The following is a 72,089-nucleotide window of genomic DNA, read 5'->3' as shown; positions in this document are numbered from 1 at the left end:
TTTTTTTAAATATGCCTACAAACGTCCTAAGTGTAGCTAGTTTCTTCTCAAGAGTTAGAAAAATCTGGAGCACACCAAAATTTCTAAACAGCAGTTGAGCTTTTCTGAAACCTCTCCCTAACTGTGGGTTACTCAATATCTGGTCCTTAGAAATAAGTCTTTCAGTTTCGATACAACAGTGAGGAAAAACTGTTTTCTGTTGTGGCAGTTGCACGATTATGGTCTAAATATTTGCATTTGTCTTGTAAAGATTGCCATGTAACATAAATAAATGAACACACTCCTGAAAATTAAATGTTATGTTGCAACTAATTCATTTGGAATCATTTAGCAGTCACTGGATTTTACACTAATTGCTTTATGAGATTAATGAATTTGCATAGCTATTTGAGTCTCACATTTCTTGGCAAAGCATATTGTAAGAAGCTAATAAAACTGTTGCACAAGCTTCATTTGATGTAAGACAACTTTAAAATGTCTGCCTAGAGACAGGGAATGCCATGCAGTGAAGTTTTTCATGAGTAGGCTGTCTCAAATGTAAAAAGTCAGTTCAGAATTGTTTACTTGGAGTTTTCTTTTTTTTCTTACTATTTTAGTGAGCATATAGATCTTTACAGTATGTGCAGTCTTTTTCACATTATCAGTGTAGAGTGCTGAGTCTTTCTGACTTTTTGGAGAATATATTTTAACAGATCTGTTCATGGACAGCAAACCTGAGCTTTAAAAGTTAGAGGTTAAAGCAGAGTTCATCTGGTAGAAAATGAAAATTATATATGCAAGAGGAAAGAATTTAGTCTAAGTTGTAGTTCTATGACTGTAATTTTTACAAAGAGATCATTCATATTTAGATAAGTAACATATACAACCATGCATATCCTTGAAATGTATGGTTAAATTGAGGTCACTGCTTTTATTTTCATTGGAGCTTTTCTTTTTAAGCTACCAAGAATTCATGCTAAGAAAAAGAGCTGTGGGTAGGTATATGTTGTATTTAATATGTGTGGGTGTATGTGCATGGTGTACCTGTCAGGAGTTTTGTAATCAGAACAGCAGTGTGTGTGCAAAATCTTTCTATGCTATGTACTCAGAATTTCCAAAAGGAAAAGGATATATGTTTAGGGAAACCCTGTAATAATGGGAAATTCTTGATTCCGTGGGGTTGTTTATTTCTTGCCTATTTAGATGTAAATCTTGCATGACAAGCTACCTTCCATTTCCAAAAATGACTGTGCAAGTTTGTTGCATAAATTTCACTGACTTCAATTTCCATACTTAGGCATGCTGGCTCCAAAGTCTTATAAGCACTTTTCTACAAGATTAAATGAAACATTTAGATTTCTTCCATGTAGTTTTGCAGTTTTAACACAGTTCATGTTTTTTTAAACAATTATAAAGAAACAGGCAAATGATGCCATCAAGCACAATATATTTTTTACGTAAATACTCCATTGTTTTCATTGTAATTGAGCTTTCTCTTTCTTCTATAGGTTGCTGGCTTTTTTCTGCACAGAAGCCTATAAGTATAGCTTTACCTACATGAGATGGTAGTGCGTGTGTAGGGGATTTATACCAATGTGTCACCTCTAGTCACCAGATCCTTTAAACAAAGGATGAGTTAAGCAATGTCTAATTAAAAGCTAGGAATGAAGGCCTTAAGATGCAGAAGAGAAGACTGTAGCTTATCATTTTGCATGCAGTTTAAATGACTGGTTCTGCATTGAAATGCTCCTGGAATCTATTTTTCACTGCGTTTTCATAAAAATCAGTAGCTTGCTTTCTGTATTATACTGTTTTCTAATGGAAGTGGCTGACTGCTAAATTGCTTAATACTTCCTGTTGTTCATCCTGTTAACATCCACAGTTGCTGCTTAGAAAGGTATTTGCATTTACTATTGACTTCCAATTTAATATTAATTTGTACCAGAAAGAGCTGATCAAAATCATATCAAGGGAAGACTACTCATATCTCAGCGCAGTGCCCTGTTGCTATGGTAACTGAGAAGAACTGAGGTTTACACAATTACCAAAGTCCAGAATAATGCTGGGTGTTATATAATGTTAGGTATGTATACACACGCAAACACACATTCATATATGCACACATACGCATAGACACAGAAGATGTCTATATGTAGGAGTTGTTGGCTATGATTTGAAACTAAGACACTCCTTGTCCTTGCGTCTTGCCTGGATCACTACCTGTTGCTGAACAAACAGGCAATTGGCGTTTCTCGTGTCTGATCAAGTAATTCTTATTGTAGAGCCCTAAAGTCTGTAGAAAGCCTGCAGTGCTGCCATTCACTTCAGGCAGGACCAGAATTTAATCTTGAGAGTCCTGGGGCGTATGCTTTATCCCACTTATAGCTGTTCTGTACTACACAGTTTTAAGGTATGTAGAAAGTAGCCTAAAATAGCAGAACCCCCCGGCATTCATGGGATCATCATATAAAGAACAATCTCTGTGCTCTGGAATGTGTCAGATGAGAGCAAGTTTTTTGAAATTTGTTCATTTCTCTGCTGCAATTTCACATTCTATGTTTCATCTGTTTTGTTTTGTCAGATCAAAAAGTCTTCAGATCATCCCATGCTGAAGCAATTAATGGAAAAGATCTTGGTGGTCGATGGGCCTTCAGTGTCACTGACCTCAGGATCAGGAAGGAAGATTTATCTATATGCATGCAACTATACGATCTATTGTACAATTTTTGCTAAATTCTTTCACCCCATTCCATCTTTCCATGCTTCATCTTCTTTGTATATTTTGTATGTATTTCACAGAATCACAGAATCACTAAGGTTGGAAAAAACCTGTAAGATCATCAAATCCAACCATCAACCCAACACCACCATGCCCACTAAACCATGTCCCGCAGTGCCACGTCTACACGTTTTTTGAAAGCCTCCAGTGATGGCAACTCCACCACCTCCCTGGGCAGCCTGTTCTAATGCTTCATAAGTTGGGAGTGGGGACAGTAACTGTGTCTTATTTTTTGAGCTCATAATGCATTAAGGTTTTGGTTAGAATAGCTTTTCTGTAGCAGTTCTGATAATCATAGTAGCTATGAAATTATGCTAGTACAATGTACACCAGTGACTAACTCATTCAGTTTGTGCCATATTTTGCTATTTTTTCCATTACCACTTTTCTGAGGGACCTCTGTGAATTCAAGGTTGTATACATCCATTATTTCCCAGGGATGTTGATATCATTTTGATTTCTTGATAGAGTTTCAACATTTTACTGATTATTATATCTCACTATTAATTATCAACGTTAGTTAATGTCACTGGTGTAGCATCATTTACAGTGATATGAATGAGGCCAAACTGCCCTATCTGTTTTTTCCTAAAAATAATAATAATCAGTTCACTGAAAATTCCACACAGAAATGCCAGTATTTTTATTGATTAGAGGAAAAAATCACATTTATTTGAAGTTTTAGCTGAATTTTTCCTTTTAGTTCTATCACTTTCAATGGTTGTGTTGGTATTTATTTATTGTTTCTTTAATTTTTTATTTTGCAGTAATATGTGAACGTATAAATGTGAATAAGAGGTAATATGTGAACATATAAGCAGTAATATGTGAACATATATATGTGAACAAGGATACCATATAATAATCTGTGAAGAATCTAGATAGGTCTGTGACTTGTAAGAGCAGTCAGGAAAAGCTGCTGAAACTTAAAATACCTTTTGAGTCTCTTCAGCTCTGAAGAAACTCAATAATAGATGAATTCAAAGCCACATTGGCCCCTACATCATTTGAATAATTATACGACACCACAGACAACTGCAAGAAATCTATCTGTATGCAGATAGCTTTATAAATAGATATGTCAGCTTGCATTTGAAGTTAGTTAACTTAAAATATAGAAGTTAGTATAAGCACACCTGAAATAACAACAAAGGTGTTTTAAACAAGAAGGAACTATAAAGCTTTAGAAACTTATATATAAAAAACAGAAAGTCTTAAATGGCACTGAGATAACCATATCTTATTAAATTTTGTAATTATCTTATTGCTAGACCTTTTGTAAAAAAACATATAGCTCATTAACTTTCTTAGGAATACATTCTAAACCATTCTAATACATTCTATAACTGAGAGATACACATTATAGGTGACTGTATTGTCAGACTTGGTTCATGACATGCCCAGTATTAAGCGTATATATATCCCGTCTGATTTATGCTTCAATTAAGTACATGTCTAATACAGGACTGAAAACTGAAGATGTTTGTAAACTTGCAGCAAATACGGATGTTAAGTGTGTTTTAAGAAAAGTTCTCTATATTTTTTAAGAATACTACTTAGAGCATTACTTGAATCTGAAGTGCATGAATAAAAGAAACCCTGAAAGGAGAAGTGGGACAGTCTGGAAATCTATGATACAAATTTGCTGTTTATCGATTACAGGACTGTGTTAATTGCTTTAATCCATTTTCACAACCATAAAAGAAACACATAAGATAAAGGAAAATTAAAAAATCCCAATTTTCTAGCCACAATTCTATATCCAATATCTAGTATTGATTTTATTTCATTACAGTTTTGTATGTTGCACCATTCATTTGACTTCAGTGGAGCTGCTTCTCAGTTAGTCTGGTGATGATAGCTATCAGACTGTATATTTATGTATATGTTACAAGTTATAAACTTTCCTGTTCTTGCACTTCAAATGCATTCTGTCTCATAAAACACTTTTTTCCCCCTAAAAAACCCTCAGGATATGGAATCAGGAATTTCAAAGTGACACTGCATGCAACGTGCTTTTTGAGCCTGTTGAGTTTAAGACAAATGGGTAAATGAGAGCTGTTAGTGCATCATTTTTCACTGACTGACATGTTAAATTCCTCAGACCATAAAAAGTTAAGGACAAAGTAAATAATTGATTAGCTGTAAGCCTTCTTGGTCATCCTCATGAAAAGGATTAGTGCTAGCCAAGGGCCAGAGAGAAGTAAGAAAGACACAGTTGTACAAGTGCTCCTTGAACTAGGACAAAAAAACCTGCTAGAGGGCACTCCTTTCATTTTAAAAGGAGAGTCTAAAGCAATGGTGATTCAGAAATGGCTGGCTCACTTCACTACTGTGCCTTTCACAGTTAGTCTTTAATCAAGAAAGCAAATAGATAGAAAAAAAATTAGAAAAAGTATTTCTACATTTCTGTTACATTGATTAAAAATAGGCAAGGGAATATGTGGGAAAATAAGTCCACAGATTTGAAGATCAAGTGACCAGGTTTCCACCTGGCTATGTGACCAATAATATTTGTATTTAAAAAAAATGTGACAGATAGAAGGAATGGAAATTCCCCACATCTTCCTGGCAGTAAGTAGAACTGGCTACCTGACCACTTATTGGTTGTTTTGTTTGATGACTTTTTTTATTAAACATTAGCTGTATCCCAAAAACAGAAATAAAAGTCCTTTGAACTTCAGGGTTACACACATTGATCCCTTAATCCAACTTCACTTTTACATGCTGTGTTTTATGGCACATCCAAAATCAGACAAAGCCTTTTATCTGGTATCAGTACGGTTACTGGAGAGGAAGAATATAGGCTTTTGTTCTAGACACAGCACCTGCTACTTTTCTTCAAAACACCTTGTCCGGTTATTGCAGCTGCACCTGTCGGCTATCCCACAGACCCCAGAATCACAGAATCATTAAGGTTGGAAAAGACCTGTAAGATCATCAAGTCCAACCACCAACCAAACCCCACCATGCCCACTAAACCATGTCCCGCAGTGCCACGTCCACACATTCCTTGAACACCTCCCGTGATGGTGACTCCACCACCTCCCTGGGCAGCCTGTTCCAGTGTTTCACCACTCTCTCAGTAAATAAATTTTTCCTAATATCCAATCTAAACCTCCCCTGGCGCAACTTGAGGCTATTTCCTCTTGTCCTGTCACTCGTCACTTGGGAGAAGAGACCAACACCCACCTCTCTACAACCTTCTTTCCAGGTAGTTGTAGAGAGCAATAAGGTCTCCCCTCAGCCTCCTCTTCTCCAGGCTAAACAACCCCAGTTCCCTCAGCCGCTCCTCACAAGACTTGTCCTCATAAGATGATGTGGAGACTGGTGGATTTTACTCCCAAAGACTCTTTAGAAGGAAATTAATTGGCTGCTCTCTAAGCAGTCCTTGTGCTGAGACACCAGTGATGAAAACACTAGAATGGCTTCTGACGACCCCTGTGTAAGTGTGCTGAAAATTTGGGTTCCCATATGGTGTAAAGTATCAGCACGACTTTCCCCTGGTGACGGTGGGGAACTAGACATGCAGTAAAGCACGCACAGTTTGCCTGGGAGAATATGAATTCTTTCATTCCAAACTGGGCTCTACCTAAAGTAAGAACAACTTCATGAATGAAGAAAAAAAAGAAAAGATTGTCGGTCTTATTTCGTTATCAAAATGAAAACCTATGAGTATTCAGAATATTTTGACCAGATTGACCACATAGCCTGTTAAAGAAATTCACCAATCCTTTCACCAAGATGTGGTGGGAAGTGTGCACACAACGTGAAAGAAAGCACAAGCAGGTCCACACATAATGTGTGCAATGCTACTATGATCTAGTGAGAAATGAACCTGCAAGATTATGGATCTGATTGCACTTTGCAGCATAACAAATCTGATCTAATTTTTGGTGTGCTGTGGGACTCTTGGGAAATAAGGTAACAGAGAGGCTCCTGTTAATTTGTCTGGTCCTAATGAATTGTTAAAATTATATTCAGATCAAATTATACACACAAACTTCCTAGTATCTACTACTTTCTCTCATTTTATGCTCACCTGTCCACTGCCTCACTGGGTCCCAGACTTGATGGCTTAGTCTGGTGAAGGGAAGGTGGGGTACTGACAAGTCACCAATATCTCAAATCCGTTGTGGAATAGGTAGGGTGTTGATATTGCATCTTCCTACTCACTCTTGGGTCTGTTTGGCATCACTTTCATATGTTTGCTGACACACTCTGCACCTTGTTCTTCTTTCATAACTAATACCAACTTCATAACTCTTCTAGGTCCCATTCTTCTCCGTGTTTCATAGGAAAAGACTTTTCTATGTGTCATTTCATAATGTTTCACTTTATCTGCGACAGCCACTGCTGAGTCTTCACAAAGAAACAGTTCTGGTTATTCATTTTGAGAAATATCTTATATCATAAGTAGTCTGTTATTTCAGTAATTGTGATTTAATTATAAACGTTGGTAGAGCTTTTTGGTAAGTATAAATTCAGGAGGTACTAGTACTGAAAAAGTGTTTCCTCCAGAAGCTTCAGGTATTGTTTATTTTCTAAAATAAATGTAAGTATAAAGTATTTTGTAAAATAACTGCATTTGTACATTTCTTAAATCATTATAATGTTAAAAGTTCATGCATCTGTTATGGAAAGGATTATTTTCTATGTCTCTCTACATAACATTGCAAAAATTACAATTTTGGCTGTCCATATGTTTTCTGGGAAGTATAATTAAAACATTTCTTAAACAAAATTAACAGGAATTACATTAAATGGATGGTGAGAAAAAGCACATAAATTCCTGGAATTTTTAAGGTTTCTTTCTTAAACTTATACTTCCTATCGCATTTTCTTTCTTGGAGTTCTACTTATCTTTTATCATTTCCTTTAACAGTCACGTAGGAATAATGTTTTGTAAAACCTCAAAGCAAGCAAGCTAGATCACAAAAGAAGATTTCTCTACAACATAAATTTTGATGTTCTTATTCTCTTACTTTTGTGAATTTGAATGGCAGAGTCCTACTGGTTACTGCTACAATATTAAGTGCCTTCCACAAGGGATTTAATATCATCTGAGGCTTCCAGCCTACAATTGACAATATATGTGATGAACTAACTAATAAAATCCAACAGGTAGAGATATAGGTAGTAAATATAGAAGATCTGAGAGGGCACAGTGCAAGTCTGAATGTAGAGATTAATATGCCTAAAAAATTGCTAATGAACACTATGAAAAATAAAGTTAGGATTGTCTCTGTATGGCTGAAACACCTAAGAAAGAAACAAATGCTCTGATTCTTTTTCTCTCCTTGTACTACTAATTAACATATATCTTTCTAAAGATCAGGCACAAACTTTCAAGACAAACATAAGAGAATTAAGGTAGACCTATTTGGGTGGCTACAGACAAACATGAGCTTTCTCCGGCTTTGCTTCATATTGGCTGATCAGGAAACCAGCTGCTGTGCCGTGTTTTGAATTACATATTCTTGGAGTTAGTTGCATAAATTCCACCTAAATTTGACCTTAGATTTCTCTATTGTCTTTTATGTATTTGGGTCTTAGATATCTTTAACACATTAAGCAATGTTCTTAGAAGGAAATTACAATTTGGACTATACCTCCAGTATATTGCTAAATTACATTTTGAAACATTACATTTTCATATAGAGCTTGACCTATTAATAGAATTTTAGGGATTCAAAGGGTGAATTGATCCTGGTTACATGTCTTCCTGTTATTGCATAAAAAATCAGAGGAGCAAAGAGAGATATTTTCAAACATTGACATACTTGACCTAACATTTAAAACAAACAGGATTTTGGACGATGTGGTTATGGTAATCTATGATTGGTCCCCACTTACTGCAAAAGGGAGTTGGGAACAACTCTCCCCTTGTCTCTTTCTGAATGTGCTGTATGGAAGCTTTGAAAACGAACCTCAACTGACTTGTGATGGATTCTCTCACTGCAGAAATAGAATAAACTACCTATGCACAGAAATGTGCCTCTATTCCATAATACACTGTATTAAAGAATGCAGGAGGATGTAGAAAGAGTTTCAGTAATACAAGGTGTCATAGATACTCCGATTTACAGAAAAGCTCATTGACAATCATGAGGAAACATTGGGCTTCCTCTGATATTTGTCCCATGTAGTACCAGTCTTCAAATGGACAAGTTTTACACACAGCTCATGCTTGATAAACAGATTTTTTTTTTTTCCATAGATGTGTCTTCAGTGTAGTCCTTTACAAATTGCACTGCTGTATGATATGTATCTTAGGCTTTCTTGGCAGAAGGACTACTCAGTAGAGGAGCTCTTACCCTTGCTGTCCCCACACCAAGAGATAAGGGAGAAGATGGAGGCATAATCTGTGTCCTGTTTCAGGTAGGCTGAGCCAGCAGAAGAAAAAATAAAGACAAGCATAGCAGTTTCCTTAAAAGACTTGATAATTCTATTCTTGCAGTACAGGTTAAGAAGCTATATGAGATACTGTACTTTCTGAGGAAACTTGGAAAAAGATTATTTAAAGCACAAAGGTCCTTATCTCTCCTGGATCAATCTTCTCCCTCCCTATGTGTAAAGTGAAAAAAAAAAATTATGCTAAAGGTAAAAGTCACCTTAACAGAACTCAGTTCAGATATGACTTCAAATAAATACAACAGCATCCAAAAGACCATTCCAAGTCAAGTTAGTGTTTTCATTGTTACAATTATTTTGAAGTCATCATATGCAGAAAAAGTAACCTGTGTTTTGTTCTTTTTGTATGGTTACAGAAATGATGTTTACTCATGTTATGAGCTACAAACAGGGAAGCCATAGGAAATTTTTACATTATTATAACCAAAGGCTTAACATGACCTGTAGAAATTCTGGAATATTTAATGGGTAATCTGGCTGATTCTTATTGTCGAAACTATTCCTTTCTTCTTGCTAATGTTCTTCAGGACTAACAGAGTGGAGGCTGGGATTTATTTTTAAATTCAGAATCACAAAATCAGAGAATTTTTTAGGTTGGAAAAGACCTTTAAGATCAAGCAGTCCAACCCTAAACCTAATCCTACTATTAAAGTCCACTACTAAACCATGTCCCTAAGCACCTCATCTTTAAAAACCTACAGGGATGGTGACTCAACCATCTCCCTGGGCAGCCTGTTCCAGTGTCTGACAACCCTTTTGGTGAAGAAATTTTTCCTAATATCCATCCTAAACCTCCCCTGGCGCAACTTGTGGCCATTTCCTCTTGTGCTATCACTTGTCACTTGGGAGTAGAGCCCAACACCCACCTCTCTACAACCTCCTTTCAGGTAGTTGTAGAGAGCGATAAGGTCTCCCCTCAGCCTCCTCTTCTCCAGACTGAACAACCCCAGTTCCCTCAGCCACTCCTCATCAGACTTGTGCTCCAGACCCCTCAGCAGCTTCGTCGCCCTTCTCTGGACACGCTCCAGCACCTCAATGTCCTTCTTGTAGTGAAGGGCCCAAAACTCAACACAGCATTCGAGGTGCAGCCTCACCAGCACCGAGTATAGGGGCATGATCACCTCCCTACTCCTGCTGGTCACACTGTTTCTGATACAGGCCAGGATGCCTTTGGCCTTCTTGGCCACCTGGGCACACTGCTGGCTCATATTCAGCCGGCTGTCGACCAGCACCCCCAGGTCCTTTTCTGCGGGGCAGCTTTCCAGCCACTCGTCCCCAAGCCTGTAGCGTTGCACAGGGTTGTTGTGACCCAAGTGCAGGACCCGGCACTTGGCCTTGTTGAACCTCATACAATTGGCCTCAGCCCATCGATCCAGCCTGTCCAGATCCCTCTGCAGAGCCTTCCGACCCTCAACCACATCAACACTCCCACCCAACTTGGTGTCGTCTACAAACTTACTGAGGGTGCACTCAATCCCCTCGTCCAGATCATTGATAAAGACATTAAACAGAACTGGCCCCAATACTGAGCCCTGGGGAGCACCACTTGTGACCGGCCACCAACTGGATTTCGTTCCATTCACCACAACCCTTTGGGCCCAGCCATTCAGCCAGTTTTTCATCCAGCAAAGAGTGCGCCCGTCCAAGCCATGAGCAGCCAGTTTCTCCAGGAGAATGCTGTGGGAAACAGTGTCTAAAACTTTACTAAAATCCAGGTAGACAACATCCACAGCCTTTCCCTCATCCACTAAGCGGGTCACTTCTTTGTCACAGAAGGAGATCAGGTTAGTCAAGCAGGACCTGCCTTTCATAAACCCATGCTGACTGGGCCTGATTGCCTGGTTGTCCCATACATGCCACTTGATGGCACTCAAGATGATCTGCTCCATAATCTTCCCTGGCACCAAGGTCAGGCTGACAGGCCTGTAGTTCCCCAGATCCTCCTTCCGGCCCTTCTTGAAGATGAGGGTCACATTTGCTAACCTCCAGTCTGCTGGAACCTCCCCAGTTAGCCAGGACTGCTCATAAATGATTGAAAGTGGCTTGGTGAGCACTTCTGCCAGCTCCCTCAGTACCCTTGCGGGGATCCTGTCTGGCCCCATAGACTTGTGTGTGTCTAAGTGGTGTAGCAGGTCGCTAACCATTTCCTTTTGGATTGTGGGGGCTTCATTCTGCAAATGAACATATATTATAGAAAACAGTGACATAAAAATTGAGGACTTGCTTAAAGCCACTTTTGTTCAGTACAGCTTGTTGCACAGTGCTATTCACATTTGCAGTCAGTGAGGTGCTGAGTCTTTCATAACGATTGCTCATCTAAGTTCCTGTGTAAAAGCACAAGAACATTATCCTCTGCATTTACATTAATTAGAAAAGACAGAATGCAGCAAGTTTTCTTCTCTTTTTTCTTTCTTTTTTTTTGGGTTAGGTCTATTCATTAAGATTTGTAGAAAACAGATGTAATTCTACTTTAATGCATTCAGACTTCATTGCTTATTGAACTATTTTCATTACTTTGAATTTAAAAAATAAGCTTAAGCTGTTAATGGACTTTGAATAGAAAGATACAAAGAATCTCAGTCTTCACTATTTCCTACTAATTACTAATTCTGTTTCCATAAGGAGGTTTAATGTTTCTGCCTAAAATTAACCGTGCATGCCTTTTAGAATGTGTATTTAAAAGAGCTCCTGCTGCTATGGTAGAATTTTATTTTGTAGAATTCTTGTAAACATGCAAAAATTAACTTGTACATCTGGTTTGCATAATAGAAAATTTCTGGTGTATACAAACACCAGTGGGTGTGCGCACAGAGACACACAGACGTACACATACACGTATAATATGTCGCCCAACAACAGAGCATGAGTTCAACCCATGCAAACTTAACATAATGTATTACACTAATTTCAAAGCATTTTGAATCAGTTTCTGTTTGATGAACAGCATTTTGCTTTTTCCTTTCTTAGCCTGTATATGAACAAGCTCTCTATATTATAGCAGAATGACCTGAATGTCATTTAGGAAATTTGCATGCTGACTTAATTTTCAAGAAATAACAGAAATCCCTGCTTCTGTCCATAATCCATTTCATTATGTACCAAACTGATTCATTTTAGCTATAAATCAATTTGATATAGATTATGTATCCTGTTTGCACAATGAAAGTACCTCAGATTATATAGTCTGTGTATGCAATATATATTTACTCATCCAGTGCAGGATTTGGATGTCTAGTAGCTTTCAATCCAAGTTAACATAATTGTGTGGAACTACTAAAGATAATGTTCCTAAATGTCTCAAATACTTAGGAATATGTTAGTAAAATCCCCCAAAAAACTAATGTTGGTTGCTCTTTCTATGGTTTGCCTTTGTCATTTGCCTTTGGACTTTGGATCTCACTAGTCAGCATTGGCATTCAAGAAATCCTGAAATGCTGTTTATCAGATAGAAAGTGATCCAAAATGCTTAGAACTTAATGTAGTAGCTCGTGCTCAGTTTGCTTGGGTTGAACTCATGCTATATACTCGTGAATGGCGTGTTACCCATGTATGTGTAAATGTGTTTGTGTGTGTGCATGGACTCATATGTGTACATTCTGGCACCTGAGAGTTTGACAACTCCACCAAAGGTCATGTTGGGTGTTTGAGAGCTGGTTTCTAGTTCCATCTCATCCAGGTACCCCATTTACTCAATCTTATTCTGCCTTCCAGCTTGATAGTAGATTTATTTCTCACATTTCTTCAGTGCACTATTACATGTAGCAACCCTTACACTTACACAACAAGTAGGAGAGGTTTGCCTCTCCTGCTTTACCTCAAGTTTATATCAGCCTGAATCCAAGCAATCTTGGACTCCTGTCTTTCTCCATGCATTTAATCAATTTCTAGACATGTTTATATCAACTTTCTTCTGTCATGTGTCTTTTCTATGCTTTTAATTGGTTAATAACTTTAGTAATAAATTAAGCACAATGGAAAGAGTCTTTAGCAGCACCATGTGTTCAGCCCATAGCATATGCCCGTAAATGCCATATTTAGAGTTTAGGTCTGCATGTCATCCTCCAAACTTGTCTTTAATTTGTGACTTACTGTATAAACAAACCTAGTTTCTCCCAGTCTAAAATCAAACTGGTTAACAGAAATTACTGTTAGCAATGGCTTAGCATACACTGTTTGGCTTTTCACTGAACTGAGCTGGGAGGGTTTATACCACTACTGCGCTGGAGAAACTAATAAGTAATAACTAAGAGTTAAAGCCTAGGCATAACACAGCCAATTCTTATTTAGCTACAACTGCTGAGTTACCTTTTGTAAGAGAAAACTAAAAAGGCACCGATGAGGTAAACTGAGGTTGGGAAGATTGTTATTCAGCTTTTGACCTCTTGGGTGCTGTAGCACCCACTCACCCTGCCAGGGCTGCCTGTGTTTGAGGACATCTCTAATAGACTGAAGCTTAGCTGTGGACCAGCCTTATCACTACAGATTGGGGCCAACTCCAACTACCCTCACAGAACCTGCTCTGCTCTTCATGTTTAGGTCCTCATGTGGAACTGACCCATTGTCAGTGAGGTCCCTGCTACTGCTGCCTTGCTGTCCAAGACCGAGACCCCTCCAACACACACCACCCAAAAAAACAACAAACCCATGAAGATTATAATCCTCCTAACGAAGATTTCAGGACAGCAAAGGCCTGTTGTCACCCTTCTCTGTTCTTCTTGAGGAGTGATGTGTCAGCCATAGGAACCACAGAGACAGTGAAGGGTGAACATAACACCAAAAAGGTATAACTTCCAGGAAGGCTTTCTGTATAATTGTTTTAACTGCATTGTAATGAGGTTTTTCTGTAGTCACAACAACTGCTTGTATACTCATTAAATTGCTAAGAACTTAATTAGGCCAGCAGCAAATTCTCAGCTTCATACACATGGTATGTTCCCTTTTGTTCATACCATGATTTGTGCATGTAACATACTCCTACAGCCTCACTTGTGCGAGCTCTAGTACTCATTTCAATTTTTAGTGAACTAATTTAAATTACTAACCTAAAAGACAGCTACCCCAGGAAAACAAAACAAGAAAGCTAAGCAGTGCATTTAATTGGCTCACTAAAGTGTCAGATGAGTACCAAACTTTGTGAGTGGCAACAGGACTTGTGTTGACATGAGCAGAAAAATGACAGCGAATAAAACTCATCTCTTCTGGTGGGACTAGTAAGAGTTAAATTATTTCAGCCATGTCATCTGAACGCAAACTCATTGATTAGAGATAGATCAAAATTGGCCAAAGTCATGTTATTTCTTGAACCGTGTGAATGACTGTTAATTTGGGCATCACAGAAGCACTAGAGAAATATCATTTTTTTAAAAAAATGAAAAATAAGACTTATTTATGGTCTTCTTTCATTGTTGTTTTCCTATGTTTTTCCTTTCCCACATTCACAATACAAAAGTCCTAACATTTAAATACAACCTTACTGATGAACAGTTTAGTTTGTGAATCTGTAGGAAAAAACACGAGCTACTTCATACTGTGATTATTCAATAGAGCTATGTTATTTTATTTTCTTTTACTCAAGATGACAGTTCGAATCAAATAAGGAAAGACAAAAATTCTTCCTCTAAAAGAAAGGTAGCTTTGCAAAGGCAAAATCCTACCAGGAAAAATCTCTCAGCAAAACACAGTTGTATAATGATCTAGATGTTAATTTCTCATTATTTATACAGACTTCTTGTTTTCCAAAAGCCACATATGGATAATTTTCTTCTTTTTTAATATTGTGTCTCTCTCCATTGTTCCTAGGAGGCATTTTAATGCAGATAATTGAACTTCAGTTAATTCTGCATATGTTGTTCCAGATTAGTTGCTTACTACTGCTGATGTGGGCCTGTTATTATTCACTCACTGACACATACTCAATTCTGTGTGACAATTTTTTAAGTCCTCTGTGAACACATTGTATTTATTACTCACTAGGAAGTTATAGAATAATGTGCCATATGAAATTCTTATAAACCCAATTCCCTTAATAAAACATTGTGCTCTTTTATTAGCTTGCACTGTTGTACGGCCAGTAATAAGACAATTTCAAAAAAAATTAGAATTTTATTTCTGAGAAGTAGAGCGGTGGTGGTGGGTTATTATATTGAATGTGTATTTTTTTGATATTTCTCAAATAATGAGGGATGGATGCCTAAATAAAACTGAGCATCTGAATCCAAGGATTTCTGCTGCCAGCTTTGCCTCAGTTAAATTACTGCAAAGGACTACCATGCGTAACACTAAGAAACGCTAAGCTGATATCTAAAACCAACATCTGTTCTGTGCTCAGAGGATAAAACAGATGTAAACTTTGTGAAATACCCACATATGTTGTAAAACATCCTGGTAGAGAAGCTGGGGAAAGAAGTTTGATATTAATGTTAGAATACATTTCATACTAAATTACATCTGGATCATTTTGCTCTGGTATTGAGAACTTGAGGTTTCAACTCCTTTTTTCCACCATCACGCAGGGGGAAAATTTTCTGTAGTTAAATGTTTTCCTCACATTATCATAGAGACTTTAAAGAATACTGAAGTGTCAGTGATGAAGGGCCCACTTTTTTTATTAGCTTAGACCTCGAATATACCTTCCTCTGAAAATGGGTTGAAAGTGAATTGTGCCTGTAAAAAGCAGCAGAGGGGGAATCTATTGAAATTCTTTACAGTCAGAATTAAAATTCCAAAACTAAGCTTGTAATAAAGGATAATTCTTGCAAGAGGATTAAAACCTGAAAAAGCGCATTGTATTTTCTTTCGCTATGACATTCCTGTTTAAAAATGCTGTAGGTATTATAATGAAGACAAAATACATTAAGTCATTATTAGGATTACAATGACAACCTCTAAAATATGTCATTCATTTACCTTACATAAAGATAGATGGGAATGGACTGGGTTTCTCAAATTTTCCTCTGGGATGCTATGACTCTGTTTTATAGTAGCTAATTGCCACAATCTATCTCGATTGGAGAAATTAAAGTTTTTGTTGAAATGCATTTATTTCATTCAGAACTGAAATTATACTACATCAGAAAAAGAAGTCTGCAATATTTAAGTTCCGTCATAATCAATCATAAAACAGTAGCAATTATTTAAAAAAAAAAAAATCTAGTTTGATTTCCTCTGAATCACAAGTTATTAAATTTCACTAAGTTTTTCCCAAGAATGCAGTAGTCCCTATACTAGCGGTAGAATATAATTTATTCTTCATTCTTTGATTCTAAAACCACTTTTTTCCTTTTCTTTTTTAAGAAGACAATCACTGTTTATATAAGGAAATTCTTGTGTAAGAATGAAGATATATTTTCTCAGTTTAAAACTGACTAAGCCTATGACTTTCTAGTCTGACTTCCTGCATAACAAACAGCCATTAGAGTTTTACCTAGTGATTTTTATAGTGAAGGGATTTGTATTTCCTAGCTATTTAAGGGACCATTACTAAGAATGATAAACTGCAGTGAAGCAGGACCAGATCATTTAGAAAAAAATCCAGTCTTAGTTTAAAAGCTCCAGCTACATCTAAATTCCATTAGGTGGGCTATTCCAGGGGTAAAAAACCCTTGCCAAAAAAGGAAAACAAAACAAACGCTCCTCCAATCAAAACACAGTTTATTCTCAATTTTAATTATTAAAATTCTTTTTTTGCCATTTTATATTATTACTATAATATTAGTCATGAATTAACATATAGCTATTCTAAGGATATTGAACAGAAAGGAGAGCAACCTGTGCAGCTCCCGCATCAGATGAAAAAGGAATCCAGTTTGATGAATGTTGTTTATGTCTCACTAACAGCCCTAAAGGCATCTCATAATTTTGTGATAAGAAAATATTTCCTTGTCAAGAGACATTAACATCTGCTTTGTTGAAAAGTTTAGTCATTACATGCTTTGTCTGACAACTCAATGTAGTATAGCTTGATGGATAGCTTGAGTGAAAGGCTTGAAAGGTCTCCAAATGAAGTCTATGTTCCAAATTTAACGAAAAATGCTGAAGTGCATTACAATTATAAATATGAGCCCTCTAACTAAAAATCAAAACAAGACACCTTGTTGTTTTGATTAATTTTAGTGATATTAAAGGAATAAGTAAGGATTGCCAGACTTCAACCTCTTCTCTGCCTCTCTCTGTTAAAGTTGTTATTTCCACCTCATAGATTGCTAATGTTTCTGCTGTTGACTAAAGTGACCTTTGGAAAGAACTATTGCAAAATTAATAGGATTCAAAAATATTCATTAGAATAGAAAGGTTCCACTGTGGTCTGTAATTCAGCTTGTGGGGTGTCAGTCTTTAATTGATTTTGAAAAGTAATTATTTTTACACAGCAAGAAAGAAGTTGAAGAATGTATTCCTCCACTGAAAAATATTTTGCAATTTTAGACATAGAAAATTGTTTACCAAATGTACTTAAAAAACTGTACATGCCTTTGTTTCCCTGCATCTTTGCTGTATCCCAGTATTCAGCCAATCAAGCAGATGTATCACAAGGTTGGCTTGGTTGACCAGGGAATTCAGACTGAGCACTAACGCAATAAGGAGGCAGATATACAAGAGATGGACATGAGGGCAGGTGACAGAGGAGGAATATAGAAATACATGGATATGAAGGGATAATGTTAGAAAAGCCAGTGCTCGACTAGAGCTGAAATTTGTAAGAGCTTCAAGGGTAAGAAGAAGAGCTAGTACCGCTCCATCTGCAGTAGAAGGACGAACAAGGAAAATACGGGCCTGCTGCTGAATGGGGAGGGTGATTTAGTGCCAGAAGACATAGAGAAGACAGAGGTAATAAACGCCTTCTTTGCTTTGGTACTCACTTACAAGGTCTCTCAGACTTTTGTGCCTAGAGACAGGGTTCAGGAGGAGACAAGCTACCAGCAAAGGAGGAGGATCTACTCAAGCAGGGATCTCTTCAGATGTCTGAAAAAGAAGCCAGATGGGTTGCATCCAAACACTGTGAGAAAGATGGCTGCTGTTATTGCAACTATCATCACTCTTTGTAATTTCTTACAGGGGGTATGGAGAAGGTCAAAGATGATGTGGAAAGGCAAATGGTGCACCCATCTTCAAAAAGGACAAAGGAATGATCTGGTGAAAAATGGACTAGGAAGACTTGCTTCAGTCTATTAGACAATCTTTGATCACATCCTACTTGAAGACACTTCTGGGGCTATGAAGAAGGTGATTAGGAATAACCAGCATGGATATACCAAGAGTAAATGTTGCATAGGCTAATTGGTCGTACTGCACTGGGGTTCAGTTACAAATTAGTTCTTCAGGCATCTGCTTCACACCATTATCAATAAGCTGGAGGAGGAGACAGAGGGTAACCTCATCAAGATTGCAGAAAACAAAAAACCTATAGGATGTAGTCAGCATGCTCCAGGATGGAGCCGTCATTCAGAAGGACCTGGACAGGATAGAGGAATGGGCCAACAGGAATCTCATAAAATTTGATGAGGATGAATACATTGGGACAGGCTGAGGACTGACTGGCTAGAGAGCAGCTCTGCTGGAAAGGGCCTGAGGGCTCCTGACAGACATTGGCTAAACATGAGGCAGCAGTGTGCCTTAGCAGCGGAGAACACCAACAGTCCTTGGGGCTGTATGAACACTGCCACTGCCAGAAGATCAAGGAAAGTGACTCTTCCTCTTCACTGAGCACCCATTAGACTACATCTGGAAGACTGTGTCCAGTTTTAGTCTCTCCAGTACAATAAAAATGTTGATAAGCAAGAAAGTCCAGGTAAGAGCCATCAAGATGGTCCTGGGCTGGGCTGTGTGCCCCATAAGAAGAGCCTGAGGGAGTGAGACTTGTTCCAACAGGGACAGGGAGGGCTTCGGAGGCAGGGGGAGAACGAAACTGTGCATGTGGGGATACTAATGAGAAAATAAAGGCAAGTTCTTTTCTGAGGTGCATAGCAGGAGAACAAGAGAAAACAGGCATAAACTGAAACAAGGGTTGTTCCAATTTGATATAACGGGGAAAAGAAGTCACTATCATGCTAATTAAGCATTAGAACAGGTTGTCAGAAATATTGTGGCATCTCTGTCCTTGGTTTCCAAGATGTGACTGGTATATTGGGTGTGGGTGGCAAGGTGTTGGCGGGGGAGGGCTGCAGAAGCCTCCGTGAGAGGAGACCAGAGGCTGCCCCATGCCAGGCACAGCCAGCACCAGTTGGTTTCAGCTGGCTCCACAATGGCCCCAACACAGCCACAGCTGGGCCCATCAGTGATGCTGGTGGCACTTCTGAGAAAACATATTTAAGAAAGGACAAAAACAAGGCATAGGCAGAGGATTGAGGGAAAAAAAGAAGTAAGAAACAGCACTAATAACACCAAAGTCAGTGAAGAAGAAAGAGAAGGGGGTGCTCCAGGCACCAGAGCAGAGATTCCCCTGCAGCCCATGGAGAAATCCATGGTGGAGCAGGTATTTCCGTGCAGCCCATGAAGAAGAACATGCCAGAGCAGATATCCACACTGCAGCCTGTGAAGGCCCCCATGCTGGAGCCTTTCTCTCTTCCTTTTTCCCTTGTATGTGTTTTTTTTCTTTACTTAAACCCTTCTTAGATCCATTGTCCCCTGTTCTACTCATTTATTGAGAAAAGTTATCTATGTGCACTCTTTCAGTGCTTCGCCAAAAGTCCTTTCAATTTAACAATAGTGTCTTCACAGATATCCAAGAGCAGAAAATCACTACTGAATAAGAGCTGTCTGTGCAACATCATCAGAAATACTCCTTCTATTATTTTATCTTTGGCAGAATTGAACCAAATTTTAGAATGATGTAATTGTTAATGAATAGAATTGTTAAGTCTTCTCAATTTGTATAACATAGGCAGACTTGCTGCTGTAGGTTTAGGTTACAAGAGATGTAAAAACCTGATGACAAGCCTCTTGTAGCATGGGATCATATGGTAGTGTTTTATAAAATCCTCCATGTGTATACATACCATCATGTGTCTTTTCTGCCCTTCCTTACACTTTAAGATGTTTTAGTGCAATGACCTTTATTTCATTTCTTGTTTGCACAGCACTTTCTGTTGAACACTACAACACAATAATGTTTTCCAGAATGAGGCTATGAAGCATGATTGTTTTTACTTTCAGTGATTTGTAAGCTAAAAGTGTCTATTTTATCAATGGCACAGGGTATTCATGGGATTTTAATGTGCACCTCCTTCATATATCAATGGGATAAGAGAGTCACAAGTAGACTTACATGACAAATTATTACAGCTTTAAAGAAAAAATTAATGCTTTTGTTCATATAAAAGGTGGTTATACTCTGTATATGTTATATTTGCCCTGTCCTTAGGAGCTTTTATGGTCTCTCTTGTGAAACCAGACTTTTCATTCTCTGTTCCTATACACACTTTTGTATTTCTATTAACAGAAAAGCAAATGCCCAAACAGCCCAAGGAAATTAAAATTAATTAAAATCTGTATGTGAAAATGATTTGAAAAACTTTAGGAGGAAATATTTTAAACTGCTTAAAATGCTAAATCATTAGCAGAGTACATGGGTAGGTTCTAGCTTTACAGATAAATATGTGTATAGGTAAAATCCTGTGACACTAGCTGGAACCACATACATTTGCTATAACTGGATTGAAAAAAATCCATGTGAATTCATTCATATTATAATTTCTGACAGAAATTCTAAAAGAGCTCTTCCAGTATGTCCTTTATATCATGTGTTTCATATGTAGAGCTACACTACTTGTAAGGAACTGCTTTTGGTTTGGTTTAGCTTATTAATACCAACCCTAAATTATAGGCATTGGTTAGCAATATATTCCTTTACTCCTCAATGTAAATCATTCCTTTCAAACAATGAGCATTCCTGTGGGACTGCATGCTGCGAAAATGGATGTATCCGTCTTACTACAGGAAAACAGCATTACTCCTGGAAGAAAATTGATACCACAACAGTGCAGGATTTTCCTTTGGAATGTACAGGGAACATAGGATAATGCTATGAAAGCCAGCACTGTCCCTTCTCAAACTGAAGAACTGAAAACCATATAGTTAGACCAGTGCAGTGGTGTGGATCAACTCATTGGCTCTACTGAAAATTGTGGCCTGTTAGGTCGGGCAAAACCTAAACTGCTGTCTTTGTACTGCACTATATGAACTTACCGAATCGATAAACTTTCATAAACAATCTGTGTGGAGGTTTTGAAAGGATATCTGTACCATGCTCCATTGCAGGGTGTTTGGCAATTAGAAAGAGTGCTCCCAAGATGATCAGGACAAAGAATAATGGAATGTGAGTATGTCATAGGAGATTTTCAATGAAATGAGAAGGAGAAATTATTTTTTAAAAGGCATTTTGATGTATAGCAGAGAGAGACAATGGTACTTCTCACAAGATCTCACAGAATACAAGAATTTAACAGAGTGATTTTATGTATATATGTAAAATGAAAATGTGTAACGGTGAATATATTGAAAAGACCATCTTACAAAGACGTTAGCTAAATTAGAAGTTGAGAAAGAGGAACATTTTTGCCACAGGGCAGGCTGAAGTCGTAATTACCTACTCCAATTTTTTTATATCTCTCTCTAAAGAGGAACGGTTGTGAATCAGGAAAAATAAATTGCCAAATCATCATCACCATCAAATAACTAACTAAATAAATAGGAAGCATATTTTAGGAGATTATTTTTATAGAAAAGGTTGCAGTAGTTTTTCTCAGCATCTGAGAAGAGCATTATGATGATATTAATATTGAAAGCTATAGCTGTGCAGATCAACAGGGCATTTTCCTTATGTATCAGAAGTACTGAAGTCTCAGTCCAAAATTTTTGCATCCCTTTTTTTTTCTATGAAAATTTTCAATGTAATACTGTCAATTCATCTTAGCCTAAGAAATCATATAGTAATTAAGGAACACGAAAGATCCACTGCAAAGGAATATAGGTTTTCTGAGTGTCAGATAGGGAAAGAAATCTTCAAAAGGAACAAATAGAAGTTAGGCACTTAATTTCAATCGGTACTGTGTATAGTTTGACTTCTGCTGACTTTTAGAATCTCCCCCCAAAATGTCTTGTTAATCTGTTTGAGCAAATTTATTATGAATTGTAAGAGTTGTAAAGAACGAATGCTCTATTTCATGCCACACATGCTATGTTGCTGAAGTTCAACATGGTCAGCTCCACAGGCTCAGTTTGGGGTTCTTGTAGTTTGGTGAGTTTAGTTATTTCTGCTTTAAAGTCATCAAAATGATGCATTTTTATTATGAGCTACACTGCAGGAAGTGCAGTTGAAAGAATCTGAAGCACTGAGAAGGGTTCTAATTTAACTCCTATTTATTTACTTCAGTTGGTTATCACCACAGAATAAATCAAGTTACATCTATTGTTTTTTTGTTTCTCATGTAGACTGAGGAATGTACCCACGCATTTTGTTGACTGCAGCAATCTGACAATGAAATGCAGTATTTACTGACTTAAATGAATATACAGGAATCAATAGGATATATTTTGAGTATCTTGTCAACAGTAAGAACCTATATGCTGACAACCAAAATACAGCTGAAAAATACATTTTTGAACAGGAGATCTTTTAGTTTGAAATTGGAATTTTATTAAAACCAAAGTTTTTTAGGAACTAGATGTGCTTTAACATATACAATAGGGGAAAATGCTAAAAATGTAGTTTTATTTGTTTCCTTTCAGTAATTTGATAATAAAAAAGGTCTGTTTGTCTCAGCTTTCTTTTCGATTTCACATCAATATAAAAATGTGAATTTTATCAGACTGTGTTGTAGATGCTATATGGCATTATTAGTATTTAGTCTAAAAAATTTTGACATTATATAGGTATATATGAAAAAGCTGAAATATTTAAAAAAGCTATGTCATTTTGTGTAATGAGGTTTTTGATGGTACTGAAGTTGGAAAAAATCAGATTTTAGTTCTCAGAAATCTGAAGTGGCAGTGTTTTGCATGGAATGGAATTTGTTTTCTAAATAGCTTTTTATTTGTAATTTTTCTAGCCCAAAATATGTCCTCAGTTTTCATCCTATTTGGTCTCAATACAAGTTTTGTTAGTTCAATTTTTCAGGTTTGATTCAATTTATAGTTTTTATTTTCTTTGTTTCAGTAATATAAGATGGATGTCATCCTCATAATTTTACTGCCATCTTTCCCTGAATGCATACCAATCAGCTATCATTTCCAAGATAAAGTACAACTATAAAAGAAAGTCCTATTCCACTTTTTTCTCTCTTGTATGCATACAATTACCTTGATCATCAAAGGACGTCAAAACTGAGTATTTTAAAAGCTATCTGACACATTCTCTTTTGTCTACAACTACATCTGGGATTGTTTTTTTTAATATACATTTGGCTAGATAGGTACTAAACCCCTTCATCAGAGCAGATTTCCAGCTCTTGGCATTGCTTTGATTTCTGGTTTCAGTCCAGGGTAGCTTCTGTTTTGTGTAAAAGGGAAATGAAATATCCTTTTCTTTCTGCATCGGTAATGTACAAAATCAAATTGCCATTACCCTTTCTCTAGGCCCTAATTTTAATTTCTGTGATGTAAGAAACTTCACGTTAATTCACTTTAAAGTAAGGACTGTCACATTAGCCAGAATCAGATGGTGTGAAGCTGTTTTATTTTCACTCAGGTGAAACTGTCACTTAGCATAACTGTAGAGTGAATTTCAAACGTTGCAGGAGCTCCATCTGCTTGGATATTAGATTTCTGACAATTACACTTAGAGAAAAGATGATAGGTCATGGGAAGAGGGTGAAGAGAAAAGAATGCCTTTATTATTTGCAAGGCTAGAAGCAGAGGGCAAAGAATTCACAAAATTACTTACTTTTTTAGAAAAAAAATTGTAATTTATTTTATTAATTAGCTGTAGTGGGAGGAATCAAGAAGTTGTAAGAATCCGGCTATCATGACAAACAAAGCATTGCTTCTTGCCACAATGATAAATGATTTAGATAGGGAGTAAGAGTCTGTGTAATTCCAGGTTTATGGGGAGAGGGGTGGAAGAAGTGTCGGCTGTATTTTAGACACACTGAGACTTCTGTAATTGTAATTATGTTGGAAATCAAATCAATTACACACACACACATATATATAAAAATTAATATATTTATATATTTTTTAAAAATGGCTTTATGTCCATTAACTTTGTGCAGAAATCAGTGCAGCAATGCAAAAAAAGATAATTAAAATTATTGTTTCATTAGACGTTTCAGTGTGAAGAACACAGAACATCCTGAACATACTGCAATCAACTATGACACCTAATTAATAAATTGAAACAGTTGAATAAAGTCATAATGTTCCTCATTATTTTTTTAACTATCCACACACGCACACTTGAAATATGGTTCCATGGAATGAGATTTAAGTCAAACTGTGTTTAATATTTTTTGAGAATAAAACCTCATCAGACATTTTTTATGAGAAGTTTGACTTGTTTTTCCAAACAGGTTTCTGATTCTGAGCCCAAAACAAATCCTTTCTGTTAAATTGTGTCCAGTGACAGGACCAGAGGCGATGGGCACAAGCTGAAATACAGGAGTTTCCATGTGAACATCAGGAAACACTATTTTACTCAGAGAGTGACCGAGCGTTAGCACAGGTTGCTCAGGGTGGTTGTGGAGTCTCCATCCTTGGAGAGATTCAAACGCTGTCTGGATATGGTCCTGGGCAACTTATTTCTAGGTGGCTCTGCTTGAGCAGGGGGGTTGGACATGATGACTTCCAACCTCAGCCGTTCTGTGATTCTGTGAACAATCTTACATGATCCTAGCCTCCTTCTAGTCCAGCCCCTAGGATAGTAATAGTTGCCCATTCTTTTAGGATTTTTTGGTTCAGATTTACTTTCAGGGTTCCTGTTTTTCTATAGTAATAGGGTTCTTTGACAAGAATCTCTCTCTTTGCATAATTGTCTCAAAAAATAATGGCTTTACTTTACATTGAAGTGGATTACTTGAATGCTGAAGTACCATACATTACTTGTATGCTGAAGTACCATACTGAGTCTTATTTTTTACCCTTAGAAATAAACAAATAGATTGTCCAATGTGAATGGAGGCCCATATATTCTTACACTTCCTAGATCATTATAAGTTGAATATGTCTAGACCAATTATTTTCTATTCTATTTTTATCTGTAGAAGCTCTTCAAATTCTAACTGCTATTCTTCAATTACATTACGGTAGATAAAGTTTAAATGCCATGATTTTGTTTCTCTTGGGACAACTGGCAACCTGCCATTGTCTTCAGTCTGCCAAATCAGAATTAAAACCAGATCATAGGCTTGAAGTTAAGCTTGAACTAAATCCATATGGGTCCTGGAAGGTTAAAGCAGAAGTTGTGCTGTATTATTGTGAATATGAAGGAAAGCAAATAAATAAATGCTGCTATCTAATTTGGATGAAGTTTAATGTTATTTACAGGTTCTTAAAGTATTCTCTTCCATTGGGGCTGTAAGACTGTTATTTAGGAAGCTGAAGCTTTTTCTAACATGGAACGCTCTTTGTCTTAATCAAGGACTCCATCAATCACAGTCCATTTTTTGACTTCTTAATATTGTAAGTCATAATGTTTTCATTTGTAAACTCAGTTTTCCAACCAGCTCAGAGTATGACTGCTATTTTATGCTCTACGTCTTTCTTTTCCATTTTTACATGGTAGTGAGCCTTATTTTAATTTATTTGAATAAGTGTTTGATAAGATTGTCAAACTCATCTTCCTTCTTTTATAATAAAATACAAAGATTTTCATATATATGCATTTTAAGTTATTTCCTCTATCTGAAGAAAAATCTCTTGAAAATACCCTAGCATTAATTTCTTGTTTTGTATTTATATTTCCCTGGTTTTTTTTCTCCTTTCAATGATTCACCACACCTTGAGGCAAGTCTCTGGAAAATTTCACTATTTTCACATGACTATTTTCAGATAAATTTGTCTTTAGAAATGATTACCTGAAGGCTTCAATTTTGCATTTTAACTACCCACTTTCTTTTTCTCTCCTATATTAGAGCAGCATGTTTTGGAAATTTAAATAACCCTTTATTCTGAGAGATTTATCTATCACTAATTGTCCTATTTGTGTAATAGAGAAAGAGTCAGATTTTGCAAAAGGCTACTACTACAGCAAAACCATTTTGCTTGGTTTACAGCAATTTGAATTTTAAAATACGTATTTAATTCCTTCTTTCTAATAAAAAAGTAAAGACAGGAGAGAGATTTAATCTCAAGAATTTGTAGAAGCAGAGTTTCAATGCTCATAGCAAAAGGCTCTAAATTCATGCAAAACATCTCACTGTGTACCATTTTCATTGAGTGAATGGTCAGATCCAAAGGTCATTAAAATGATTCAGTCATTAAATCCTGGTGTTTTCATTGATGTAAATTCAGATTAGGTATTTCAACCCTTTCCTTTCTACAAATATAAACCTTTTGAATTGGAAGGAGAGGCAGGAATGGCCTGCATACTTGATATAGGCTAAAATGGTAACAGAGAATTTTTATTTAATACAGAAAATAAAAAAACATACTTGTAACTACTCCTTGTGGCTGAGGTAGGAAAAATTGTTTGGATCTTGTGGCAAGCACAGCAAAGAGAGGCACCTGTCAGCAACATAGCAGTTATTGCAGCAGCTTTCAGACTTTTTCTTCAGGAAATAATTTCTAAGGAATCATCTTATGGTGACTTGCTGTTGTTGAGGGTAGCTTCTGGAGAATTTTGCTTTTGTCAGCCCTAACAGGAAGCATTTTCTAGATTAGAGAAGAATAAGGGCTTGCATTGTCTTCAACTGACACCTCTTCAACTGACAGCTGATCAGCGTGTCAAGCACTTATTCAGCTGTAGCCTGGGGATCTGCTATCTAAGCGGTAGCAGAAGCTCCCACAGTGCAAAAAACAGTTGTTGAGAAAGGCCCAGAAACTCTGCTCGAGATTGTGTGAGACTGCTAGAGGCTGCACAGCAATGACTCTCTACAATTACCTGAAAGGGTGTTGTGGGGAGGTGGGTGTTGGCCTCTTCTCCCAAGTGATGAGTGACAGGACAAGAGGAAATGGCCTCAATTTGCACCAGGGGAGGTTCAGATTGGATATTAGGAAAAATTTCTTTACTGAGAGAGTGGTGAGACACTGGAATAGGCTACCCAGGGAAGTGGTGAAGTCACCATCCCTGGAGGTGTTCAAGGAGCGTGTGGACGTGGCATTGTGGGACATGGTTTAGTGGGCATGGTGGGGTTTTTTGGTTGATGGTTGGACTTGATGATCTTACAGGCCTTTTCCAACCTTAGTGATTCTGTGATTCTGTGACATCCATGCACATAGTTTTGCAGCTGGCTGGAACAAATATTCCTTGCATATGTGAGGTCTCAGTGCAGACAGAGCTCCAGAGAGACTCCAGCTCTTGGACTGCAAGGAGTCCTTGGCATCTTTCCCTTGTGCTGGGGACAAAAATGATCTCACCTGTGGGAGGTGTGCTGTTACTGAGGTGCTCAGTCATCAGGTAGGGAGCATGAGAGGAGGTGAGAAGACTGCATAACATCAGGGAGGTTAAACAGCAGATCTACATGGTCTTCACAGCCTCCAGAGCCAAGACTTTGAGTCTTGTGATGTGAGGAAGGATGGATAGCTAAAGGTTATCCTCAAAGGAGTAGGGGGATGAAAACTGGAAAATCATTACTTCAGGCAACAGAACAAAGTTTCCTTCTCCAATTTCACTTCTGCAATTAAAGTATAGATATAGTGGTGTGGGAACAGTTAAAGAGGAACAAAGCCCATCAGAGAAGATATCAGAGCCAGCTGGCCCTGTGTTTTTTCACTGAGGGCTGCTGCCATTCTTGATGGCTTTAGCTGCTGAGGTTAAAGTGGTCAAGGCTCAAGGGCACATTGATGAAGGAAGCCAAAACTGAAGTGAACATCTTCTTTCCTCTCCCTCCCTTTCCAAACTGTGATTGTCTCCTTTACAAGACGATTCAGTCTTTAGATGGTTCTTAACCCTTGGCTTCTGCTCTGTATTGCCCAGTGCTGGTGTGTGAGTTTTCCAGGTCAGGGCAGCTGCCTTACCATGTTGCTTAGCTGTTTGTTTGTGTTTTCTCTTAGCTGCTTCTATTTTTTTTTTTTTTTTTGGCATGCTTAAAAAGCAATCTTTTTCCAGTTCTCAAGATTGCATTTCTTCAATGCAACGCAGTAACGGACCTCATTCTAGTTCTGGGCTTCTGTTTTGACTCTGTGCCCATATTTTAAAAGGCGTTTGCTCCTGTCCCACAGTTAAGCTGCACATTGTAACAAGAGATGTGATAACAAGCTCTATTCCACACTGCAAGTTGATAACAAGCCTAACAGGCCATGCAGTTAGCATTAGGCATAGTTAGTATAAGATCCGAGGCTGTTTCCTAGCAATGGCAATAATATATTTACTGGACCATTAGGTAAAAAAAATGCCTAGATATTATTCACCAGTTATGCTGTATTTGTCCGCTCAAGTTCAAAACAAGCTGATATTACTCTAGTAATTATTATTACAAGCTAATATTTTTAATTCTGCTCAATATGCTTCTATGTTTACGAGTGAAAAAGTCCTGTGCTTTGGTATATCCTGTATACAGTTCCAGGCATCTGCTATTGTGTCTTTTAGCTCTGAGGGGTGCCCTTATCTGTCCAACCACTGTGGATTTCACCTGCTGTGATTCTCAATTATTTTCTTTAAAGTTGCTATGGAAAAGGGCAACATCTAGCAATTCACCTAAGGCTGGCTCCTTAGTCTTATGTCTTACGAACTATCTATGTCCTGGATTTAGCCAGAAGCAGCAGCCTTGTATTCAAAAAAATAATTTATTCCTCCTGTTATTCATGCTTTTTTACCACCTAGAGATGTATAAAACTCAGAATAAAATGCACAATGATTATGTAAAGCATGGATATTTCCAATAGCAATAATTTTCAGTTTGTTGTTTTTTTTTTTTTTTCCTTTTCTAGTGAATTCCAGCACTAGTGATTATGACAAAAGAATCCATATGGAATAAAAAACTGAACCAACAAACAAACAAAAAAACCCAACTACATATTTAACCATCTGAAGTGGAGCTGAACAAAAATATGTGTGAAATACACTGATTAAAGAACTTCACACATGCTCATCATGAGTAAGAAATATGCTGCTGAGCTCAGATGATGTGTTATTCCCCAAACAGATAATTTCAAATTTGTGGATATCTCGTGATATGTTTTGCTTTTTCCTCAAGAAACAAATTGCCACTTATGTTGAAACACAGGAACAGTTTTTTGACAGAAATAATCAGACCAGATTTATGATTCATTTATTCCTACAAAATCTGCGCTGAAGTTCTTCATGAAATAAAAGGTCAAAGATTATGCTATTGAACTGCTGAAACCCTGAGAGGGATGCCTTCTTTCAATTTGCTCGAAGAAAATCTTTCAACATAGTTCCTTATTGAATTTAAGGAAAAAAATAACAGAGTTGCTGACTCTTAAGGAACTTCTACCTTTACTTTACTGCAAGCTCTCCTTTAGGAAGTTTGAGTAACTATCTACTATGGGTCTGAGGAGAGACTTGGGATTGACAGTTTCTAGATAATTTCTGAATCGCTGTCATCCGCACAGACAATAGCCAGCCCTGGGCTTGGAAAAAATTTACGTGGTTGTATCTGAAACTATGATTCTTTGTGCCATAAGAAATTTTTGTGCTAGGAAGAGAGGATTTAGTTCTCAAATCCCCTTAGGAAGGTTGGTCTAGGAATTTAGCAAATGTTTATTTCGACTTTCTTAAATGAGTTAGAGTCTACCCCCCCCACACATCTCTCCAGGGTGGTATTTCTCCTCGCAGTATGCAGTGTGTGGGATATTCTACTTGACCCTGAAAAACATGGTACTGCTGGGTTTCAGCCCTACAGCACAGAAACAGGAATCGCCCAGAGTCCATTTCAGTCCTGAGCCTTCAGGGGTTTTAACTTTCTAAAGTTAGCGCTCACACTACAACAGAACTTTACAGGGTTTTTGCTCTTTATTGGAGATTCTGGGAGCATTGAACTTCCTGAGGCAATGAATGTCTTTGGACTACTTTGTAAAAAAGGCAATGGGGATTTTAACAGATGCAATGGCAAGGAACTATGTGGTTAACCCTGCCTATTTTGGCACCAGAAAGTGTAAAACAAAACATTTTCTGGAAACGCTTTAGGATTTCAGGAAAAAATTCCTTTTCACAAGGAATTTTTATCAAAAAATTACTTCCTGATTCTAGTAGTACAACAGCCTAATTACTTTAATTTGCTCTAACGGTAAGGCAAATATTCTAGCTTTCAGAGTTTTATATTCAGCACTGACTTACAGCATTGTTTTGGGGGGAAAAAAGTGTTATGGTGATGTAGAAGCCACACCAATAGGAATGAGATTGTCACGGGAAAATAATGTAAGACACAATAAAGTGTTCTATTTTTCCCCTATCTATACACAACAGATGCTTGGTTTGGAATAAAAACATAAGAAATATTTACATGTATCTTTATATTGAACTGACATGCTGATCAGCTATAGAGTGTAATTTTTGTTTTCTTTATTCCATACTGCATACAGATTTTGAAAACTACAGTCATAAGTGTTCAAAATCTTATGATGCTAAAGCAGAATTTTTATAAATACTTATTTTATGGAAAAAAAATGCCATGATGCAACAGATTTTTCCTGTGTTTTAGTGGCCTCACTGAAACATGTATGTGTGTTTAACATAATGAAATGAAAACAAACTTTCCTAGACATGCCTTTATTGTCTCTCTTGTTCTATAGCCAACAATTTATACAGTGTAGTTTCATAATTTCTGATGCTTGCTGGATTCTTAAAAAGAGAATTATAGTTCTCAGGAAAAATGTTGTCTCAACAACATTGAAATCTTCTGCTTAGCCAAAGAATTATCCAAAAGACAGTGAATTTTACTGTTGTCTTTCATTATGATGACTAATTCTTTTATGATTGATCTCCGTCTGCTTTCTGTTTGTCCTCACATATTCTGTCCTTGAGTATGTATTAAACTTTTTGCATGATTTTCAGTTTTCTGTGCCCATATTTTTTCTCCTCTTGTTGTCTGATTCAACTCCATGCTCTCAAGATGAAGGAAAAAATGATGGCCAATAATGCTGATGTTTTGCATAAGCTGTGCTAATTTTACAAAATTCCCATCCCACTTCCTTGAGAGAAGTGTGATGAGAGGACATTGTTGCACAGCAAAACCAGCTGATAACAGAAGACAAATGACACATCTAGATTTGTCAGTCCTTTGATATGTTATTATTTGAAAGCCCCATAGCAGAGGATTGGTGAAAGTCACACAGCTGATTGACTTCCATCTGCATTTCTCACAAACTTTGACCCAGGAATACAGAGCAATGAATTGCATATGCTGCAAAGTCTCCCAAAAATCTAAACCGGTGTAATGCATCTTCTATCATCTCTCGAATGCTATCCTTTTGCTTTTGTTGCATGTATATACAATACATCCCACCTGCCTCTGTGCCTATTAAGGATTTCTCTCTACAATATTGTCATGATTCATAATGCGTTCATATCAGGACAGAGTGTCTTCATAGGTGCTGACTATTTTAAGGGAGCTTGCCCATTACTGAGTGGGATTCTTGAATTTTTTTTCACTGTATAGCAAGTATATTAGCTTTTGTTACTTCAAAGGTAAGCTTGAGCAACATACAAGTCAGTAATCTCTGGAGCCTACTATTTTGACACCAATGTAGTTATAAATGGTCAGTTAAAGCAATAAAAGACAGGGATATTGGGCAGAGATTTTGGGTTAGAAAAATCTCTTCTGGATGATTTTTAAGTTCATTTTCGTTTGAATGCTGAAATAAAACCCGGCACTGCCATGCTTCATAGAAGATGGGTTGGTAGGACATGGCTATTGGAGGAGGATTAGGAGGATTACCAGTTCTTCGGCAAGGGGTTAGAGAGCAAATAAAAAACTAATTAATGAGCTTTAATTAGAATGCTATATTCTGATCAGTAGCTGCATTTGCTGAATATAATTTGTGCAGGTTTTTCAGGCACTTTGTACCAAATACACAGGAAAAAGTGAAAACTGGAAGATGCCAAGTGCATAAAAAATATGTTATCATTAATGCAGTCGACTTACATGAGAGGTTCTAGAGGTAATTAATTGTGCTATATCTTCAGGTGATATGAAGCAAAGACATTGCTGTTTTACATCCACATTATCTATCTCAATTTCTAGACATACGCAAAACACAGTTTTAAACTTTTTTTAGGAGTTCACAAAACTCATCTGTCCTTTCAACTAAGTCCATTCTAAACCCATACTTATAAAAAAAATCAATTCCTTTTAAAATAAAATTTGTATATGGGTAATTTTCAAAAAGGCAATACCCTATAATAAAAGTACAAAAAGAATTGGAATTGGAATTCCTGCCCTCATAGGCCTGTACTATACTGTGATCAATGGATGGGGTTTTTTATATCACATTGACTGAGTTATGTGTTGCTTTTGTTTTTATTGTCACACTTGCCTTTTTCCTGTTTTGAGACCTGCTTTGTAGTCCATTCTTTATTTCCGAAAATGTCTGCTTAATCAATTTCTGTTTAAATACAAATGCATGGATTAATTTTCACTGTCAGTTTGCTAGTAATTCACCTTCCTCAGGGTAAGCCTATATTCATTTCATAGGTTTTGACATCAAGATATTTAAAGAAGCTATTCTTTCCCCTATAGTTAAAAAAATTATGTCTTTGGAAAATATCTAGACTTTACTTCCTACTTGTTTTGCAAACAAGAATGCAAAGAACATATGCACAAGGCAGACGTAATTCCTTAGCTTGTGGAAATAGAAGAAGTAATCTCATTATATGCCTAATGAGGTTATAGAAATGAGTGCTAATCTCATTTCCTCTGAAGGACATTTAAAACTAAATTTCATACCATAAGCTGAAGATAAATATTACCTAACAGGTGATATGACTAAGATTATGCCTAGTTTCTCTTTTCTCTTCATCCCTGTTTCTTTTTCCTTAAAAGAAAAACACTTTTGATTTAATCCTGCTAAAATAAAAATGTTTTCATTGAGATAAAAATCCAATCAAACTTTTTCATTATTTGCTTTCAGAAATAATTTTTGGTTTCTCGTTAACTAATTTGGGTCGCTGCAGTTTCTGAATTCTAGAGCACGAGTTGTAGGTCTGTAATCATTCAGGAGTGAAAGAAAACACGAAGGGTATTGTGGCCAAATGGTTTGCAGTAGCACTTACGCCCATTTTCACAGGCCAGGTGAACCTCTTGTGACAGCAGACACCATGGTCCTACTTGTCATGCAAGTATAACACATTCAGCCATCATTTCAATGGGTGTGGAAACAAAACTGAATCAACACTAGGTGAGTTTGGAGAACATAACATCTTTACTATCCTTCAGCAGTGAAGCAACAAAAGAAGATTCTGATGGTTAACGCATTGGTCTTGAATGCCAGGTAAGTGGTTAAACTCTATTTTAACACCTACAAAATAGCCGTCTTGCTCATATATTAACAAAAAAAAAATTAATTCTAAAAGAATTTATGGTGCTATGTTACAAGCTAATAAACATCAAGAAAAGATGTTCAGATGATTCATTAGGTTAATTTTTTTATTTTAACCTTGGAAGATCAGAAAAAAGCAGTTAGTACTCCAGCTGAAAGAGTCAGCACTTCCAATGAGTAAAACATTGACATAAATTTCATGTAAGATGAGAGTACATCATAAAAAATTAAGTGCTGAAATAGCTACATTTTTTATATAAAAAGAAATCTTATATGAAAAGCCGTCATTGGATTTTACACTTCAAAACTTCTCTTGCAGTGTTTTGGTTGTCTTTCTTTGTTTCTTTTAAGCTGAAGAAAACGGCTCCTGAATAGGAAGTGTTTCAATTACTACTCCTCACCTATAACCATGCCAGGCCATTTTATTTTGCCAGGTTCGGATATCGCTGGATGAACTTGAACTTCCCCATTCTTTCGCATGCATCTGGTAAAAATACAAAGACATTGTCGTTACTTAGAATTGAAAATGGTCCTCCGCAATAATGAAAAAGGATGTTGCAGCAGTTAGAGCATTTATTTGGGGGGGGGGGGGAGGGGGGGGGGGGGAAGAGATAAAAAGGAGAGTGCTGCTTGCTTCAACAGATTATTTGTGCAGTGCTGCACTAGCAAATCCTCTAGCCTTGTAAACAACGATTCATTTCCCTCTTCTATGTCCTTTTTTCTGAGCATCCTCAAGATTAGGAAGAATCCTGAAGCTTTTGAAGCCACCAGAACAACACAGCCATCTAAATCCTATTGTCACGTATGACTACAGAATTTAAAAATCCTTAGAGCTTAGATTGTTCAAGTCCCAGCATCACCTTTGAAAATGAGTCATAACATTTTATCTTTATAAAATTTCTCTCTAGGCTTGTCTTTCTTTTATTATTCTTACTATTCTTTACTTTCAAACAGGGAGCAATATTGATTCTGAGGTAAAGAAATATAGCAATAATTCTGAAATGCTCAGATGCTGTGGTAATAGTATTTTTAGATACACTGAAAAGGCTTATCCTTCCCTGCTACTTCAGTGGTTGGCAGAGAGGATGCACAGCCAAGGTGCAGTTCTGGGCAGCTGGGCTAGCTGTCACATAGCTTAATAAACTGCATTCAGAAAAGTAGCAGAAATTCTGTGAAATACTTGCTCCGATGTAATGTGACCGTTCACTTGTATTTTGTTTCCAACACAGTCAATTTAATTTGCATTCTAATCCATTGTTGCTCTGAAAATTATTTAAGTACATTGATTGATGCTCTAAAGGAGCAAGTGCTCAAGCATCCTGTAGATTTGCTAAGTTCCCACTGTGAAAATTGTTCTGGGTGTCTACTGACAAAGGTAAAAGTTGCAGAACAATGGTGATATATTTCCTTTTCCATAAATTCATAATATTTTTTACCATTGTTTTGTCATACATTGTCGATATGTATCTCTGCTCCTGCAGAACATGACAGATCAAATTATATATGTACAATACTAAGACCATATTTATAGGGGAAAAAAGCTTTATTCAAATAATTGAAAATGAAATACGTTTTAGCCTAGCATATAATTTACGTAAGGATCTTTGTTGTTCCTGTTAAAAAGTTGAAATAAATCAGGCTTGCTTATCATCAAACCTTTGCATAGATGTTTTTCCTTCGGTGGCAGAAGTATAGCATTTCAGTATTTATTGTACTTCTGCTTTGCTTTATGTTTTTTTTCACAAAAGCAGTCCTCTTCTCACACATTTACTCTTTTTAAGGAGTTCTCCTAGGCCTGAATTAGGAAAAAAGGTCTTGAAAAGGAAGTCTTTAAGGAGATTTAGATGTTACAAGTTAAAAGTGAGCATCAACAAGCTTTTAGGTTACTTGACAAATCATTAGGAAGTACAGTGCATTAAAAATATAGAATCAAACTCTATGACCCATACGTACTCTTCCCTGTTTTGAATTTAGCTTTTGCTAATGCTGATTTCTTTGATTTGGGGTTTGGTGGTTTTTTTTTTTTGAATGAGTGGGAGCCATTATTGTCCATTTGTGTAGCAATATTAACTAATGTCGTATCATGATCTACGCTATTTTTCCAACAGTATTCAACAGGTATGTATGAATTTTACTTAAACTTTCTACTGACTCTCCTTGTTGGGAAACTTTCTTATGGTCATCTTAATATAAAAAATCTTTGCATACTTTCCCCATATAAATTATTCTGCTAATCATCATGCTTTTCTCACTGGGACATAATTACAGAGGAACTGGAAAGTGATGGTGATTTGTTCAGACTGTAGATTATTTTAATTTTACCTCATAAAGTTATCTTTATTTTTACTTAAAAAGAGATACTAAAAACAAAGTAGCAATAACATAAAAAATCCTTATACAAATGAGCTTTTTCCTCTGCGTGGAGCAGACTTTTTTTTAATGCGGCAACCTCACTTCTCATAGTGTCTAGCAACAGATTATATTAATGATATTTTCAGCTGAGACTGAGATGGCTTGGTCTGCTACTGTTCATTGTCAGTATCTTATCCAGAAGCAGTAGCATGAACTCTGCCTGCTCCTAATGCTCAATTTATGTCTCTTTGTGTCTTTATTTCAGCAGGAGAATGTGCTAGATGAGATACTGAAAACAGATGTACAACACCAGATGAAAAAATGCTGCATCGTGTTGAATTTCTGTGGGCAGCTGGTATTATACCTTTTAAATGTCTCTTTATGTTTGCCAGAACGGCATAATAGTCAATTCACTCCTCAATAACAAGCTGCCTGTTCTTGATAAATAGAAAGGTGTTACATCTATTTCTCTTTCCATAACAGAGGCTTTCTAGTTCATCCATTAGTTTTACACTTGAATTAAAATCTAAACAAGTGAAGGAAAAAAACATCCAAACTAAGTTGTGCACAAGTACTGACAACAGGAAAGGTTGAAGGGACAATTCCTGCTTCGAGTACGTTAAACAGATTGCAGTTGTTTTTTTGTTTGGGGTTTTTTTCCTATATTGTTGTAGTTTTTTCCTTGAACTACTTTGTATACTTATACTAGAGCATTCTTTCAGGGGTCTTAATATTATGCACATAGATAAAATGACTAGTACCTTTTGTTATAAACACATTGTAATTCCTCACACATTCTCTATGACACAGTATAAAAAGTCCAACACAAAAAAAAGCGGTAGAGTTTATAGTAACATCCCCTTAATCATACGTCATAATTTTCCACATTTTTTCTATTTTTTTTTTCCTGAGCATTTCTGTACCTTATTTCTTCAGGAAAATGTTAAGAATGAATCACTGTAATCAGAAGTTGATTCCTGAAGCTTCACTCATATCAAGTAGCATTTCATTCCTTATGTTGCTCCATCCACTACGAGATCACAGTGAGAGACATAATTTAACATGGCTAGGGAAATTAGAATTGGACCCTGAATAAAGTACTAGTCACCGTGACTGAATGGAGCAAAGCTTGAACCGTCGAACAATCCCAAGCACAGAGAAATTAATGTTTTACCCTTGACCTGAAATTGGTACGGTGAAAACATTGTTTAGCTTGCATTGCTGTGTGTTCATTGCTGTAATCAGGGGCTTAACACCTTGCACAGAAATATGTTCTAGAACACACAATATATCCATGTCCCTTTCTTATTATTTTTATTGATTCCTACTAGTAGTAGCACATACAAGGAGAAAAAGTATGGAGAGGCACTTTTTATACTTAAACTAAGCACTTTTTATACTTAAATTCTTACTTCTGGTTCAACTCGTAGGCTGAACAGGCATCTGCCTTGAACAGCAGCTAACTGTGGGTGGCAGAGCACAGCTGCCAGCAGCTGAGGAGACTGATCTGGTCTGTCTGAGTCTGGTTTGTCCTCCTGATGCATATGGGGCGGTCATTACTTAGAGGTCCGCTCTTTGCAACAGTCATAGAAACCCCCTCCATCCACCTCTAGCAGTAGTGGCAGAAGAATACCTCTTCCTCTGTGTTATTTTCTGCAGATTTCCTTCTGTTTTCCTTCCTTACTACCTGAAAGGAGGTTGCAGAGAGGTGGGTGTTGGTCTCTTCTCCCAAGTGACTAGTGACAGGACTAGAGGAAATGGCCTTAAGTTGCCCCAGGGGAGGTTCAGGCTAGATATTAGGAAAAAGTTCGTTACTGAGAGAGTAGTGAAACATTGGAATAGGCTGCCCAGGGAGGTGGTAGAGTCACCCTTCCTGGAGGTATTCAAGGAGCGTGTGGATGTGGCATTGTGGGATGTAGCTTGATGGGCATGGTGCTGTGGTGTTGGGTGGGTTGTTTTTTGGTGTGTTGTGGGTTTTTTTGTGTGGTTTTTTTTTTTTTTTTTTTTTTAGGTTGGACCTGATGATCTTACAGGTCTTTTCCAACCTCAGTGATTCTGTGATTCTGTGATTCCCTCCTGGGGACAGCTATAGACCTAGCTTCTTCCCCTTGCTACTTCTCTCAAGGAAGTGAATAGAAGCTCTTGAAAAAGAAAGAAAAATCAGGTGATGTCTTTTGTGGATGCTGGGTAGGGAGAGGATTGCATTGGTAATAAGAGGGTGCATCTCTGGATCCCAGTGGAGGGAAATCAACTGGAAGAGTCTCTAGGAGGCAGGAGGGAGCCAAGATGTGATTCAGAGGGAAATTCCACTCCTGCCACAGTCCTGGTGACAACTCCACTCCAACATCCCTTCTGAACTCCCCCCTTACACAGACTGTTTGCTGTGGACAAAACTTGCTTTTCATATTTGGCTGAGAAGCCTCAAGTTGGCTGTACTAACTCTGAGCTAGAATGAAATAACTAATTCCATAATAATACTGTCTCAAGTGTTACGAGGTGCATAGAAAATATTGTGAAACAGTAGAGTGTAATATTGCATATTTCTGCTTATACTTTTATTTGAAATTTTTAAATTTAAATAATATATTGACAGATTTATTGCTTTCTGCTTGTAGGTCTTACCTACCCCACAGATTTTAAATACATTTTGTAACCCAGAAGAAATATGGTGGCTTGTAGCCTAAGCCATTTTCAATATTTTCTAATATGGTATTTCATTTGTACTACTTATAACCAGCTAAGGATCTGCATAAAACAGTGTCTGTTTCCCTTCTTCCTCAGGGTTGTATGAGAGCTGACATGAAAAGGCCATTGACTATAGCACAATCTCTGTGGCTGGCTAGGAACCGTGGCTATAAAAGCATGTGCCCTCCTAGTTTGTCACCTTCCTTGAAAACGCTCCTGACATCAGTAGCTCTTAGCTCAGGCCAGCGGGGAGAAGTATGAGAGGATTGAACTGGCATGAGAGCTACCGCATGAGGTGTTAGTTTCAGTGCCAGCCCGTGCTACGTCATGTGGAAAAACACGCAATGCCACAGAAGTGCTGGCATTCTCACCAAAGGATGTCACCGCTGACACAGTTGTACAGGGGTTCAAGAAGGAGCTGAACAAAGTAATGGATGAAAAGTCCTCTGAGAAATAGCAATTATGCATAAAACACATCGAGCTCAGGAGGTTTCTGAGCCCTAAATTAATGCCAGCTTGAAGATTGGTCAAGGGTGTAGAAGTTAAACTGTTATAATGTATGCTGGCCCCTTCCTCACAGCTATTATCTGAGCATTAGCTTTTGGCGACCATTTGTATGTCATCAGCAACACTGAACACATGAGCAAGTGGTTTAAGCGACAAGTGTAAAAAATGAATAAAGCGTCAGCCACAAGGTCACTTTATCATGATTTCCTGTGGTATGAGTTAGAAAACAAAGTTAAAAGTATTTTTTTTAAGCTTTTTGGGAACCTGGAGGGTTAATATACTCCCTGAATGAGAATAATGCATTTTTAAACAACATTCAATAGAATTGGCTTTGGTTTAGAAATACAAATATGTTTTGTAAAATTAAAATTTGTCCAAATATCTTTAATTGCTTTCTTTGATCTAAATAAATAAGTATTTGTTTAAGTCATGTGGAAAGCCCTTTATAAAACTGGTGAAAACTATTAATTTTGCATTTCAGGTAATTAAAACTTGCTTATGTAGAACTATGCTGATCCGATCCATATTGGATGAAAGTAAAAACCTGTTTTAATGTACCAAACCATATGAGATTTTTTTTTCTTCTTTGCTTAACCTAGATTTTAGTGTGGAGCTTATCACTAATACAAATTAAATAGAAAACTTACCCATTTCAGTAGAGACGAAAAGGATAAGCCAGTAGACATGGACATTACCCTCCATGATAGGAGGCCTTTTGAAGTCTTTTGGTAATACTTTGGGGATGCACTACCTTTTTAGCTTTTAGCTAGCTATAATAAAATAATAAAAAATATAATAAAACCAGCCAGTTCCAGCCAGTTCCAGCCATTCCAGCCAGGTCCACAATGGCCTCACCACTGCCACAGCTGAGCCCATCAGCAACACTGGTGGCACCTCTGGGAAAATGTATTTAAGAAAGGGCAAAACACTGCAGAGCAGAGTGAGGAATGAGGGAAAAAAGTGTGCAAAAGAGCTCTGTGACACCCAGATGAGAGAAGAAGAAGGAGAGGGGTGTGTTGCAGGCTCTGGAGCAGAGATTCTCCTGCAGCGCGTGGAGACACCACGGATGAGCAGGTATTTTCCTGCAGCCCATGGAAAGCCCATGCAGGAGCAGGTTTACCCTGAAGAACTGCAGCCTGTGGAGAGGACCCACGCTGGAGCTTGGGAAAAATGTGAGGAGAAAGGAGCAGCAGAGAGGAGCTGTTACAGACTGACCATAACCCCTCCATCCCCACCCCATGTGCTACTTGGGGAGAGGAGGTAGAGGAGCTGGGGATGAAGAAGTGAAGTTCAGCCTCGGGGCGGGGGGGGAAGGGTGGGGTGGGTAGAATTTGTTTTATTTTTTGTCTTTGTTTTTCACTATCCAAACCTATTCTAATTGTCAATAAATTAAATTAGTTTTCCCAATTCAAGTCTGTTTTGCTCATGAAGGTAATTGATAAACGATCTCCCTGTCTTTATCTCAACCTACGAGCTTTTCCATCTTATATTCTCCCCCTGTCCAGTTGAGGAGGAGCAGTGAGAGAGCGGCTGGGTGAGCATCTGAGAGCCAGCCACGGTCATCCCATGACCATAGGTACTGCAAAACAAAAATCAATATTCTGAAGTATGGAGACTGATAGTAAGTATTGTTGATTTTTTGTTGTTTAAAAACGGAGGGTAAGACATATGTGCAAAAGACCTTTCTCTGACATTGCATCGTTTTCATATTTGAATTTATCTGCTTAATTTAACAACACTTTATTTGAGAATGAAGTGTAGAAGTGGTGAAGGCAATCAAAGTGAAATAGCACAGAAAGTTGTTACATAAATTTTATTGCTGGAAGCAGAAAGACCCTCAGATTTGTAAATAATTGCAGCTTCTTTGACAGTCCCTGATTATTCCTGAAAAGTTTATAATGATTAAGAACTAATTTGTGTTTCTTCCATTGGTACTGCTTTGCAGCTGTGAATAGGTTATGTATTGTTTGTGATAGGTTTAGCCCATAGGCAGTTTCATAAACTTACTCTGTTTCTTTTGCTTTACTGACTGCTTTTAAATCTACTGACTTGAAAAGAACAGCAAGTAGAGAAATAAATATTCCCAGTAGATACGTTTGCAGAATTTTAAAGTAATATTATTTAAACATTATTTACCAGAACCTCCCCAAACCTAATTACCCCAAGCATGTTATTTAAAAACATGCTTGATTTTCTGATTTAAGCCAGGACTTTTACTATATATTTTTCCTTCCCTCTAAGATCACCTGAGAACTTCTTTCTGTGCACGAGGCTATCTTTTGGCAGTTTCATAGAGCCTTTCTCCCCCAGGTAGAACATGGACCAGTCCTGCACTAACCCCACCAAGCAATTCTGTTGCTAGTGGAATACTGCATGTGGGTGTATGGGGCAAGGAAATAAAGGCCAGATTCAACACAGCTGAAGTAAAAGGGAGAATTCCAGTTTATTTCAATAGGATATAAAAATAGGATTATTTCTTATTTACCTAAGGGGGATTGACATTAATTCGATTATTTAAAGAACGTTTGCCTGACCTCATTAGATGCAGAAAGAATGGAATACAGGTACCGTCCTTGCTGAATCAGGCATCCTTTCTTCCTGCTACCCCAAATTTCTCTGAGAGGGAATAACCAGCAGGAAGATGAAGGAATAGGCCTCCAGAGCGATGCAACCATGACCTGCGGATTTTTTTTCTGTCAGGTAGAGATGATTAGAGAGCTTCTCCTTCTGTATCTGAGGCAGGAGTAATGCTAAGTGTAGAGATCACAGAAATCTAAACAAACAAACATCCACAAGAAATAGTCTTAAATATTATGAAGCTGAGTCTACAATTGATTCTCACGGGTGAATGTGGTTTGCAATAATACTTATGCATGTGTGTATAATGCATGCAATATTCTGGTTTCTATAATCTCTACAGCACAATAACTGCAGTCCAATTACTTCATCCACCTTTGTCTGCTTATTTCAGGTAAATAACATCTCTCCCCTGTATAAGAGACACAGTTGGAAAAGGGTAGTGTTAAAATAACTCAGAAAACTTTAATATAAGTGTAAATAAAAATTAATTCTATGTTGGAAGCAGATGTTTTCATGAATATTTATACATTTGTCTCTTTCAGGTTTTTTATTGATATTGTAACCTTTGGAGGAGAGGACTTTACTGCTCATCTTTATGATTTATTGCTATACATTGGTTCCTTATAGTCTTGGACCAGACAGTCAGTACCCATATTAATGTGTGATGACTAAATGCTTATTTTTCAAAAAACACTATAACAACTGGAATTGCTAAGAGCTCCAGAGCTGACCAAGTGCAAGGCTTTTAAAGTATTTGGCACTAGAATATGATTTTTTTACCACCATAAATTCAGATCAGGCCCCGGTTTACTGCCTTCAGAAAGAAGTGCAAGACTTGTCTGCACAATGTTGTTTTCATTGTAGCAAAATCTGTGAATAATGGCTCGGCAGCACATCCTTAAGATAAGCGGTAGAAATTATCTAAAAGAGAAATGAGATACCAGTACAGTAACGCAAGTTGGAGAATCTAGTGAACTTTACGCAATTTGTTGGCAAGAAGATTCAGAAGTGATGGATGTCTTGTAATTACTGAGATGAATGCGAAATATATTTTGCAGGTGTAGACACTACTTAATGGTTGTCATTCCTAAATTTCACTTAAAAGTTTCATTGATTTAATGGTTTGTGGACCAGGAGCTCTCACCCTTGAAAGAACATCTGTTGTCAATGTGCTCATGTTTTTAAATTCACTTTGATGCTTATTTCATTGTAATTCATTCCACTTACTGGATTTGGAAGAATTGCTATTAATGGAAGCATTGGACACTCACAGATGCTTTCATCAAAATATTTAAAACATTCACACGCTTCTAGCATGCAAGGGTTATTATTAGGCATTTTATAGCTCTCTATAGGAAAATGCTTGTTACTAACAAAATTTTGCACATTCAGAGTTTTTTTCCACATCAGATGCTACTTTGAAAGCTACTTTGATGGCGAATAGCATTACAGAATGACAGGATCATAGAATAGTTGAGGTTGGAAAGTACCTTGAGGGATTATCCTCCCCCTCTACTCTGCCCTGGTGAGGCCGCATCTGGAGTACTGTGTCCAGTTTGGGGCTCCCCGGTTCAAGAAGGACGGGGAGCTGCTGGAGAGGGTACAGCAAAGGGCTACGAAGATGATTAGAGGACTGGAACATCTTTCTTATGAGGACAGGCTGAGGGACTTGGGTCTTTTTAGTCTGGAGAAGAGAAGACTGAGGGGGGATCTTCTCAATGCTTATGAATACTGAAGGGGTGGGTGCCAGGAGGATGGGGCCAGTCTTTTTTCAGCAGTGCCCAGTGACAGGACAAGAGGTAAAGGGCACAAACTGGTCATAGGAAGTTCCATCTAAACATGAGGAGGAGCTTCTTTACTTTGAGGGTGGTAGAGCACTGGAACCAGCTTCCCAGAGAGGTTGTGGAGTCTCCTTCTCTGGAGATATTCGAAACTCGCCTGGACGCATTCCTGTGCGACCTGCTCTAGGTGACCCAGCTCTGGCAGGGGGGTTGGATTCGATGATCTCCAGAGGTCCCTTCCAACCCCTATCATTCTGTGATTCTGTGATTCTGTGATTGTCTAGTCCAACCTCCTTTCCTTAAAGCAGCATCAAATAAAGTCCTTTGTTGGACTCACCCCAGTAAGTCCATGTCCCTGTTATCTTGCAGAGCCCTGCACTGGACACTTCACTCCAGCTGTGTCTTCACCAGTGCTGCCTAAAGGGGAAAGATCATTTCCCTTGACCCAGCTATGCTCTTCCAAACGCAGTCCAGGAGGCTATTGGCTGCCTTTGCCTTGAGGGCACCTTACTGGCTCATGTTCAGTTTTGGTGTCTACCAGGACCCCCAGGTCCTTCTCTGCAAAGCTTCTTTCCAGCCGTGTGGTCCCCAGCGTGGACTAGAGCATGGATTTAATCCTCACCAAGGGCAGAATTTAGCATTTTCCTCTGTTGAATTTCATGAGATTCCTGTTGGAATTGCTGTAAACATGAGGCTTCTTCCAACTGTCCAAAGAAGGTCACATCTACTTCTTCCCCATCAAGTAGTCTGTAGCAGACAGTCACCATAATATTGTCCATGTTGGTCTGCCCTCTACTCCTGACCTATAAGTTCTGAGCTGGCTCATCAGCTGTTTCAAGGCAGAGCTCCACGCATTCCCTTGCCTTCCTGGCCTGCCCTTCCCCATGGACCTCTATCCATCCATTGCAGTGCTCCAGGCATGTGAGTTTGTCGCGGTAAAGGGCTGAGCAATTTGGCAGCAAATAACCCCCCTTGCTTTCCAGCTTGTCCTCAGATAACAGGGGGGCTGGTGGTGGCTGGGCTTAGATTCTGAGTGATGCCCAATTTCCTGTATTACAAGTCTGATTGTGTCCAATACATATATATATTTAATCCCCACAATTACGGATGCACTTGTAACTCCATACACTTTCAGTCTAGCCACGTTTCATGAAGTAGCAAGGCCACCCTTAAGGAATTTGTTCACGTTCAATGAGAACTCTCACGGCTAGATTAATGAATAGTGTAGTTTATTAAAGCAACAGATGCACAAGTTCTTTTGGATTGCTGGTGATAGAACTACTGCCCACAAAGCATGTGCACATACCGAGAATGTGAGTAATATAGCCAGGCTACAAACATGTTAAATCACAAAACAACTCTATAGAGGTTTCTAAATCTCGCAGGGAAATGCTTGGTATAACCAAGTGTTCAAATCTTTCCCAAAGGCATCCCTATGGGGGGGAAGAGAGGTTCAGCCCGTCAACTGATCCCAGATGCCAGAGCAGGTCTGTGATGATATCTTCCCTAGCATCCCTCCTCTCTTAAGCCTTTTTATACTATGTTTTACTTTACAGGTGGAGCTTGAGTGACTCTAGTCATATATTTCTTTGTTGTAATTGGTTTAAAAGTTTCTCGCTTTGCTTTTAAAGGTATAGACCAGGAAAAATACAGAGCGCAGGCTCAGTGAGGGGTGGTCGCACCTTGGAGGTGGATAGCTTTGGGATGGAGGTGTGGTTTTTGGTATTATAATGAGATTATAATGAGCAAACTTCACCCAAGGACAGTATTTTGTCAAAAAGGTGACAGACTGTGGGCCCATTCCCAAGTACTCCACTGCACACCATTACACACACTAAATACGTTATTGTATCTTTGTACAGTAGCATTGTCTTTGACCATGTACATATCCTAATTATCAGGGTAAGTCTCCATCTCATTGTTCCATAGTGCCTTCCAGTTCCTGTCTTATCACAGAGCCTGGCCGCGGCATCTCCACTCTGCTCCACCCTCCGTACTGTTTCTCTTGGAGCCAATACACCAAGCTCCCCTGGCATTGCCAACACCTAAGGTTGCCTAGGGAATTTTTGTGGGATGGAGCTCTTGCATGACTGCCAAACTCCACCCTGACAGTTTCTTCAGTGTTGTACCTTTCCTAAAAATGTGAATATAGATTTAATTTCTAAGTCACCTCCAGCAATAATTCCACAGTTATCCCACCACACTTCCATTATCCCAAGGAGATTGTAGCCCTACAACTGCACACAGACCGCCAATTCCTCCTGTTTGTTCCCCATGCTGCATGTAATAGCGTAAAGGTACTTCAGAGATGCAATTAGTCATGCTGATTTCCGAGTTCCTGGTTGAAAGGCCTCCTTTCCAGGTGGGCCAGCCTTTTGGCAAAGACATTTTTCCCCCACTTTGTCAGGTGGATCCTGTCTCTTACATGCAGCTGTCAGTCTTCAAAGATTGCTGCATGTTCATAGAATCCAAAAGAGTTGCCACCATCAACTGTGCAATGATTTGACCTCCAGAGTTTTCCAGTCATCTTCAAGCACATCCCTTTCACAATCAGGATCAGGTAGACGTGACCCTGTCCTTGACCATCACATCCGGAGAAATATAAAGCTTCATAATTTCCAGCCCTTCCCTGGCAGTGTCGCTGGTGCCAAAGTGGAAGAGCAGTAAGGGATTAGTCCAAGAGTCAGACTAGCCACAGCAACCTCATCACTACTTCCCGACTGTGAGCCTTGGGCAAGAAGTAAACCCCCTTGGATGATAGGCTGGGTTGGGAGATGGCGTCCTCTGTCCCGCGCAGTCTCCCACTACTAACACTTGCTCCTTCACCCCCACCACCGGTGCCCCTGAGTGGCTCAGACTCAGCTGACAGAGATGCTCCATTCAACAGCCCTCCCAGGTTTTCGTCAGCTGATGGCGGTGAAGCTACTCCATAGTTGCAAGCCTTCAGGTGGAGCAGGAGCCACCTTCCTGGTGCCAGCAGTCACAGGCTTCCAGCCTTTGCCATGGTGGAAGTTTCCACTTCACAACCCGATAGGCACAGGCTCTGCCTGCCTCACAGCTTCATCTGGATGTTTGCACTCTTGAAGCTACAAGGTTTCAGAAAAGATCCAGTTGACCTCTTTCTCATTATCTCTGATGCTGTGCAGTCTCCTGACCCGCTACCCCAGCTACTTCTCTCAGAAACACAGCCCCTTGACAAGCGTGCACCTCCTGCAGCCCATTAGACCGTGTGTCCCAGGCTCAGCAAGAGGCCCAGGGTGCTCCCTGGAGCCTGAGACTTGCAGAGCTCTCTTCCTTCTGGACCACCATCTGGGTCAAGGCCTCCAATGTTGCAAGGACAGTTACTCCAGCGGCTGCTGGGGACTGTGCTCTGTGGCGCATCACCACTATCGCCGAGGTTGTGTATGGTGGTCTGAGCAGTGTTATTGGCTCCCTCTTTGTGCCTTTCTGTATGAACTGCTGAGCAATTAACTCATTAGTGCTCAGTCAAATAACTTCCATTGATCTTATCTCCCATTGATTCTAGACCTGATATTCAAATCAAGAAAAATACAGTTTCTTCAGCTGAAAATAAAAACTTCTATTTTTCATTTTTGAGACCTCATTACCCACTTCTTTTTTTCTTCTTTTTTTCCCCCCAAGTACAATGTGATTTAGACTTTTATGTAGCAGATGGTGGTGGTTTTGAAGTTCTATTCTGTAAAAAGTCAAAGAATTCTTCAATGCACAGTTTAACTGGCATCAACCAGCTGCGGGACAGACCTATGCCAGCGAAAACCTTGAAAGTACTAAACTTTTAACTAAGAAATATTCTTGTATTTCTCTGGATGAACATAAGGGTCTGAATCAGAAAAAAAAAAGTGTGCTGAAAGATTAAATAGATTTCCTTGTTAAGGAATGTCAGGGGTTTGTTAACAAACTTTACAGCAAATTGGAAAGACTTGCCAAACCAAACGAATGAGTTCCTTTTGAAAACAAAGGCTGAAAAGTTATGGCTATGTGTTCCTTCAGAAAAAAAGGAAGAGGAATGAAGCAAAGAAAGAAAAAATAAGAACATGACAAATTTCAAGCACTATAACTTTAATTTTTACTCTATAATTTTTTTAAGCCCTTAAGGAGCACTTTTTTTGCTTGGGTTCAGCATATTAATGCTGTGCCAGTATACTTTGTAGAGTTAACATGGATATGTATACCGCATTCCCACACTTCCAGCTGTGTTTTTTGCTTATATGACTTTAGCTTATATCTGCTCTCAATTCTAATAGCTGATCTAATGCTCAGTTCCAGAATTAAGTTATATTGGCACATAACAGTAACATGTCTATCAAATGAAAGCTGAAATAAATTGTTCCATACAATTACATTGTATTAAATAAGACAATACTTAATCTGAAAAACAAAGGAGATAACAATTTGAAAATTACAATTTTCATGGACATTTATAATTTTCTCCCTTTGAGTTTAATAAGGTCAATAACATAACATGAAAAAGGTAATAACTTCACAGTTTTGGAGGTGCTTTTTGTTCTGATTATTAGAGGTGTAAGAATTAGCTGTTCTTCAGTTCTTGTCCTAACCTGGTGAGCTGTGTGCCTAGGGACTAACAAACACTTGCTGTATTTCAGCTAATGATAAAATTAGGCTCAAGTATGCTCCCTAATGCTGCAAAGTGTTTTGGAAGTCATCCGAACATGGAAACGGCCTTGCAAGGTGAAAACAACAGTCTACCTACCTACTATCACTTTTACCCCAGTGTTCAGGAACTGAGAGAGTTGTCCCTCATGCGTGAGAAGGATAACACCAACGTATGTGACATTCCTTCCTGTTACTACACTGACCTTTAACTGTCTTCAGCCAGCAGAGCTTTCTCCCTTCCTTAATAATTTCTAACTTTCTGTTTCACTTCTCACTCTATTGAGACGACCTCCTTGTGGGCCTGCCTACCACAACGCTAACATCATGCTCTTGAGTGATCAGCTTGGAGCCAATCGTAATTTTATGTTTATCTTCCCATGTACATTACTTTACATTTACATACAATGAATTTATAATGTACTGTACTTGGGAATGCTCAAGTGCTCTATTTTCAGTGCTGGAGCAGAGGTATCACCTTAAGAAACATTAGTCCTAAGATTGAGACTGTGACAATAAGACCATTTTTCAGGCAAATGTATGAAAATTAAAGTCCTTCTAACATCTGTCTGTTTGACTACATAGGAGTAGCAGTACAGCTGCTCTTCTCAAACCAAGGAGAGCACTTGTAGTGCAAGCACTTCTTGGAATGAATGAAGTGTGATTAATAACTAACTACTGTTAATTAGCAGCCTCTCTTGTACTCTGTGCCAGAGGGTCTGGTAGTTTAAATGACAGATTCCCTACAGTGCCACATAAACACAAGTTCATTATCCTTAACTTTCAATTTCTTTTTACAATTTCCGTTTCAACAAGAAACGTGTTGGCATGTGACATCGAAGTTCTTCCAGGTTCATAAGTATTTTCTCATTTGAGAGTGTGGGCCAGCACAATAGCAGAATCTAGGATGCTGGATTATTTTCACACCCAGGTAAGTTTACACAATGATGTAACAAAGAAACAAAGGACGAAAACAGTATAAAATAGTAGTGCAATCCACAGCTCAGTATGTCGTTATTTGATCGGTATGAGCTGGTATAACCTTCATGGAAGGCTGGGAAAAAATAATCTCTTCTCCGTTGATTTTAACAACAAGGACAGATCATTGAGTGCTTGACCTACCTCCTTTGTGGGGTTCTTGGACCTGGTTGGACTTGATGATCTTACAGGTCTTTTCCAACCTTAATGATTCTGTGATTCTGTGATTCTGTTGCTTGGTTTTTGTTTGTTTGTTTATTTATTTATTTATTGGGGGGGGGGGTTGGAAGTATGTTTGCATTTTTTGCAAATAGCGTTTTAAAACTCTGATGTAATTTTTCTATGAATCTTGTCCTAGCACTGTGCTATAAATATTTATCATGAAGTAGACCAAGTCTGGATTAGTTTATAATGCTGCAATTTCAAAGTGCAGATAGAACTTGCCATCAGCTTTCAGTGTGATGAAAACTGCTATGATCCTTGGGTACATTGATCAGCTACTGATGTATTTGTGCACTTACAGGTCCCTGACTCCAGCCTGCAGAATCTGATGTTTACATCAAACTGTAATGGCAAAAAACCCTTTTATACTTGTATTAGCTTAGGTTTCTTTTCCAAATATTATCGCAGACATGAATAATTTTTAAAGTACTATTTTTCATATATGTAGCCCCAGATAAAGGTGGCACAAGTCTAGTCGATTTGGACAGGGGCAACACAAGCCTCTTGAGAAGACATAGAGTGACACTGTACAGAGGTGGGCACAATTCTTTGGAGATTGTTAAGTTGATTGAAAAGTATATTTTGCATGAACAAAGAGAATAAACATAGATAAAATGCAACCATTAATTGCATATCGGAAAAGAGGGGTTTTATGTCAAATGTCTAATTTCGGCTTTTTCTAAATGAAACATTCACTTTAAAGTAGTGTTTTCATTTTTTAATTGATTAAAAAAAAAAGTTAATTAGGTCTAAAATGAAATGCAGCATGCCAAATTGAAGATATTGAGTTGATTAAAACATTTCTTGGTCCAGAATTCTTAGAAGGATCTCATTTCTGAAACTGATTTTCTCCTTGTGATCTAATGTTCATCTTAAAGTTCTATTTTTAAAAAATATGTAGGTATTTTGGAAGATAAAACTGCCAGGCTGAGGAGTGTATACTCTGGACACACCTTTAGGATTTCAATGCACACAACTTTTAATTCACTTTCACAACGGAGGGAAAGGGCAATGGAGGCATGACAGAACTGCAAACCACCATAAATATAACCAACTCCTTGAGCTTGATATACAGGGTGTTATACATGAACATATAGGCGCACACGCACGCCTGTATGCACACCTACATCTCTCACAGGGATGAACTTTTCCTCTCCCTTGTACTGCCATCTTCTTTTTTGCATGGTAGGTTATTCACAGATTTGCACATGCAACACATCCGCACACTGTTCCTGTGCTTTCCCACTACAGGACGCTTCCCCTGGAACTTCAGGATTATTTTAGGCTTTGTCTTTAGGCAGATGTTTGATTGTCTCTTGGCAAACCCTGGTGATCTCTCCCCATTTTATTCCAAACAATCAGGAAATTATATAACTTTCAATCACACTGAGTTTCACATGGGGTTGTTAACCAGGCAGTTCCTCCAACGCAGGGTGTGCTGACTCTGCACAGGTTAGTCCCAACTTTCTCCAAAGTCGGTATTAACCTTCACTGAAGGCTCATTGGACTGTTTCTAATAAGTGCATGTAAAATGAATAGTATAGTAAACGATCTCACCTGACCTAGGGGCTGCATCAAGGATGAACCCCAAAATAAATAACAATCTTCATTTTACTTGAGATCATTTAACCTAAAAAGTTATTGGAAGTAAACATAAAGCTTCATTACTTCCTTTTACAAACTGGCTTTTCATAGTAAAATAGCAGGATAAAAATCTTTGAAAAAAATCATTGCGCCAAGACTTTCAGAAATACTCAGTGAAATCAATTGGATGATTATGTTGCTGCCATGTTGCTGTTGCAAATGTTTAATATTAATTTTTTTATTTGTCTTACATACTTCACAAGTTCTTCTGGGTAATAACCTCTGATGCTGCTGGACACATTACTGCACTTAAAAGGCTCTTAGGAAAATGCTATTTAGGAAATATCCAGTTATTTAAATATGATTATTAAGCATGAAACAGATCAGCATTACATCTGTGCTGACATATTTTGCAGGTCTTTTAAAATACCCATGTAAAAATTCTGTCTTGCCATAGGCTGTAGGTAGTCAAAAACGTTTCTAACTAATGCATATATAAACAGACATATATATACACACTTATATTTATATCGCCACTTTTCAATGTACAGATCGGGATGTTTTGATTTTCTGTTAGAAATCTCAGGACTAATAGGGATGCAAATGTCAGACTTCTTGAAGGCAAAAGCTGTTTGGTTCTAAGTTCAAGTTTATTTCCATACTTGCAAGTTGAGAGTATAAATGTTGCAGTTATTTTTTAGTCAATTTTAAATATGTTCATGTTGCAAAACTCCTGCAGATTTGGCATTATTCCTTTGATTTTATTGTGTAATGTATCTTTCCAATCTAACATTTGTCAGTAGGAGAAAATACTTTCGTGCTAAATTGGGTAACGTGCAAATCTCAAAATGAAGCCTCTGTATGAACTGAATCTTATATTCCATATGGACATGTAAACTGACAAATGTGCTTTATGCAAAATTATGGGATTAATGGGAAAAATATGCAAAAAAATATGGGATTAATACGTGTAGTGACTGGAGATTAGACACAGTAGACAGCCAGCTTTGGATAGCTGCCCCCAAACTGCAGCTTGGAGGCATACCATGAAAATACTGTATTATAAGAGACATTTTAACACAATTTCAATCTAACAAGTGGAAAACCTTGCAACAAAGATCTCATGTTCTCAGTCAATATCTCTCTGTTAAATTCAATGGCACTGCATTCATTTTTATTACCCAATATTTGTAGAGGAATACAATTGATAGTGATTTTAAGGAATGAAAGATCTTTTCTCCTGAAAAAACCCCACTAGCACACACAGTACATATGTTGGCACTCTGGGCAGAAAGGTTTCGGAATAACTGCAAGTATTAACCCAGACATTGCCTCCGTGGTAGTGTTACAGGTATAAAGGCACAGCGGTTAGGGGAAGCTTGCATTTTTGCAGCTGCAGGTTGTGAGAGGTTTCCTCTGGGCTTTCTTCTTTACAGTGTTTACTACTCATAAAAATGACACAGTAAAATATTCATGAATAGCAGGTGTAATGCATTAAACATGATGAGCCTGCAGTGGAAGAATAATACTGTTGAAGTAATTGAAAGTTGTCAGCACAGAGATGTACACTGTCTAAGGATATCTGGAATGTAAGGATATGCGGATTGCAAGGACATGTGGTTTGTGAGGATGTCTGGTTCATGACATGAAAAACTAAGTTTTAAATTTTTCTTGAGAGCTTATACTCTGTTCATCTGTATGTGTGTGATTCAGTAGCAAACCTCAGTCTGGACTAGCTGGAGGAGAAAACCAGAATCTGGAAATACTCAAATTTGGAGCTGAAGACTGGATGAAAAGGAGCCCAAGTTGAGGGTATTTAATATGCTCACAGGTGCTGGACAGGATTAAGGTCAACTCTAGGGGCTGAGCAATCTGTGGATATGAGCATGGACATGATTTAAATCAGTGAGGGTGTGCCTGCGCCCCAGGAGCGAAGTACAGTCCTGATCAGCCAGTATGGCCAGCCACGCTTCTCTTCTGTGCGCTTGTGTGTACTGGGAAGGGGAAAAGGAGGGGGTTGCCTGCGGGAAACAGGCTGAGGAGGGGATGGTAAAACTGTCCTCTGGGCACAGAGTTGCTCGGTGGCGACACTCCCCATATCCAGAGCGTGGAAGCATGGCGGTGACTGTGGGTCGCGGTGACCATGGGTCATGGTGACAAAAAACGCATGAAGTGTAATCTAGCCTATCCCTTTTTTCTAAGGGTGTCATTCCTTTCAGTTTATAAAAGGTTTTCAAAACGTAACGACAGAAAACAAGCTGTTCAGGAACCAATCCTTAGCAGTGCAAGATGATGGATATTTTGCAGTTGACTTTTTTAAATGTTACATTTAATGTTTAAACTTTTTTCTTCAGCTGTCCCTCCCCGCAGCCTTCCAGACTTTTAATAATTGAAGCTTGAAGAAATCTGCAAAACAGCTGCAAGCTCCATTTAACACTTCTGTACTTTTTTCCTTATATCACAATAACATAGGGTTCATTAAACACCCCATGAATTTTGTTATTGTGTTGTTTCAGACACCTTGCCCTTGCCAAAGGCTATTCTTCTTATTAATGTGCTAGTTTTTTGGGGTTTTTTTCAAAATATGCTTTTATTTTTATTAAGCTTGCTTATAATGGCGTCTGTCTCAAGAAATGCATTTGGACTCCATTAATATTTACCTCTGTCGATTCTCATTTGAATACATACACAGTTTAAGTTTTCTAAGCCACTGGCAATACCAGCTGGTTGCTGTGGAGAACTTCCTAAGCGAAATTATTAAAAAAGATAGAAAAAAGATACTTAGAGCTGAAACTTCTTGCATCTGGTTCCCCATTCAATTCTGGTGCTTGCGACACTATATGAAATGAAGTGTGGTATTTAGTGAAGGCAGAAAGTAACTTTGGGATTCTGGAGGACAAAATAGTGCACAGTTAGAGCTATGTTACGCAAGTATTGCATAAAAGTGAATGTTGAATAGGGGATTGATGGCACAAATGCACCATGAACAATGGAGGATTTTAGAATCACAGGACAATAGAATGGTTTGGGTTGGAAGGGTCCTTCAAAGTTCATCTAGCCCAACCCTTTTGCCATGGGCAGGGACATCTATCACTAAATCATGTTCCTCAAATCCTGTGGAGAGATATTCCAGCCCTCTGACCATTTTTGTGGCCCTCTTCCGTATCCGGTCTAATAGGACCATGTCTTTCTTGTATGGGGGACCCCAGAACTGGGTGGAATACTCCAGGTGGGGTCTCATGAGAGTGGAGTAGAGGGGAACAATCACCTCCCTCGACCTGCTGGCTATGCTCCTTTTGATGCAGCCCAGGATATGACTGGCTTTCTGGGCTGCAAGCGCACATTGTTGGCTCATGTCCAATTTTTCATCCATGAGTATTCCCTAAGTCCTTGTCCACAGGGCTGCTCTTAATCCATTCATCCCCTAGTCTCTGTTGATGTTGAGGATTGCCTCTGCCCAGGTGCAGAACCTTGCACTTGGCCTGTTGAACTTCATGAGGTTCGCATGGACCTACTCCTCAGGGTCCTGTCAGGGTCCCTCTGGATGGTCTCCCTTCCCTCTAGTGTATCAGCTGCATGACTAAACTTGGTGTCATCTGCATTTTGCTGTAGGTTTGTTCAGGCTGTTAGGAATTATCATCATTTTGCAGTATTCTGAAAGTACTGAAAACAAGAAAAAATGAGGTAATAATGGTTTTAGTTCAGCCAAAATTTAGTAACATATCTCAGGAAGCAAATATTGAAAAATTTTCATGTAAATTTACACTGACACATACATCTGATGATTGTCTGCTTTCTTCATTTTTGATGCAGCCTGGATTATTTTCAACGAGTTCCTGGTGATGCGTCCTAGCCTGGCCAACCAACTGCACATAGACCTTCAGAGAGAGAGAATGAAAATAGCTGTTCTATTTTTTAACTCCCCCTATATGCCAAGCAAAGAGTCCTCTCTCTGCTATAATGCATTTTTTCTTGGTGTTTTCCAGTTCTCAGCTGCATGCTAGTCAGAGCTGCCAACAGTCACCATAACGTTTGCTTTTAAAACACTCATATACAGATTTCGGGCATTTCTAAGTGGTTTAGGAACATATACTTCATTTTTTGGAAAATGCTTCCTTGTATCTAATTCTCATTTTTACGTCTTTTTCCAAGGCTGTATAATGTAATTCATTACTCTAGTGTCACATCTGTGTCTACGTCTGATACTGGTTCTTTGTTATAGGCCCACATATTAAAGCAATTGAGCCATGACGTTAAAGCTGTTTTTTAGTCCAGACTAAAACGTTCCCTATACAAGAACATGGAAACCATTAAGAAACCCAGTGACAGACTGACCCTGGTGTTGTAGGCTATTTGATATAAATAAGTTACTACAGCCTGTGTCAGTAGGTTTAGTTTTTAGAAGGACCATCCATATTTTTAAAGACGTAATTATTTTGATTATTATGGATGAATGTTTTAGAAATTAAATAAATGCATGGAAACCTTACTATTTCTTCCTTTTAACTGTTTGCTTGCATTGATTTGATACATCATATTCAAGAGTATGCTGAAACTCTTCAGCTTTCTACACTTTTGCAAAACATAGAAAGCTTGAGAACAAACCACAATGAATTAATTTAAAAATATACTCACAAAAGACTCACTTCCTACAGCTTTGAACTTTGCCACTGATTACAGAATGATTGTGTGGTTAATTAAGAGTAAATTGTAAACATTCTGTCAGTAGTAGAAAATTATAAAAAAGAGATACCATCCCTCCCTCCCAATTTAGAAGTAAGAATAAAAGAACAAGGAACCCTCTGGCATCTTCGGCACATAATGGCAGACTTGAATAGCTCCAATTTTTTATTGAAAAGAACTCAGCTGGTACATTTAAGTAAATTTCATGTATGTTAGGCAGATGTTTACGAAAGCTTTTCGGGTATTAATATAGATCCATAATAGTACAAAAAAAACCCTAAACGACAAAGTTCTTTTTTCTGTACCTGGTTTGTGCACACACATAAATCACATGCTCAGATCTTCATTTTGAGTGGAAAGTCAAGGTGATTATACACACATTTTCCTTCAATCTGTGTATTTACAGCCTATGCTGGACTATAGACATGTTAAGTAATAGCTTATAAAATGAAAAGAATCAGAATACATCTTTTCTTTTGATGCACGCAATCGTATTAGGAAGCACTTTGGGGTTTTTGGTTATTGTTCCGTGCATATGTTCCTGTGAGGTTGGGGTTTTGTTTCAGCTTTCTGTTTTAGTGGGCCAGGCTGGCTGTATCAAGCAGCACAGCTCGAAGACCATTTCTGATAATTCACTGGGGCTCTGTCATCCATTAATGTCAACCCTTGTTTAAAGGTTTCATTCTGTAGCCCTGAAACAGTATAGAAAAAATAATGAACCTGATCTAGAATTAAGTCTGACTAAGTCTAGATTTAACGTCATCTAAGAAAACCTCACTGACTGTAAATATTTTTGTTTACATTTTTAGCACTCTCTTCATGAACAATATTGTCTCATTGGATTTCTTTTTCATTTAAGCTTGTTTTCTAAAATTCATACAGGAATTAAAGGCAATCTGATGAACAGAGCTATTGCATCAGCTTTTATAGTTTCTATGGCAGATGTAAATGCTTCTGAGGCCAATTTACCTGTTAGAATAATTTGAAGAAATTCTTATATTTAGCTTTTTTTTTCCTTACAAGAAGGCATTATTTATCAAGAAAGTATTATGCAGGACCCCTAGGATATACAGTATATATTTTACATGTGCTTTGCTACTAAGTTTAGCTACTAAAGGAAGACTTGTTGTTCATTCTGATTTGGGAGGGGAAATCAGAACAAAAACTGTATATGCCATGTAACTCAAGCAAAAAATGTACTAAGAAAAATGAAAATTTTAAAACCCACAGAACATAAATATGAGTGTCATACTTCTCAAAGCAATCTGCAATAGATGAGCAGTTTCCCACAATGCATGAATTTCATTTACAGGGAAGCTTTATATAATGGCTCTTCTAAGCCAGAAAAGCTCTGGGTATGTATATATCTTCTCCACGTTGAAACACAGTCCACTAAAGGAACAAGACCTTGTTCAATTTGTATTGTGTAGTAAAACCCCAGGTGATTTAAACAATGAAAGACCAAAACTAAAATGAATCACTATATAAAATTTGCCATTGCTGTTTTTTTTAGGGGCCCCACCAGATGACATGAGAAGACTTGGATGGATGTTGAACCAAAAGTAGGTGGAATATGCTCATGTTTTTTGCTGTTGAAGCAGAGAAACAGGGCCTTGCTTTCTGAGAACTACTGCTTTCTGTTCTATCTGAGGATTTTGATCAGCTCTATGAAAAAAGAACACAGCTGGCCAGTTGGTGATTTTTTGGTGAATTTGCTTCTCTAAGACTGACTCTTCTTCTTTTTTAAGTTTTAACATGAGAGGACAGAGAATTTGTTGCTGAAGGGATTCTTTTTTATTTTTGTTCTGCCTGTCTGAACATGAAAGTGCCTCGTTTACATCATGTACACATTTGGAATTTCTATGTACTCCTTTTTTCTTTTTTTTTTAAATAAAATATCTGAGTAGCTCATGCTCTTCTTTCTTTTCAGTTGAAGATGTAAAACTTCCAGTGCCCATTTCAAAGGGCTATGAAAGATGAAACTGTGGTTAAAAGGGATAGCAGAAATTGCTGTTATTTTTAGTAAAGAAGCCTATATAATAATAAAGGGTGGTAATTCTTCCATAGATACCATCCTTGGCTCTGTATATTAGAAGAATGCTAATTCGTTAATTGGGTATAGATTTCCATGCATTTTCTGTTTAAAGATAGTCTTCTAAGTACCCTGAGTACCCGCATGACTTTGTAAGTAAAGATTGCTTTAATAAGTAAAGCGATGCTAATTCAGACCATGCCCACTGAGACACATAATTTTATTTATTATCTTCTTTCAGTATCTGTGTTTTGTCATGTATCATACACTTTATTACCTAGTCTTCAGGGGGTTAAGAGTCAGTAACAAACCTCAGTGCTCTGGAGAAACTCAAAAGAGATAAAACAAAGTAATCTCACATTAGTAATAATACATTTTTCTATCAATATTTGTTTTGAAACATATATTTGAATGCTGTATTCTTATTGGTAGTGAAGCCCCTTTCCACCATAAAACATCTTTCATTGCATTTATGTTGATTTTAAATTTCATTTTACATTGTTAAAGGAGTAGTGAATAGTGGCATCTTATAGTCAATTAAACCCGAGTGCTTTGTTTTGTTTTGTTTTGCAAAAGTCATCATCTGTGTTTTGTTACAGGCTTAACTGTGAAACAAAATACATTTTTAAAAGTATTTTTTAAAAAGCAATATCATTGTATATTAGGTCTATATTTTATTGCAGACAACTTCTTTTTAAATTAAACCCTTTGAAATATGGAACAATGTGTCTCAAATCAAAGTGAATAAAGAAGTGTGATTATTTGGTGATCCAGAGAATTTAGTTATCCACATTCAGCAAAGGAGATAGCATTTACTTATTAAAATATGCATTTCCTGATGCTATTCATAAACTGCCATCCGATAATATTTGCTTTTCTCTTTTGTTTTTCTTCTAGTCAACCCCCCCGATTATAATTTCCAGGATTCGAGCAGATCCTGACCCATAGCTGGTACTGAATAAGGCTGATCATTTGGGGTACCTTACCAAACAAAAGCAACATGACAGAAACAGGTTTTAGAATAGAATAGAATAGAATAGAATAGAACAGAACAGAACAGAACAGAATAATTTCAATTGGAAGGGACCTACAACGATCACCTAGTCCAACTGTCCAACCATTTCAGGGCTGGCCAAAAGTTAAAGCATGTTATTAAGGGCATTGGTCAAATGCCCCTTAAACACTGACAGGCAGGGGGCATCAACCACCTCTCGAGGAAGCCTTTTCCAGTGTTTCACCACCCTCTCAGCAAAGACATGTTTCCTAATATCTAGTCTGAACCTCCCCTGACACAGCTTTGAACCATTCCCACGCGTCCTACCACTGGATCCCAGGGAGAAGAGCTCGGCACCTCCTTCTCCACGTCCCCTCCTCAGGAAGCTGTAGAGAGCAATGAGGTCGTCCCTCAGCCTCCTTTTCTCCAAACTAGACAAACCCATAGTCCTCAGCCACTCCTCATTGAACATTCCTTCCAGCCCTTTCACCAACTTTCTTGCCCTCCTCTGGATGCATTCAAGGACCTTCACATCCTTCTTCAATGGTGGGCCCAGAACTGCACACACTACTCAAGGTGAAACCACAGCAACGGTGAATCCAGCGGGACAATGTCCTCACTTGACCAGCTGGCCATGCTGTGTTTGATGTGCCCCAGGATGCGGTTTGCCCTCTTGGCTGTCAGGGCACAGTGCTGACACATATGGAGCCTGCTGCCAACCAGCACCCCCAGATCTCTTTCTGCAGGGCTGCTCTCCAGGCACTCCTCTCCCAGTTTATACTTGTGCCTGACATTACTCCATCCCAGGTGCAGAATCCGGCATTTGGTCTTGTGAACAAATTTCAGACCACTAATGATTGCCCAGTACTCCAGTCTGTCTAGATCATTCTGCAAGTCCTCTTGTCCTTCAAGAGAGTCAACAGCACCTCCCATCATCAGTAAACTTGCTAACGGTGCATTCAACTTCTGCATCCAGATCGTCGATAAATATATTGAAGGGAACTGGCCCTAGGATAGAGCCCTGAGGAACACTGCTGATGACTGGTTGCCAGCCAGATGTAGCCTCATTTGCTATAACCCTTTGAGCTTTGCCCTTCAGCCAGTTCTTCACCCGGTGTGCCGTGAACCTGCTCATCTCACAGTTGGACAACTTGTCCAGAAGGATGCTGTGAGGGACAGTATCAAAAGCCTTATGAAGAACCAGGAAAACTACATCCACTGCCTTCCCTTCACCCACTCGGCAGGTAACCTTGTCATATAAGGATATCAGATTAGTTAGACAGGACTTTCCCTTTGTGAACCTTTGTTCTCAAAGCACCAAGTGCTTTCAATAGCAGCCAATATGACCTTCTTCATAATGTTTCCAGGTACTGAGGTTAGACTAACAGCTCTATAGTTTCCTGGGTCTTCCCTCATGACCTTCTTGTAAATTAGAACAACATCGGCTAGCTTCCTGTCAGCAAGGACCTCCCCAGAATCCCAAGAACTTTGGTAGATGATTGAGAGGTGTCCTGCTGTAACAGGACTGTTAAACCTGTAACAGCTCCTTCAGTACTCTGGGATGAATTCCATCAGGCCCCAAGAACATTCAGCTGATACAGCTGGTGCCTTACAATTCAAATGTCCACAAATGCAAAGTCACTCATGGTCCTCCAACTCAGGGTACTGGGCTACTCAAGGTCTATCAGCATAATTAAAGACTGAAGAAAAAAAAGCATTGAATACCTTTACCTTTTCTTTATTAGTCAGATGACCATCTTCAACAAGTATCAGTCCAATGTTTTCTTTAGACCTCCTCTTGTAATTAACATACTTAAAAAAGCCTTTTTTGGCCTTTTGTGCTTTCTCCCTACACATGTGAAGCTCTGCTCCGTAAGCTTCCCATGAAGCCTGACCCACAGGACACTGCTAAGTAGCTCCCTGCGAAGCTTAAAGTTTGCTCTCTTCAAATCCAGAGTAGCAACTCTGCTAACCTTTTTCCCACATTATACCAAAAATTAAACTCAATAATTTCGTGATCATTGTGACCAAGACAGCCACGTAACATCACATCTCCCACGAGTCCTTCTCTATTCACAAATAACAAGTCTAAGAGGGCGTCTTTCCTAGTTGGCTCACTGAGTACTTGTGTCAAGAAAGTATCTCCAACAGACTTCAAGAATTTCCAAGACCTACTCATCACAGCAGTATGATATTCCCAGTTGATACCTGGGAAGTTGAAATCTCCCATAAGGACAAGGGCGATTTCTCCTAATTGCCTGTAGAATAACTCATCACTGCTGGCATCCTGGCTGGGCAATCGGTAGTAGACACCCACTACAACAACTCCTTTGTTTTCCACCCCTCTAAGCCTCACCCAGAGGCTCTCAACCACATCATCCCTAACTGTAAGCGCTGTACAATCAAACGTCTCCCTTACATAGAGTGCAACCCTTCCAGCTCACCTGCACTGCCTGTCCCTCCTGAACAGCATGTAGACTTCCATCCAGGCACTCCAATCATGGGACTCATTCCACCAAGTCACGCTAATGCCATCATAGCTCTGGGAATGGACCAACACTTCCAGTTCCTCCCAGTGTGTTGGTGTACAATATTTCAGATGTGATCCTTAGTCCTCCGAGCTCCCTGAAGCACTGTAAATGTTCCCATTAGTATTGCCGCCCTCAGGTGATGCCATGCCAACCCTTTACTTTCCTTCAGCTCTCCCAATGTTATCCCCTTCCCCTATCAATTCTAGTTTAAAGCCCTCTCAATCAAAACCCCTTACCAGCTTACACCCAAAGTCATGTTTTCCCCATTGTGACTGCTGGAACCTGGCAGGCCCGAGCATACCTTGTGCCTCAAAGGCTCTTCCATATACTGTTGTACATTTTGATCTTTTGGGTAACGGAAGTGTTTCATATATTGTCTGACTGGCAGTCTTGTGCTAGTAAATATTAGCAATTTCTATTCTTGGTGAGAAGAACTACCTGATAAAATCATAGTTTTTACTGTAGAGCTCAAGTATCGTAATGCTTTTGACTGTGAAGTTGTGGCACAGCAATAAAAGTAACAGTTTGGTTTAAAATATTGTGGTTAAAAGGAATTAGACCTTCTGAAATAAAATAAAATAAAATAAAATAAAATAAAATAAAATAAAATAAAATAAAATAAAATATAAAATAAACCTACAACAAAATACCATAAAATAACTCAGATAAAACTCAATTTTCGTTTATCTAAAGTGCTCTATACGGTAAAGAGGACTATGGGTTTATTTGACAAATGAAATTCAGGAGATGAAGTAAGAATATATGAGAAGTTTTGTTAAACAAGAACAAACATCTGTATAGTCCACTACTCTGTTTTGGACAGGAGGCACACAAGAAGGTAAGGTAACAGTCAGCCCTTCGGGCTCTGCAAACTGTTAGTCATCAATCTGGCTGAACAAGAAGGACATTCCTATCATCTCCTTTTAGCTCTTCAAACCTATCTAGAGCATTATATTCCATGGCATGTTTTGACAGTAATTTCTACAGTTTCATTAGGCAGCCTGAGAAAAATTTGATTTTCCCTTTCTATATTTAAAAGTCCTGCAATTATATTGTAAATTGCTAAATTGCTGTTCTCAGATTTTGTATTTTGACCCTTTTCTCTCCTCCTAGGACTGTCTATTTCACCACCTGGCACTTCTTTTCTAGATGAGGACCCTTCCATCACTATCTGAAAGAATTAATTCTATCGCCATCACCCTCACAGCCTGTCTCCATATCTCTTCTAGCTATATTATCTTTTTTTTCTGGTATTATAAAGCAAAGCTACACATAACAGACAAGAATTCTAACACAGACTTAGTGGCGTAATGTTGCATGTATGGTCTCTGTCACTTGCTCAATTTTTAACACCCTATTTGTTTTTGACTGCTACTGAGCTGGCTTACTCGTTGAACTGTATCAATACAAGAACTTAATTCTACTTATGCCAATGAAAAGCTCTGTTGCTACCTTTAAAATGAAGAGAGGTTCTGATTTATGCTAACAGCAGATCAACACTGGGCATCTTTAAGTGCAGATTTATTTACGAGTGAAGACGGAAAGATTTGTTTGTATAGTTAAATACTCATTACATACAAAACAGCTGCTTATAACTGCCTAGGGTGAAAATGCTGATTGGTGTACGAATAAATTATTCCAACTGAACTACAACCAGAAAGGTCTTTTCAGTAGTAAGAATCAAGTTGAGCATCTGCATGTCTCATAGTTTAGAGTAACAGTCCCCAGCCCTCAACTGGCCTGTGGCCTATGTTGCACAAGGAAAACCCTGTGGTCAACATCAATTTTTGCTCTCCTTGTTACCTTCCGTTTTAATTTTTCATTTTCTGTGGCTCCGAGCAATATTGCTGTCTCTTGCAGGCAGCATGTTCCTAGACAGCTGAACATGAAGGAGGAGCATGCTGAGAAAGTCAGCGATTTTCTTAGTCCAATTCCAGATAGCCATTTGCACAGCCTCTGTATCATAAAGTGATTCTGTGTGGAAGGGATCACTTATGCCTTGATAAATCTGAAGTGTTGATTGGAACTAGTATATTCGATGGCAAGCTGGCACTTAAATGTTGATGCTTGTCAACACCATGCACAGTGTTGTGTGCCTGTCACATGCTTATTAATCTATTTTACCTGATGTGTGTGTATATACCTACATGTACAGGAAATTTTCTCCTGTATAAAACTGTGAAAAAGCTGAAGGGAAAAGTTCTTTTGCATAAAAGATACTTAAATATTGTCTTTGAGTTATTACTTATGGTTTGTATTCATAGACCAGCTACTCCAGAGAGAGGTGTTCACCCTTAGCAATGTACCTTGGAGCTCATGTCCCCTCTGCATGAAATGCGAAGGGTGACGCATTTGATCCTGTCTTCAATTTCTCTCAGCTGTGTTTCTGAGTTGGAATTTTTCCTCTATGACTCTTCCAGACCTAATAATTCTTTGATGTTTTCCCTCTTTGTATTTTCCATTCCTTGATTTTTTTCTTGTTTTCTTTCCTTCCACTTGTTTCTCTGTTTTTGCTCATCATGTCTTCTCGAGCTAAGAAAATAAATGATCTCCTCCTTACAGTCTCTCCTCTATGACAGACTCACCAGATGCCTTTCCTTTCTTCTGGAAGAATATATACGTGGAAAATGTGTTTTTTAATTCACCAGCCAGAAAAAAGAAGCAGGAGAGGCTGAAATGTATTTTTTCCTGGGCAGATCCATCAGCTTAGCCTCAGATCCTGGGGGTCTCAAATAACAAGCTTTATCTTGACAGTATTCAGTCACTAAAAAGTGAAAGCAGTACTGGGACGTGTTTTGAGACATGCTGCCAACATGCATATTCACACTTCAACCTCTTCTTTCTGCTCCTAATCTCTCTTGCTTTTGCTGTGTATTATTCGTTATAATATGATAAGAGGATTTGAGAGTGGACTGTGGTACTGCGCCTCTTAACAGCATTTGTGGCATGTGGGAAGTTTAGCTGCAACTGAAGTTCTCCGGCTTCAGTGCGTGGGAATATTCATCTGTACAGTGTGACTGTGCAGATGAACACCAGGTCTCAGAGAATATCCGCTTACAAGTAAGTAACCATCCTTTCTTTTCTACACAGACTTCAGGCAAATCAGAATGGATCCACTAAAAGCAAGAGATCAATCCTTCTTCATGTGTTGTCTCTTTACTATTGGGTTCTTGTTTTCTTTAAGTAAAATAAATAATCTAGCTTGGAAATCCATGTTTTCTGTTTGTGTACCCAACAGACAAACTAATAAGGCATCTAAAATACAAATGCAGATATAAAAACCCCTTATCCAAATCAAACGCAACAGAAACTATAAATACAAGCAATTAATCAAATATATATTCAATCTGGCACACATTTTTGACTCAGAAATTGCTCTGATGTTGATTTTTTTAAGGGTCTGATTGCAGGATATGCTTCTTTCTGGTGAAAGAAATTTGGAGCATGTGATGGAAAGATTTGAATTACAAAAGATGCTGTTTTCAGTTAATAAGACACTCTGTTTCCAAAAAGAGGAAGCTCTAAGTTTCCTTCGCTTCTGCCATTCCCAACGGCAGAGACATTTAGTCAGCCATTCAAAAAGGGCCTCCTCTTTTTCACACGGTAACAAGAAGCAGGAGTGTCACGTCAAGAAGGTTACTTTTGTTTCCATGTTAACACTGACGTATTTTAGATAAACCCAGGATTAACAGATACTGAAACATGGTTAATGCATTTTTTGTTTAATAAGACATAACAAAACTGTTTCGGTTAGTAAGTTAGGACTTTCGTTATACATTTTCTTTTTCATTACATCTGGCATTTGTTCCACCTGGTAGGTGAAACTTATGTGAGGTGTCTGGCCTTTGCTTGGAGGGATGTGAATGTAGTCTCAAAATTACACATACTGTTTGACCATCTACTGAAACACTCAGGGTTTGGGTTATTTTTAGTTGTCTGGTTTGGGGTTTTTTATGTGTGAAAGTAACTATGCATATTTTCATTTATTATTTTATCACCTTTTCCTGTTTGAAATTGCCATTATTATGCTTAAAACACAGACAAACTCAGATACCAATATATAGTTTTCTAAAAACATCAATTCAAATGTTTCCAAAGGGTCTTTTAACTATTATTAACAGAAATTAGTTGTGGTCTTTGGATAGTTTTCAGCTTTCATGATATTTGACTGCTCACTTGATATTTCTGATGTACCGTAAAGATTAGTTTTAAAATTGCAGAAAAAAAATGGAGAAGAGGTGGATCATGACAAGCTGATGTTAGCTTTGCTATGCAAGGAGAGAAAAGAATTACCTGCGTTTGCCCAGAATTCTGTGATTGCAATTGGCAGCCAATGCTAGGGAGGGACGAGAACATGTTTGCACCATAAAGTTCCATAATACTGACAAAAAGGAATAGATAATAAAGAAACATTCATGGAAGCAAAGAGAAAAAAATACAGTTGCAAGATTTCTTTTCAGTAATAGTCACATTTAGTACTTTCCTGCATCTGTTAGTGACTTTTGGAGCTAATGGCATTGTGGTAGAATGCAGATAGGGATGAGAGCTGGTCAAAGCACTTCTGATACAAATTTTTTAATTACGTTGATATTTTTGTCAAAAAACATAGTGTGCTAGTTTCAATGACTGTTTTCAGTTATACTGGGAAAAGATCAAAGCATTCCTTTTGAAGAACATACTGGGTTCTGTTTCTGTGTTGTTTGGATTACTTTCATTAGATTGGGTATGAATATAATAACTATATATCTTATTTTTATAATCTGATAAAAACTAAGCAAAATGACTCTATTTAATGAAATGTTTTAATGATACCTAAATTGTCCTTCCTTGTGGATATCCATGTTTTATTATGTTCTTTTATTAGCTAGCACTAGTATTTGCAATAAATTACCTGAGGTTAAGATCTCTTCCTCCTGTAGTATTACTTGAAGACAAATTGTATTATAATCCAAGTAAGGTGCCTGGCCTTTGTGGAACAACAAGGGAAAAACATAATTGCCAAACACTGAGTAAATAAGGTAGTTTGTAAGCAACCACGAAGTGTAGACACAGGACCATATGAATTTTCAAATCAAGAATGCCATGAGAAGACAGTGCATTTGCACTCTGTGTGAACTGAAGATATCTTATTTCACTCCCTATTGATGCATACAAGCTGTAGTGATGCTGTGCCTCATGCAGAGTTCTGGTGCTGTCATTGCCTTTTCGGAAAAACTTGTAAAATAACAATCTGTTATTCCCAGGAATTTTAGCAGTTGTATTGTAAAGAGCAACGCATAATTTTTTGTAATAAAACTTTCAAAAATGAATCTAATTTCAGATCATGCAATAAACACCAAGTTTGCTCTATATTTATTTCAAAGCTACAAGAAAATATATCAATTTTTCAGTGAACATGAAATGAGTTTCAAAGTTTATGGGCTTTTCCTCATTTCCCTTCAACTTTACTAGGGACAAATATGTGATTTGGAGTGAAAATTACAACAGGATGTTTTTTTCATAATCTTAGTCTTAAAATGAAAACCAAATTTGGTTATTGCAGGTAGCGTTACTGACTTAGGAAATACATACTGTGTGAACTGAAGCCAAAATGTAAGTCATAGCGTCCCCCCTACAAACCTTCAGAGCTAACTTGCTCATTGCTCTAATCACAGCACAGCTGTGTGGGAATTCTTGGCACCCAGGAGCACTCCATTTTCATTCCAACTCAACATTTAAGAGCAGAAATCTTTTAAGACAGTCCTGCAATACTCATTTAGAGTTAATAACCAATTCTCCTGGGGTCTGGCACTGTGGGGAGAGGAAGAATGCAGTATTTTAGTATTGCAGCTGTAGTGCAATAAAGAGCACTACCAAAGAAAAAAATAAAATATCTATGGCATCGCTTTTCCTTCTGCTGGAAATAAATAGCAAAACATCCTTCACAAGACTGAGTAGAGAATAGCATTAAGGAGTATCACCACACTATCTTTATATGCTGCTGGAGAGGCGATGATGTGTTTGAAAGGTCAGGATTCTGAAGCAGTGCTGAGTGCTGAAGGCAACACGCTCAATAGAAATCTTTTTTTTTTTTTTCCTATCTAAAGCTTAAAAAAGCCCTACTGATTCCTGTTGGAAGTGACTTGTGATTTTTAATTAAAAAATTGAAAATTATCTTTTTCGGCCCCTACAATAAAAGAGAGCTAGACTAATAGGCTAATATGTCAGTTAAGAAGAAAAAACAGAATGGAAAACTGGCCTTGACTTTTGCTGTAAATTTTGGAGCAGACTATTTTTAATCATAAAATAATGTCTACATATTTAATTCTGTCTACCACTTGTTCCTTGTCTAAGCACTAGACTTTCTTCAGGAAGTAGTAGAAAATAATTTTTATTAACAGAGGCAGTAAAAAGGAAATTTCCCCATGCATTTCCTTTTCAGGGAAAGGTTGTATAGAGAACTATATAGTACAAGCCATGTGCAAACCTGTACCTGTTTGCAAACAGGTTCAACTTCTGATGACTGTATAGGACTTCAGAGGCCACGTCTTCAAGTTTATTCTTCTTTTCTGAAGGCCTAAATGTCTAATTTCCTTGATTGTCTTACAGTTTTTCTCAGATGCTACAGCTGGTAACTGCTTTCTTTAGAAAGCAGAAAAAACAGGACCACTCAGATTAGCAGCTACATCATTTTCAACAGTGCAAGAATAGCTTGGCAATATCCTTAATTTTCTAGTAAGCAGAGCAAAGTGGTTACATAGTAACAAAAATTTAAATCCTTAGAATCTGGTACTTTTTTCAAATCTGCTTTCACAGATCTGCATTGACAAAGCTAATTTAGTTTTTTGATGATTCTATAAGAATAGTTTCCTCAGTTTTCAGTACTCAAAGTTTTGGTACCATATTGGGTAAAGCTTGACAGTTCTGTATAGTTCTGTACACAGAAGAAGAAAAAATAAGTTTGGATAAATGTTATGACCTTTGTGTTTATGTTTGTGTATTTGAGGTAACGTTGTATATACTTGGAAACTGAAAACTGACTCATTATTTCAATCTTTCTTTTTAGCCACCAACATTTGAGAATGAGGTTGGTCCTTTATTTTCGGGGTTTTTTTGTTTAATGTTTATTCACCAGCAAAATAAGAATGGCATCAATCTAAGCAATAACAATTTTCACAGATAATTCTGAAACATGACGTTAAGTACATCAAGATACAATGCCGAATGTTGTTCATTATTTAAATGTTCTGAAACAGTCAAACATTCCAGACTCTGAAAGCATTTTAAAATAGAATTCACATTAAGGTCTCTCCAAACTTCTTTAAAATACAAGACAATCTCAGGACATTCAACCTTCTTATGTATTTTTTTAAATATAGTTTTAGTGAAGAGCTTCAATTTATTTTCCTTAACCTCCTTGTCATATTCAGTAACCTGATTAAAGTCTATTGCCTTTACTTTAGAGATAATAGGTTTCACTTAAGAGAGAGCATGCCCTCTGCCAAAGGGGTATAAAAAGAAAAAGTGCTCTGAAGTACATAGGCATTGGTGTCTTAGATGGAAAAATACTGTGTTGTTTCCTTAATCTGGCAGATACATATTCTATATATCTAAAAACGATAGGCCTTTATATTTGTTAACCACATGCAGTCTCAAGCCATCCATTTCAATAAGGCATTGAGTGGTGAGTACTAACGAAGCACTGAACTTTAAAAAAACTTGCTTGAATAGGTTTTAGAGAGGTTTCAGAGAAAACATAGAGACAGGTTTTAAATAGTTTTTGTAATGTAACAGGTTATCAGTGAAATCCTCCAAAAAGCTGTGCTAAAATCTCTGGTGTTCAGAGTTCATGATCTGAAAAAGGCAGTGAATAATTTGCTGATGGCATAGAATTAATTCAGAGCAGCGAAATATCCTGTTCCAGCCCAATGGAGGTGGCTGCTGCTGTTCCCCTTTGCAGGTCTCACCAGGAGCAGGGATGAACATGTAATCCACAGAGAAACATGCTCAGACGTGCAAGCACATGCATGAACAACGACACAGATGACTGAAGTTCACCGGGGAAACACTCCCGCACCCCAGTCCCACCAGTTGCTGGCACCCAGGCCTATCGATCTGGCACTGAGACCTCTTCCCTTCTTCCCAAGTAAAAAGTGAGGCCACACAGGAAATATTTAGGAATAGTATGTAACAAGAAGACAGGGTGGATAGCAGTGGCGAGGTGCAGAGCTCAGCCAGACAAGCATGTTGACCTGTGCCTGCCCACATGGCACCGGCCCCTCTCATCCCTCTTGTCTCCATTTGCCCATGCTTTGTCTTCCTCTCATTGACTTTCATCTCTGCCTTCCTCCACCCTCATCTCCTGTATCGTGCCCCTAGTTACTTTTTCCCATTCAATCTCAGTTTTGCTAGATTGAAATTTGGTATTTACCATACTGTTACCAAGGTCATGTTGACCTTATACGGTATCGCTGGTACAGTTACCCAGGAGCTGTTGGCCTTGCAAGATCATACTCCTGAAGGGTTCCCAATGGTCCCCTCAAATTGTCTCTGAAGCTTGGCTGGCGCTCCCATACATAGCCCCCCTCCACCACCTGTGTTATCTGGCTATCTCTCATGGTGCTCTTTGTAACTCCTGTGAGCTTCTCTCTCTGTTACCTGCTGTGCCCAGCAGTTTTTCATGTCAGCTGCAGTAGTTTTTAGCTCAGTTAGCTAAAATTCAGGCCAGGGAGTAGTCATTTGCCTGCGTAACTTAACAGTTATTCCATGGTGCTAACACATGAATCTGAAATACAATGATTTCCCTTCTTGGAAAGCAATAGTAAAACTAGAAGAGAAGAATGAGAAGAGTTGACAAAGATACTGAATAACGTCCATAGAGAGGAATCAAAGAAACTAGCCTCTTCAGATAGAAAAAGAAAAAAAATTGTAGGACAATTATAGGATAAAAAAATCAGATTAAAAAAAAATAGAGAAAAATATAATTTTCGTGATACAAGAATGGGGAGCATTAAGTAAAATTATTAGGCAGCAGATTGAAAGAAGGCATAAAGGGGTACCTTTTACATGCAAAAATTTTTCCGTGCTATTTTGGGAGCTAGCACTATGTCAGAATTTGTACAATCTGTCTGCAGAGGCTGCTTGTGAGCTGGCCTACAAGAAGGAGTGAACATTTGTGTTCTGTGGGTGGTCTGAAGTCCATGGTTTTTTACAGCTCTCTTGCTATAGTATGAGAAGGAAGATATTGTCATGCTGGGTGGCATTTGAGATACGCTAGAATAATATAAAGATAAATTGGTATTTGTTAGCTATGTGACCAAGAAAATAAAACATATCTTCCAAATGACACGTGCTATAATTGACCTGACTGCCTGAAGTTGTTGGCTTCCCAGCACTCCTTCATCTGCTACCTCCAGTCCCAATGAACAGCTATTGCAGCCAAAATCAGCCAGTGAAAGATGGTTAATAATGTCATTGTTTTCAGCAACAATGGACTAAAATGTTCTGGTTTGATCAGGAAAGGAGGCTTTCCTGACTGCAACTGGGACTGCATAGGGTTAGAGCTGTCTGCATTTTGATTCATCATTTTTAATCAAATATAAATCAAAGCTTGACCGGTCTATTTTTGGTTGTCCTTGGGGGAGCAGGAAAAGATTAGCTGTCTACGTTTGAAATTTCCTATTCTTCAGGACAACTTTGAGACTGAAGATAGCACCAAGAGAATATATCCACCCCTAGTTATTCAGCCTTTTTGCTCAGGAAGCTTACAAGGTAAAAAACATTCATCAGCAAGAATGAACCCTGACAATAAAACCCAGAAATTAATCTGAGCATGCTGTGAGAGGATAGTTAGCTTTCTGAGAGCAGAAAAAAAAAAAAGAAAAAGAAAAGCTACTACTGCTGCAATCAGTAAAACTAGGAGTCATTACTGATTTCCAGTAATCCGAAAGTCTCCAAAATAGTCTCTGTCATCTGAAATAACTGTTAGGGGTGTATTGATGTGACAAAAAGTATTAGTGAAAAATTATAGTTCTTGGTTCAGATTCCAGTATAAGCTTGGATGAAATTCCTGAAGAAATTTAACTAGGCCACATTTCTATAGCTGCAAAAATAATAGTAATGATCACTCACTTTTAGTTTTAGTTCAATGTGTATGTCCTATATAAGAAGTTCTATGGAAAAGGGAATCTCTGTGAGTTTGTAGCTGTCATGATGCAGCTATTTAGAAAATGAAGCCACAAAGTGGTTCATGATTCTCTAGATTCAGCTGCATGAATACTGTTTTCTATGATAAAAAATGGTTTAAAACACTAGACATTAAGAGTCTCCTCAGGTAATAATATAGGAAGTATTTCCCAGGTCCACTACAGAGATGGAAAATATTGTGTCTTCAGCTGGCTTTGGATCGAGATTTTAGTCTGTGAGTTTGACTTTCCCTTGCCTTTCGTGAGGACGGTAGTCGACATTAAGCAAACTTGAATTTGACCAATGGATCATAAAATCCTTTTGGGTTGCTAGTCAGCTTCCATACAGGTAAATGATGGTATAAAAAGGACTTTGAAAAGGACTTTGAATTTTGCAAAGAAGAGCTAGCTGGTATTATTTTATTCTGGTGTTAAGACAAATAGAAATTTTCTGCATTATTTTTAATTGAATGGACTCATGCCAAATACCTGACTGTAATAAGTTCTTTTTCCTAATGAAAAGAAGACGTAAGCCCCAAATGCTGCTGGCAGCTTAAGCTAAAAAAAGAAAACCAATTAAACTCAGATTAAAATAATTTTCCATTTCA

Source organism: Gavia stellata, chromosome 10, assembly GCF_030936135.1.
Source record: "Gavia stellata isolate bGavSte3 chromosome 10, bGavSte3.hap2, whole genome shotgun sequence".
NCBI lineage: Eukaryota > Metazoa > Chordata > Aves > Gaviiformes > Gaviidae > Gavia > Gavia stellata.
The sequence above is the reverse complement of the archived record's forward strand: the minus strand, read 5'-3'. Positions refer to the sequence as shown.